This window comes from Lepisma saccharinum, chromosome 5 (genome assembly GCF_977018435.1).
Source record: "Lepisma saccharinum chromosome 5, izLepSacc3.1, whole genome shotgun sequence".
NCBI classification, from domain to species: Eukaryota; Metazoa; Arthropoda; class Insecta; order Zygentoma; family Lepismatidae; genus Lepisma; species Lepisma saccharinum.
The window spans coordinates 36,341,990-36,414,078 of NC_139233.1; the positions used below are offsets into that span (position 1 = coordinate 36,341,990).

The following is a 72,089-nucleotide window of genomic DNA, read 5'->3' on the forward strand; positions in this document are numbered from 1 at the left end:
CTTTCGTCTTTACCTTGTACCTCCGATTGTAATCTGTTAACAAGAAAGTGCACACATTTCCTCCCCAACTCTAGAGAATAATTGGTAATACGAGGATCAATGCGAATTTGAATTAGAAAAAGAAATCGCCAATACGATAGGATAAAGTCAAAATTACGATAGTGCAGCTCGGATGTCGGGGATGTAATAATGGAGTTAAATCGAGAATTCCGGAAAGCAGAAAACCGCGAAGTACGTTCACTGTACAATCCACAATTTAAATCTAGTTTTGAATTATGCTGCATGTGAAATCACTGAAGTGAGACAATTTAACGAAACCGTAGAAAAACTACATCAGTTTTTAGTCAAAGTGTAAAACTATGTAAACTTTTGGTTTCAGGTGCAAAGATACTTTGTCCAACCCGGTGGTGTGCGAGATTTAAATTAGTCAGATCATTACGATATGCTTATGTCAATGTTATGAAGGCACTCTCAAAAATAATATTAGAATAAAAACACCGAAGCTCTATCGTTAAAAGAGACTAGAAATGTTTGAATTTATTATTCAGACAGTGCTTAAAAAATAAAAAAATAAATAATAATAAAAAAACAGCTGAAACAGTACATTTGGTATCTCAAGTTGCGTAATCAGAAAATGTAGACTAGGGAAAAGCTTCGGCCCTCCTTAAAAGTGCTTCAATTTCGTTATGCTAATACAGACAGACATTTGCGACGATTTGGGAGAGCATGGGATCAGTTGCTTTCCACTTTTCGCCACTTTTGCCCCCGCACTCTACCAAGGGAAAGTAATCTTTCCTTGTCCCCGCCCCCCTTCACAGTTCTGGCACATTGTCCCTTCCCGTTTTGGAACCCAATTGCCACCACTGCAGACAGAATTTTCAGAAAACACTGTTGTTGACTAAATCGCTAAAAACATGGGGTCGAGACAAGGACGTATTTAAGGGGGGTTCAGGGGGTCCGGACCGCCCCGAAAGACTTACTAATTACAAACATTAAATAATGAAATAATAAAATAACTAAAATTAAATAATGAAAATGAATTTCTTCTTTAATCGAAGGTTATTTATTTCCGCCAAACTTATTGGAAGGCAAAGATTATATTGCAATCATTCTACTTTGGATGACAGTGGTAAAGTAGATTTATGCAAAATTTATTGCTACTTACAACGCAACATTCTTAAAATATCACCAGTAAGTAACTTTACTTTTCGTCAACTGGATCTAGCAACTTTTTTTATATTTAATAAACATTCAGTTCTTTATCTATTTGACATTAATATCCTTGCCCTGTCAGTTTTTTTTTGTACAAATTTTCACGACCTTAACTACACGTAAGCTAGATAATGATTACGTGCTGTTTTATCACTATTCTTATACCGCCCTTTTACCAATTAATGTTTATAATCAATGGGTCCCGGGTTCGATACCCGGTGGAGGCACATAGTGGTTCGGATCCCACTGTAGGTCCAGTCCCGATTAGCCTTACTGTGCATAAAGTGGACTTAAAACACCAACTCAGAACTCAACTCAGAACCAATTAATGTAATAAAAATAGTATATAAATTAATTTGAATATTTTAATTAATTTAATATAATAACTATTTTTGTTTAAACATCATCATCATCATCATTATTATTATTATTATTATTATTATTATTATTTTGCGACACTTGGTTCGGACCACCCCCGAAACATATTTCTAGAAACGTGCCTGGACCGAGACTTATTTTAGAACAGCAGTATTTAATGCTTGTTTAGACAAGGGGCGCCGATACCGGGGGGAGCGGAGGGGTCCGGGCCCCTCCAGTTTTCGTTTGGGCCTCCCCTATAAAGGGCCCGATGCATAACTTTCAACATCATTTTAATAAATATAGTTAAAATGCAGTAGACAGTGGATAATGCCAAATCAATACTGCATGCTAATAATAGACTTTATATAACTTTTAAATTATAATTATTAAGCTTTATAATTTCTTGTGGATCAATATTCAAGATTTGATATTTCACTACCTCTTGAAAGACAATCAGCATTTCTGTAAAGTAATTTGCCCACTGTTTCACATGCAATGTCTAACAATTGAAATATTAGCAAGTAACATAAGATGTTTTACCCTAAATCAGGATAATATCTCTACATCATATAGCTATATAAATTTCATTCATATTGGTTTGAATATCTTATTTCGCTTTGCAATTTAGTCTTCTTTTTACTGTAGCTTCCAAAAAAATAAGACTATTTTATAATAAAATACTCCCCACCTAGTCTTATGGATTCCGCTATCCCAGCTATATCCATAGTCATTTTGAAACTTATTGTTAGCTTCCTATTAGTTTTACATTGTTTGCATTATAATTGTTCTTAGAGAAGAAAGCTGTTTAGGGAAGTAGAGACACTAGCGCGCTTGTTTTTGACATGCCTGCTTCTTCTTGCGAGGCTGAACGTAGCTTCAGTGCATTTGCTTTGCATCTCCTAAGAACTATTTTCGAAGTACAATGACCTGCAGTGGCGGCGATTAAGTTCAAAAACCAGGGGGCAAGGTACCAAACTGGGGGGGAGCAAAGGCAGTATATTTCCCTTTGTTTTGTAGATAAGGTTTAGCATAGTGCGGGGGGAAAATGGCGAGAAGTGGGGGCAATTGCCCCCTCTCTAATCGTTGCCACTGTCCAAAAGTGTCTTAACTCTCTGTCACTGCGTATTGCGTAACGTACACAAGGAAAAACTGGATAATATCAACAGTAAAGATATGAAGTATTTCATCGAACGCTGCAATAGATGAACCATCGCCTTTGGAAAGGTCGACTAATATATATATATATATATATATATATATATATATATATATATATATATATATATATATATATATATATATATATATATATTATTTTGAAATATGTCATTGTTTTATTTAATCGGGATTAGTACTTTTTTATTTACACCTGTAAACACGCATTACTTACTCAATTATACATTGCTGTCGTCTGAAAGTTGCAGTATTACATATTTACTGTATACCACGCGTAACTAACGTTTAAAAAATAAGCGCCCGCATGTGTGTATGTTTGAGTTTTGAATTGAGTTTGAGTTTTTGTTTAAGCCCATTTTATGCACAGATATGCTAATCGGGACTGGACCTACAGTGTGATTCGAACCTCTGTGTGCCTCCACCGGGCATCGAACCCGGGGCCGTGTGTATGTGTATGAGCATGAAGTACAGTCATGGGCATCCGGAAGGGGGGCCGTGGCCCCCCTGGAAAATGAAAGTCAACCAAAAAATATGTATTTCACACATATAATTTCATTTTAGCCACAATAATCTGTGTTAATTATTGCATAAACACCATAAATTCAAATTAAAGCAATGTTTTTTATGGCACAACACTATTTTGGTGAAAATTTGCCTTCGTTTGCCCCCCCTGGAAAAAATACCTTCCTTGCCCCTCCCTGGAAAAATTCCTGCGAACGTCCATAGTACTGTGGTAGGAACACGTATTATAAAGAGAATGTGAAAATTTACAATCAAAAGTTACACATAAAGTATCATGTTGTTTAATTATGTAATCTAAGTATAATGAATATTTTGTCTAGATATGAAATGTTGATGGTTTTTATTCTCAGAGCTAGTTAATTATAATTACAATTTTGCAAAGCTTACTCAAGTGTGTGTATTCATTCCTAGGTCCTTAATATTGTAAAAAACCCACCTCCCCCCACCGCGCAAACGAATCTCGTCCTGAGCATGGATGTTCTTTGTGAGTCTAACTTCATCAATTTCATATCATCACTCATCCGCGTCGTCGCGATTAGCCACAAGTGGCAGATAAAGCGACACTAAATAACAGAAATCAACATTTAAAATACATGAATCTACGTCATATAGCATGTAGCACTATAACTTCTAAATATAATAATAACAATTATTTTATGATTCTTTTGTTTAATTAATTACTTCCTACTATCTTAATAAAAGGCCGTGAAAAACAAGCGATATTTTTATTGAAGTTTCTTAGGAATAGCTTCGCGCACTGCGCTTAGCATTTGTTTGCAGACGACGGTTTTTGGGTATTCTTCAACCTACATTCTCCGCTAGAGATCCTCAGGTACTGAGTGATTGCTGGTTTTGTTACAGTCGTACAAGTAGAGTTAAAAGTTGCGTTGGTTACTGGTAATTTCCCTGTTTGAAGAGAACGTGCTTTTTTCGAGTATTATATGCAAGAGGTCTATTTATCAAGTATAAAGGAACCGAGAAGCGACCACTGCGTATGCTGCATGGTATTTCGCGTATAACTGTTTCTTCTGAAGGTAGGTTAATGTACGCCATCTTTACTCCTCGGCTGAATTTTGTGTTTAAATCCATTTTCATCCGCGTATATCCGTAATGTTATTCGCCCATGATGAACATTTGGACATTTCTTTCAAGCTTCTGCTCACGTTTTGGCTTTTCAAATATAGTTTATTTGAAAAGGAATTGCGTTTTCTTAATATGTGACGTATGAGTTCCACTTTGACTACGAAGACTGAAATGTATAAAGTGAGCAAATAGTCGCAGCGGTATTGCGAACATAATGCAATTTTCAGAAAAAGTACGTCCAGAGTTTTTAAAATTCACCCTGATTCGATTTTAGACTAAGAATAGAGCAGTAATAACGCTGACTGAAGTGAATTGTTGCAGTTCAAATACTTTCTTTACTGTAGTTTTGGCTTTGCATAGAAGTTAACTGTAGATCATTGTGCTAAATATGACCATGACAAGGTCGAGTATGTTAAAATACTAGATAAGAGTGGTGTAGGTAACTTGTTTTATTGTCGTACAGTGGTATTTTTCGGGATAACTGGTGGTATTAATTTGAATTTAAAATAAATTCACCAGATCAGCGACAGGTTATTGCGTGACAAATATTTTTTCGCACGAGTTAACAAGTTGCATTTTTTGTGTGTTTTGATAGAATTTCCAACAATTATGTTTGATATTAAAGTAAAAATCACAATGTTTCGTCCTCACTTTCGGATAAAGATCGAAATTTCCCTTCTCAGACCATGTAAGTTTCTCAAGAATATTTGTGACAGTTTGGCAGTTTTCTCTTTGCCTGTGTCCCTTTGGAGTTATGTAGTTATTACTTTCAAATCAAGGTCTAAATTCCTGGTGAAGGGTCTAATGAACATGCTCTAAATTTAATCAAAACTGCACCCTTTTGAATAATAGGCTCCAGTACAGTTTGTCTTTGTTCTGTATGCTGAAGTGGTAATTAACTAGTCTTGCCGTAGGAGTGTGTTAATGCTTTCACCTGATAACGAATGTTACGTACTTACACGGGTGACCGAAGTAATTTTTTGGCAAATTGTTCATGAACTATTTTTGCAACCCACTGTACCAGCATGTTTAATTTATTAAATTTCTATACTTAGGATACAGGTACCAAAATTACAAAACCTATGTGCCGAACATGTCTCACTCGTTCATTTAGTCACTTTTTACATTGGTAGTTACCTATTGTGCATTGGGGAACATTGTTTTAGGTGTTACTTTGCTTTTTTCACGAAAATAACTTTCAATTTCTGACATTAACAGTTAATATTCTGTTTTTTCACTTCCGTAACACCATATGGTCTCGCACTTGGCTGCGCACCTTGACTTGCGTAGTGGATATGCAGAGTTTCCAACCTTACTAACCAAAAAATACCCCACGCACCATTCACGTGTAGCCCCAACAACCATTCACGGTAAGGTTAGGTTAGGCAAGCATAGTTAAAATTTGGGGTTATAACCGGAAAATACCTCATACACCAATCATGAATAGCCCCAAACATCATTCCTGCATACCCCCCCCCCCCAACCATTCATGGTAAGGTTAGTTAGGTTTGGTTGTTCGGCATAAATAGTTAAAAGGGACGTCATTTTCTTGAAACAACGGCATCTTGGGAAGCAGTGACAAGAGACTGTTATGAATCGTGTGCAACATCCGGTTCATTTAGAGAAAGCAAATGGAAGCAGTGGTAATTGGGCGTCAGTGATATTTCTCTCCAAAAATACATGAATTCCCGGTCAAACAGATTCAATGATGAAAGAAAACACCTCTACGAATCTTCAAAATGCTACAGAAACTCATTTCGATAAGTTGTTTTGGAGCGATTTTCCAATACCGGGAATTTTTCAATTTTGTTTGAAATTTCGCATACTCACTTATTTTGGCCCCCTAATCACAAATCTGCAGTTAAAATTTGGCGCTCACACGTGGAAATAGCAAAATAATCTAAATTAAGTTCTTATTTCTACACCCTCTATTTCCAAATTTCCAGAGATTCCGGGCTCCGCCCCTAGGGTAATTGACCTACTGCAGCCCCGCCTACACTCCAGCTCCCCGGCTTTCTCTATAGAGTCCTTGTTAAAGGCATGTTAGAAATTAGCCGGATTCACCTGCCCCCAAATAAGTGCCAAATTTTAAGTGCAGATTCGTGATTACAAGGCCCAAATTTCAAACAAATTTGATAAATTCCCTGTATTGTTTAATTGTACCGTAGTTTTTTCTGTAAAAATGAAGAAATCCGTTCGGCCTATAGGATACTGTTACCGTAATTTTTCTATATATCTAGCAAACATTGTTTGAACACTGGAGACATGTAACGTAGGCCTTTCCATGCGCTGTAAAATGTTGCAAGAGAATTTCATGTACGATGATGAGTTCAGTTATCTATTAGTGTAACTTCAAATTTGTGAAAGCTCTGATACACAGGTTTCAAGAATGAACTAATATTTGTCTTCTGCTATTTGAGCATGTGTGCAGTTTTCTTCCATAAATACTTTGAGAGATCAGCTTTCCGTTGTTTTACTTGTGCAAACTGTCTGACAACCATCATCTTTTTATAATCATGGATTTTTTTTATCTATTTTCTTTTCATACAAGTGGTCCATGAATATTATTAGCAATGTTGTTCCATTGGTGGTTGTTCCACTGTTACTAGTCTTATTTTCTTTGTACTGAGTTACACAGGTGATCTACAAAAGTTACATATGAATGACAAGTTGTTGCCATGTAATTTGCTGCTTTTCTATCTGTATTGTTGTGTAGGATGAAGATAAGTTCTGCATGATTTACCTTGATATGGTCTGAAGCATGCTTAATTTTACTTCAAAGGTGAAATGGAAATTAATTCAGCTGCTTTAATTGTATTTAGCACTAGGATGCGTTTAGCTGTATTAGACTTTCATTAATTCTCTCCTGAAATTTTTGAGACCAGTTGTCAATGTCAAAAGCTAAATTTTGGATGTAAAATACAAATTACTATGAGCCTGGCAAAGTATACTGTAATGGAAGTTAGTGGGTTGTGATTCTGGTAAGATTGCATATTAATGATCTTTGACTGAAATCAAGGTTGAAGTTGCAGTTTCATGAGAATTTGTCAACTTGCTATATTGGTCACTTCTGCATCTGACATTTTGAATATAGGTAGTTTTTAAGTTCCTCCTAGTCAAAGAGCCTGTGTATGAAAGAAAAGTTCAAATGTGAAAGTTGGGATGACCACATACCTTGGATTGATAGCCCACAAGCCTGTGGCATGTTGCAGGTTAGTGTGTGTCCATCACATTGTATGGAAGAGCACCACAGTGCATGCATTCAAGAGATTATATGTAGAAATGTTGAAGACTTTTTTTCTGTTAGGCCATGTTCTCTAAGAGGTTAAGGATGTCTAATAATTTTCAAATGTAATGCAGCTAGAATGTACAGACTGATGAATGAAGGGTTAAAATTTGGTTTTATTCCTGCAATTCACAAGGTGGAAAATGGTAGTAAAGTGTCTACATTTTGCCTTTTTATTGAATTTTGAGAGATACTGGATAACTTTTTTTTTTTTGTTCAGTGGTGGTTGATTCATGACAAATTGGTTGGACTTTTTTAAAACTTTTAGGGGATGGAGCCTTGCATGCATTTATACCCTCTGTGACTGGGAAGCTGGCGCTTTTCAAACTTGTCACGAGGAAAAATAAAAGCTCTGGAACTAATTGTCGTAGTGATGAAATCTGTTTTAAAGATGACTTTTAGAGAAGGTGAAATTATATATTGTACCTCCAAGTATAATGGGAAAATGAATGGCACACCTTCATGGCATGGTGCTATATGCGCAGGGAACCTTACCTTACCTGTGCCCACCACACAATAGACAAAAGTGAATGAAAATAATATATGTAGCAGTGGTATATTTCTACAACCATGCAAAGCTTTGTTGAAAATTGCCTGATACTTCGTGGGTAGAAAAAAATAACAATGTATAAGTGGCAGTGAGCTTACGGAAACAATTTCCAAAATTATCTGCTAGCATCATGATAGTAGATTGATCAAATTTGGAGGGAAGCAGGACATAAGACCATTCTGTGAAGAAGTTAGTCTATCTGCAATTTTGGGGTAAAAAAATGGAAATTACACAATTTTGAAGTCATAATTTCAGAATTTTAAAAATTGCTTAATTCCCCACTGGACTCCCAAGTCACACATTTAGTCTTTTGTTCTCATTACATGTAAGAGTGAAATATATCAGGAAAAAGCAGTGGTTGAGGAGTTGTAGCTGATTTATAAGATCTATCCCATAATACTCTCAGGGAACAAAGGATGGTTTCAAACTGCTTGTTAATAATACTGTGTTGCTATTCAGATGGAATTGTTGGGAACTTTTGCAGATCACCTTTTAATTTACATGCATTTTGGAGTCTGTAAAAGAGAGCCTCAAAATTGAACAAAAAAAACAACTCATATGTATAGTTTTCAAGAAATTGAGTTGAGTTGGTGTTTTAAGTCCACTTTATGCACAGTAAGGCTAATCGGGACTGGACCTACAGTTTAAAGTGGGATCCGAACCACTTGTGCCTCCACCGGGTATCGAACCCGGGACCCCTTGATTACAAGGCGACGACGCTACCACTGCGCCATCGGGGAGGCCAGTTTTCAAGAAATGTCACTTTAATTGGCAACATGTGTTGCTGGGAAAACATTTTTCCCAACGTACCACTTAGGGCTAATTACTGTACTAGGTTTCTTATACAGGGTGTCCCAAAAGGTACTTTACAACTTCAATGTCATATAACGAGACTTGTAATTCACTTAGAGAAACAAAGTTAAGTTTTATGTGATGCACCAACTCAAAAAGTTTTGTTCTGTTAGGTAATGAATAACTTCTTTGTCTTTCCAGTGGCTGGAGCAACAATGTGAAAAATGGGAGTCAGCATTGGAAAAGATGCAGTGTGAGGCTTGGTTTATTGAAACAAAGTCAGACACGGAAGTACAGAGAAATTTCAGAATGTGATACGGGAAGCCACCACCCTCTCGGCCATCCATAAGAAAATGGTACAGCAACTTCATGCACAATAGACGTTTGCGGTGAACTCGGGAAAGCCTGTTGAATTCTTTCCGTATCTTCTTAACTTGTTCTTGGCCTGCCTACATGGTGCTTCAAATCCACACTGCCTGTCTGCATTAAGTTGCTGTACCATTTTCTTATGGATGCCTGAGAAGATGGTGGTTTCCTGTATCACGTTCTGAAATTTCTCTGGACTTTGGTGTCTGACTTCGTTTCAATAAACCAAGCCACGCACTGCGCCTTTTCCTGTGCAGATCAATTTCTCACATTGTTGCTCCAGCCACCTGGAAAGACAAGGAACTTATTCATTACCGAACAGAACAAAACGTTTTGAGTTGGTGCATCACATAAAACTTACTTTGTTTCTCTAAGTGAATTAAAAGTCTCGTTATGACATTGAAGTTATGAAGTACCTTTTGGGACACCCTGTATATGCACACACACTAATGCATAGAGATCTGTTCAGTGTAGTGGTCATGTTGGAAGTATATGCTCTGAGTAAATGTCAGATTTATATGCACTAGAAAATTTTGTGGTACCCTGATAATTTTGCTTTATGATCCCACCAATCCAACAGGGCACTCCACTTTGAAAGAATTTTCATCTATGGGCCCATATTTCTTGCATGAAAAAAGGTTATGAAACCTGTGAAGGACAGGTTACTGCCAACTTTAACCTCACGTGTGCCTTTCTTTTGAAAAACTCCGGAGCATGGGCTTTTTAAACTTGCTGCAAAGTACAAAAAAGTGCTAACTTGAACTAATAACTTGTTAATAATAGTAACAATGGGTGTATTGTTTTGTAATTCAAGTATATAATACCTTTAGGCAAAACTAATTAACAAAAAAGACAACTGAAATATAGTGTATAGTTTTCAAGAAATGGCATGTTAATTGATGCCATATGCTGCATTTTGACAGTCTGGCAGCCAAAGTTTAATAGTCTGGAAATGGGGGAGGCAGGGTGGAAGTGGCAGTACTGGTTTACATATTCGCCTTTCCTGTTCAATTATCACAGCGAGAGATTAAGTTCATACCAGCCAAACAAAATGTCAAGATTTCCACCTTGACTAATTTTACTAATGTGTGAGCATGTTGAATTGTCATTGCACAGTGATTCTGGTCATAATGGAAGAGCCTTACCATACAGAACAATATTTACATAATGTCCGTACATAGAGTTGGAAGTAGTTGAACAAAATGCTTTTTTGGTTGTGCTTTTTACCCCAAAGTGCTTGAAATCAATGAAAATACAAGTTTGCAGTATTTTTCTTGTTCAACTTCCTATTGCAGTGGTTCTCAACCTTCATGAGACCATAGCCAGGTGAATTCATTTTTTAAAAAGTCTATGCCCTGATCCCACAATTATTTCCAGTATTCTAAAGCACACCCTGAAACTTTCAAAATATCATTATTCAGAAGAGTTACCGCAAATTTTGTTACCCCTCAAGCTGAAAGTTTTGCTCAGGTTTACCAGAAAAAATCTGAGATTACCCAGGTAGAAATATATAAGGACATGAATCTTGTGATCAAGGGGATGCATGGTCTTGTACACTGCCCAGTTTGCTTTCCTTGGAAGTGTAATTAGCCAGTATTTGTAAATTATGCATATTTGGCAGTTCTTCATGCCTCTATACAGGCCATTTTAGTGCTGCTTAGCACCAGTGTGAGAGTATCCAATGTTAATTGTAGTTTAGACTGCAGTACTTGAAGTTTGAGAAGTTAGGTCTTAGCCAAAATTGACATTCAGATTAGTTTTTGCAACAATCACTAGATCATAGATATAAATGTAAAGTTTCAGCACAGTACATGGAACAAGTTTCCAGTGTTTCACTAACTTGTAATTTGAGTCAGATCTTATATACACTTCTCACAAAAAGTTTGGAATATTGTTATATTAGACAATAGGCAAGGTGGCATATTTCAGCGAAACTACGAACACCAACAGCAACACTGCATCCTTACTCATTCAAAGCACTTTAATAGTTTCCAAAAACTATGCAAGGACTTCAATCAAGAACTATCAAACACAAGACAGTTACTAGCCTTATTTTTTGTCGAAGGTCACATAGTTCTTTTGCTGTAGTTTAACCTGAGAATTGTTCACCTCTAAGGGAAAACTTATGAATTTATGCAAGAATTTTTTTATTTTGTTAATGTATCCTCTTTAATTTATTTCATTGCATCTTATTCTAATCTTTTCATTGCTATACAATCATCAGTAATATGATCTTACAATTATTTGAAGGAACCTGTCATAAAAGTGATACAAAGATGAGATTGAATGTCATGTATTAGCTTCAAACTTGATAACAGGGCAACACTGAAAGGTTGAAAGCAGCAAATAATGTGTGTTCTGCTGGAGCTTTTGCAAGAGTGCAACTCCACATGTCCCTTTTTGGATGCAATCTTCATGAGTATGTCTACATTCTTTCCCCTCTGGGTGCCTAACGGCTGCACGCTTAGCGGCTGCCCGGATGCCAAATCCCGTCAAATCGAGTGTGATATCTCAGCTATGGAAACCGCCAGCTTCGAAATGACATAAAGTTCGCAGAATTACAGTTACAAATACAATCAAAATAAGCATCCTAATTGTCATGAGGGATGTTGGAAATGTTGTCCTTGTGCATCCACTAGTTTTTGGCATGGTTTTAGGAAATTTGTAGGCTGATCCCAGAGATTTGTTTGAAATTTTATGCAATAATAGGCTAACGATTTGCCATAAAATGCCTTTTCTTGTTCCTTGGCAAGATAATGTAGGCGTTTGTTTAAAAAGTCTCGTGACATATTTCAGTGGAATTCATTGATTGAGTTGGTGTTTTAAGTTTAATAAAGGAATAGTTTATGCACAGTAAGGCTAATCGGGACTGAACCTACAATTAAAAGTGGGATCCGAACCACTATGTGCCTGAGTGGTAGGTATTAGTTTCACAGATATAGTGTTCTTTTGTGATTGTTTTAGTCGCAAGTGCTTCTTTCAAAGATAACAGCTTTTTCAGTGCCTAATCTATGAAAATGATGAAAAATGTTCAGCACGTTTAGTTTGATTTGATTTCATTTATTTTACTTTGCTTTTTGTGCCACTTTTGGTTAATTTGCGAAGATGGATGTGAGTGATATGAAATTGCTGAATGAACATGCACAAACATCTATGCCCAGGTCAACCTGGAACCCCTGGCATCGTAGCAGGGTGTGCAGGACAAGTAGTGCCTATTTTGTATTTTCTTCTTATTTTCCTACTTATTTTGTGAGTTGTAGTGCCTATCAGTCCTCATCCTGTTTATAAGCCCTTATTTAACCTCCCTTATATTTCTAATAATGATGGTGCAAATAATATAGGACACTGAAAAGTATCATAAAAATTATGTAACATATTGAAAACTGTTAGCAATTAAACTTGCGAGAATTATTTGTCTATAATGATGAAAACTTTTCTTACTCTCAAGAGACTTTATTGTGTGTGTTTGAACCCCACAGGCTCATTTAAGTTTCGCCACTGGCACTGTCCCCTATTTTTGTTTCACTAAACTACAATAGTTTCTTTGTGCTGAGTATACTTCTGGCTTCATGGCAATACTGGCATCGAAAGCATAGGGACGGGAAGGCACTGCCCTTAATAAATGAGAAATTATATTGAAAGGTGGCAGATGGGACTCAGAGATGCCAATTTTTACTATAATGACCTACCATGTTATGAAAATTATTGCAAATTCATTCCTGTAACAAATTCAGTTACAATCGTTAGTGTCAGTTACAATCAAAATAAGCACGTACCTTGTCACAAGATATGCTGAAAATTGTCCTGCATCCACACATTTTTGCCATCTTTTCAGGAACTTTTCATTTCCACGCAACAGTTGAGCTTCTGAAATTGCTTCACTTTCTCTCCTGATATTCTCCTTCGGTTCTTCTAATGGTGGGGTGCGGGGTTGTTGCATAGACTTTATTTTTCAATCTCTCCCATAGATAAAAATCTCATACTGTGAGATCAGGGGGCACAATTTTTTGCTAATAACCTGGTCTTCAAAAATTTCCTGAATTAAATCCAACGACTCTTCAGAGCTGTGTGTGAGGTGGCAGTGTCTTGTTGAAAAAACACCTGCCTGGCATTAAATATCAGTTCGAAGAATGATGAGTATGTCGTCACTGTATCTCTGTGCATGTATGGTATTTTCATAAAATATGAGCTCTATACCTCTGCATTTACTGCACACACAGATTTTCTGGTCATGCAAAGGAGTTCGTGTATAAAATCAGGTATATCTTAGCTCCAATACCTGTTATTCTGATGCAACATGGCCCCTTAAATGGAACCATGCTTTGTCAGAAGAATATTAAACATGGATCAATTACCCTATCGTCAACATTCCCAAAATTCCAGTTACAGAAATGCGTGGTAGCAGTTCCTGGAAAACTGTGACCTTGTAGTTTCAGTTTTAAAAATTTGATAGCTCGCCATGCTATCACCTGGGAATTCTATTGGAAATCGTCTATGAACGTCCCTGCAAGAATTTGTAATCACATACGAATCGTACATAAAAACTTTGTAATCTGTACGTATGTGCAATTATTTTGGATTAGATTGATTTGGTGTTTTAAGTCCTCTTTATGCACAGTAAGGCTAATCTGGACTGGACACTATGTGCCTTCACCAGGAATCGAATCTGGGACCCCTTGATTACAATGCTCCACTGCACCATTGGGGAGGCTGTATGTGCAATTATTAAAACTATAGCAAAACTGAAATAATACTTAACACTTTACATAGAAAATCACAAGAACACTTGTAATGCATAACCACTTTAAAAATACGACTGAACTGAAATCTCGAAGTTACTGAAATGGAATGGGATTAAGAAATTCACAAGTTATGCGCAAAGCAGTGTGTTTCAATTGCCACTCTTGCACTGCAAGCTGTTAGGAAATTTCCTTTTAATATGTCTTGTTACCAAAGCTCTGCAAAATTTCCTGAAAAATATGCCAGAAAGGTGTGGATACACGAGGACAACATTTCCAACATCCCCAGTGACAATTAACATGCTTATTTTGAATGTAATTGTAAGTATAATTCTGAGAACTTGGAAGTCATTTCGAAGCTAGTGGTTTCCATAGTGGAGATATTGCACGCAATTTGACGGGAGTTGGCATCAGGGTAGCCACCATGCATGCTGCTGTCGGGCACCCAGAGGGAAAGAAGGACCTTGTATTTTATCATGGTCGACTGGAACTTCCGCTTGCTGCTTTCACTGTTACAGGAGTTGTCCTGTGGTGGTTCATCTGTGAAACTGCACAAGAGTAGCAGACTCAACGTGTTTCTCATTCTCGGCAAGAGAATACATTATGTCCACAAATACAGTACTTAACCATATTTAGCAAAATATTGCAAAAAGTTACATGGATTTTAGATCATTCCTGAGATGAATGCCAAACATTACTGGGGGTTCACTGCTCTTGAGCTATGGGACCAAAGTTTAATATTTATGAACACATCAGGGAAGTAATCATGAAATGTATTTAAGATGCAGTGGGCCATATTTGTCAATTTGCTCAGCTCTATGAACTGAATTTTTGAGATTTGTTGCTCAGATGAAGATATTTAGAGATATCAACGGTGTTGCAAGTTGAATTTCACTACTCGGCAGTTTTATTTATATTCAAGCAGCAGACATTGCAAAAGTGTGAAAACTATACAGTGTTTCTTCTTATTTAGGAATGCAGTTAGTAAGAAATTATTTTCATTATACCACAAAGGGGTTTACACTATTTGAATGTTAATAACAGAGAAAGTATTACAGATAACCTGATGGAACTTTTTGTATCTGGATCTGTCATGATTAGTGCTTGTTGCCATTCATTTATTTTTCTTTAATTTCAGTTCAGTTGCCAGTAGTGACAAGTAATTGACAAGATGGCTGGGAACCTTTCCGTTGAGCAACGGAAGTGGATTTTAAGTGTTTTTGGAAATGTGAGAACATGAAAGAAGTGCAGAGATGATGGCAGGCAGAATTTGATACTGTGCCACCGTCACGTGTAACAATTACGAAATTACGCGACAGTTTGAGAGGGAAGGAACTGTGTGTGATCTGGGACGGTGTGGCAGGAAGAAATCCGTATCGGACGAAAGAGGGATGGAAGTAGTGGTACAAACTTGGACAAGATCCCCCTCGAAGTCCATACGTCAAATTCTGCCTGCCATCGTCTCTGCACTTTTCATGTTCTCACATTTCCAAAAAAAAACACTAAAATCCACTTCCATTGCTCAACGGAAAGGTTCCCAGCCATCTTGTCACTACTGGCAACTGAACTAAAATTAAAGAAAAACAAATGAATGGCAACAAGCACTAATCATGACGGATCCAGATACAAAGAGTTCCATCAGGTTATCTGTAATACTTTATTAACATTCAAAAAGTGTAAACCCCTTTATGGGGAAACACTGTATATGGATTTATGTTGCCTTATCCTAGATAATTTGTCCATTTACATGGTATGTGAGTGTCTGAAAAGTCACACATACATTCAGTCTTGGTTGCAACTTTGTACAAAAAAACAAGTAGTGTACCTTGTACTGGGTATTAACTTTGTTGATATTTTTAAACACTGAAATGATCCTTTGAATGAGTATTCAGTATGGGGAGAAGATACTAAAGTGTAAAAGTTTTTGTACCATATAAAATAAATATGAATAAACGACAGCTATGGAGCCACTTGCAATAATTTTTCAATGTGTAACAAAGTATAAAAAGAACTATAAATATTTACGCATTTTAATGGATTCCACATGTTTTATGAAGTTAATTTTGGCATATTAATAAAAAAAACAATGTTATTTGCAGTGCGGCAACAGACCTGGAAAACCTGAAAATGTGAGAGGTCAAAAAAGTAATTTTGTCTTGATCGACTTTTATTTTGTTCTTTTGTGTGTGTGTGTGTGTGTGTGTGTGTGATGGAATAAATGTGCCAGGCATTTGCTTTGAAAGATGTAGTTATGATGCGGGATGGGAACAGGAAATCTTGTTGCTAAGTCTGTCAACTTTTAGGCTCCTTTTATGTGCAACACAACCAGGGTGCCAGAAATCAGTGATGGGAGAAGGGGGGGGGGAGAGAAATTTATAAGCCTCTAAATATTACGTGGAAAATGCATTGAATAATATTTTTTCTTGTCTGTATGGGAGTACTAAGGGAACAGATGGCTCACTACACCATGCAACAACAATCCACTCCAGTGGAATTACTTTTTGTTGTATGTCTTCAGACTGCAACATGCCAAAAATCTCATACACAAGCTACATTTTTGCAAATCAGGCAAATTAGAAGGCTGTTGAGTAAAAATATGAGTCACTTTATCATATGTAATATTAATTTATTGTTTTTAATGTTGTTTTCTGTTGGCACGTTCCAGTGTAACATGGTTAATGCTGTATTTGGAATCTTCTGTTAAATAAATAAATAAATTTGTCATCTGCGACATCACACAAAAATTGCATACATTGTGCTCTTATTAATTTGATGTTTCTGGGATGTCCCAGTATTTTTTTTTTTTTAAGTTTGTTGGATGCAACATCCAACCACCTTATATTGCTGCACCACTGCAAAAATGCCACTAGAATTTTATTACTCTTCTCAGTCACTTAACCTTATTTAATGTAGCAAAGTGTACGAAGATTTTCTTTCATCCCCCAGGGGTAATACTGGTTTTGCACAGGTTAACATACGTTTACAATAGCATTAAACTGTTACTTGGTCCAAGAAATCTGTGTGTGTGTGTGTGTGTGTGTGTGTGTGTGTGTGTGTGTGTATATATATATATATATATATTGAATAATATCACTACAGTCAAATAGATATTTGTAAATGTTATAAAAAATTGACTAGTCCATGCTCCCAACCTGAGTTTTCTGCTACTCTCATTTTAATTACCCCCCCTTTGTCCTGAAACTCATGAGATGATTGTTAATGTCACTGAGTGAAGTTAATGTCCAATGTTGTGAAATAATAATACGTAAATTTTGTAATACAGTAATTAGTTGAATCATTCAATCACTGTCTTCAGTAACAGACGTTTCTCTGCCAGCCCTGCTAAATTTTCACTTTTCTTCTACTGATTTATAGGAAGGTAAGTTCATATTAGTAGCGACCTTGGTTTTTCGCAAACTCTGGAACACTGACAAATGTTAATTAATGCAAACTAGTGTTTATGACTGTGCAGTAATATCCGGACAATTTTCATCTATCCGAAATAGAGAAAAATAATGTGAATTGTTGAATTTTTCACGATTTTTTTCATAATGTTCTTGAACAACTAAATATACTGTGAAATCTAACAACAAGATTTGGAAAAAAAAATCGAAAAATGAAGGTCCTGCCTATTAGCCATATATAAAACTAGAACATCAGTAGTAATTGACATTTATTGTATTAGTTACAGTGACTCCTAACTTAATTTTTGACACATTCATCACCATTATTCTCGCACTTGTCATAGCATGACACCAAATTTTGTATGCCTATGGCATGTGTGTCTTCCACCAAGGCTATCCATCTGTACACAGTGCAACTATCAAAATGTTGTCCTCCAGGAACCTCTTCAGTTGAATGAAAAAGATGAGTCTACTTGCAAGATTGGAAGTGGTCCAATATATCTCACTTGAAGTAATGCAAGAGAGCTCTCATGCACTCAGCTGTATGGAGTCGTGGCCATGAATTGTCGGCACAATCGTATGACCATACATGACATCTGGTCTGTACTCCTCACATTATTGCTGGTTGCTCTATTATGATGTCCGCTTCTGAGCATGCAAAAATGTGATTATTGTACATACCTTGCAGTCTGCGGGAGAGTTTATGGGAGCTGACATCTTTATCAGAGCACTAACCTAAAGCTACTGGGCTGCGACTGGACCAGATTACAGCCACATGCCACTTCTTCCTGCCTGCATGTGCATGTTGTGCTTTGACCACTAGTGTCGCGAACATACATCATTGGAGCTTGGTTTCTGACCCTCCTTGTATATAAACTTTCAGAAGCTATCATCAACAGCATGTTCTAGTTTTAATATTTGATTAGCTAAATCAGACACCTGTACAATGCAGTAGATTCCCATCTATAAATTTATTGCCTTAAATTTTGAGGATGTATGTACACTTTTTGCCAGCAATAATCTTATTACTGGGTGTTGTCATTAGACTTGGATATACTGTAAATGTTTGTACTGAAGGAGAAGTTCCATTGATAAGTAAGGAAATATGACTGTTTTGTACAATTCCATTGTATTACTTTCAAAATATTCATTCCCAAGAATCAGGTTTAAGGGATTTTAGAGGTTTTGCTTTTGGTGCCAAGCAGACACTGTGTTGCCATATGTGCATCGAATAAGCGGCAAATTTGCAGTCTAAATCTCTCTGTGCAAGGGTTAAGTTATTTGCTTAGCAGAGAAAAGAAAGACATCAAAAAATGAGTCTGCACTCGTGGTTCTTGCAAGCAGAGAGTTCCAAACCTCAGTGGAAATATCAACACATAATAATGAAAAGGCTAAGTAGATTGATAAATTATATTTTTTTTCATCAATTGTGCTTCACTTGAATCTCATTTTGTTGCAACTTTAAAAATAATTTAATATTTTATTGGAAACTGGCTGCATACATATGGAAAAATCCCTATAGTAACCCCTCCCTAGCTTGTGAATTATAATTATTTTTCTAAATTTATTTTTTGCAGTTTGAATTCAAATCCTATAGAAATTAAGCGAATTTATCTGAAGATAATATTGGTACTTAACGCAATCCATACCTGGATCTGTCCATTTGCAAAAACATGGATTTAGTTTATAATTGTCAGGGAAAAATATAAAATTTGTCCTGGAAAACCTGAAAAACTCAGGAATCTCATTTCTGCTTGTCTCATACTGGTAATGTGCGGATTACTCACAATTAAATATAAACTTTAGGTTAAAAGATTAAAAATCGGCAACTTACGTGTGTGAGTATGAGATTTTTCGTACTACGTTTCGGAGGTTACACTACCTCCTTCTTCAGGTTGAAACGATGTTATTCAGACACCTGACATGGTGCCTCGTCGTGAAAGTGAAGGTTAAGGATTTAGGTTAAAAAGTTGCTTGAAGGACACTTTCTAAAAAAGAATATAAATTACACATCTAAAACCGCGCAATACTATAAAAACAAAAGAACATCCAAGGCTGAAGTCGGCGTACTGCCGACCAATGCTCAGGGTAGGCGAATGCACGGTGTCAGCCCGTACCTGGGGAAAGAGAACTTCCCCTCCTCAATCCTTCCAAACTGGGGCTCGGGAGTCACCAATCCAAGGAGAAGTCGACCTCTACCTCGGCGGCTTTCCTAACCTCAGGAGTAACATGGAAGCCCATCTCGTCCCTAAACACTGCGGCTTTATCCCATTTTTTAAAGAAATTAACCCAGCCGTCTTCTAAATTCCCATCGTCCCTATTAAGTTTATTCCAATTTTTCGCGCATATATAGGCAGCTTCATATACGTTTCTGTCCAATTTATTGTTGACCTCCCTAATAACTTCCCTTTTAGCAATCTTATGTCGGTTAACCAATATATGTTCAGATAATCCAGTTTTGGGTATGCCCTCCTTTACGTCCTTATCATGCTCTCCCCACCTAACTTGCATACTTCTCCCGGTTTGTCCCACATATTCCTTTCCGCATTCACACACTATCCTGTACACTCCCTTCCGCTCTTCAGGGTTGTTGCGCCTATCCCCCCTCCCTTTCTTATAGGATGTAAAGTGCTTTTCAATACTCCGGGGCGCTCTTACCCCACATTTTATTCCGTAACCCCTCACGGACCTTTCAATTTTCTCTGAGACCCCCTTAAAATACGGGATCCCGACAAAATATGTGTTTTTTTCACCGTTTCCTATCTCAGTTTTTTTATCCTCTTTGTCATTTTGCGATGTTTCTTGCCTAACAATCCTTTTGGCTTTCCTAGCTACTTTTTCCAGGTCGCGGATAGTGTACCCATTCTTTACCCCCACCCTCCTTATCCATTCCCCTTCTTTCCCTTTCTCTTTCTCGTCATTGCACAGTCTTTCGGCGCGAATGAAAAAGTTAAGAAAAACATTTAATTTAGTCCTATTCGAATGTTGGGATCTCTTATGGAGGTACAGCTCTCCAGCTAACGGTTTATGGAAGACCCCGGTAACGATCCGTTGTCCGGTTTTAGTAAGGCACAAGTCGAGAAAGTGGATCTTTCCGTTGGCCATATCTTCCCTAGTAAACCCAATCCTGGGGTCCTGCTTCCCCAATTGGTCGAAAATGCTGTCAAGTTTGATTTCATCCCCAATGATGAGGATGTCATCTACATATCTCCCGTAATATTTTACCTCCCCCCTCCCCCCTGCATGCTCCATAGTGCCTTTTTCGACGTAGTGCATGAAGATGTTGGCCACAAGACCAGAGATGGGATTGCCCATGGCCAACCCTTCTTTTTGTCGGAAGATTTTATCGTTAACGTAGAAGTAATTGTACCCCGTAATGAGAAAAAACCACCGGACGTACTCCCAGGCGACCAAGATTTCAACGTTTTGGTCAATCAACCATCTATACAAACAATCCCCAGCTTTGTCCCGGGGGACACTGGGGTACAGATTAATAACGTCGAAACTACAGATTACGTCCCGTTCTCCTATGGTGAGTTTCTCAATTGTTTCTTTGACCATAAGAGAGTTTTTGACGCTATACGGAGTGTCCATATTCATTTTTCCCATCCTCTTAAAAATCTCATACTCACACACGTAAGTTGCCGATTTTTAATCTTTTAACCTAAAGTTTATATTCTGCTTGTCTGTAGCCACGCTGTATTTGATATTACAAGGAGTACTGGCAGCATTGGTAGTGTCAGAAGGCAGTAGTACCAGGTGCACCAGACATCTGGCTGTTATTCTATCATTGCCAAGATGAAATGAAAGATTAGAAATTTTTTGTACAGAAACCTAACCTACCTATCTTCATGTAAATGATGTACACTTCCTATGCTTCATGGTATAAGCCAATGTCCTGGTGATAACCTTACAATTGTAATGTAAATGTTTGCATTGTGTATAATTACGAAACCAATTTTATTTTTTCCTCCCTTTCAGAAGAAGCTGTTTGCTGAATGTGTAATGCTTTGAACCCAGTGATTACAACATTGTTTCAACTAAAACAAAAGGAACAAAGACAGAGAATTCTTGCACAAAAGTGTAGGCCATTTTGGCCATCAGACCACTCATTCAAAATGATGTCGACGGAGAACCGTATAAACACAAACCACACGTCAGTAATGGCAGGATTGAATAGCTTGAACAATCAGAACAAAGCGTAAGTTTTCTTTTTTATACCAGTTTGTTGTATTTGTTATCAACTGTATGTATTGATGCCATTATGAACTTCTCCATTGAAGATGAGGAACTGTGTAATTACTTAAATTTGTACATATTGGTAGGAAAATAAAAAGCATTGCTATTTAGGTGCTTCTGTTTAAGTTGACACTTATGCATTACTAAAGCATGAAAATAAGACTTCATATTTTTCCTAAATTTAAAATTTCCAATGTGGTTACTGTTGTCACTTTTCTAGAGTGGGTCATTTGATTCACAAAGAAATAATTGGATGCAACTGGGTCATTCCATGCCAAATCAACTAAGTTGACAACCCGACAATCTCAGAATTTTCTGAAACTCCACTATTTGGTAGTCTTCATGAAGATATGAAATCCTGAGAAATTGTAGTTTCCTGTGGCATAGTTATGGAGTTTTGGGGGCTCGAAAATACAAAAAATTGTCTATTTTTAGTCTGCGCTAGAGACTAATGGATAATTGCTCTTACCCTAATTCACGTAGAGAGCTGGTTGTAGTCTCCTTTGAAAGGACATGAAATAAGCTTTCCAACATCACTATATTTAGAATAAAATATTTTGAAGGTCATCCACTTTGACCTTTGTACCTTGAACTTTGAAGATGCGTATGTGCGATTTCCTTGGAACTGAAATATATTGTTAACACAAGGTTACACTATAACATAACCAAATTTGAAGTTTGTATGATTATGGGATAATTAAGAAAAACAATTTAGTGTTTTTTCAGCTGGTCATTTCTAGTGGGAGTTTGCAACACTGTTGTTATTTACTTTTAAGAAGAATATGATTATCTACAGTAGTGAAAAATGGACAAGAATTTTTGTTTCCTGAGAAATAACTTACATGCACCATAGTTCACAGGTTGTTCTTCAGTATTCAATCATTCATTCAGTCTTTGCATGGCAAGCTGGCTTTCGTCTGTTGTTAAAGTGTACATTCTTCTTGTAGCAGTGGAAGGATCCACTATTGCACGTTGGGACCCAACAAATGTCCATTTGAACCAAATGGGGACAAAAATGATCCTGATGGTCCGTGAGGTTGAAGAAAGTTAATTCGTAAATCACTGGTGTCTTCAGACACTTTATATAAACACACACTAGCCACCAGTTATTATATACACAAGTAAAATATACAGTAATATCTGTAAATTCTAAGGCATTTTAACATATTATGGAACGATGATCTATAAATTCATCACATGCAGAATAACATTTCATATGTATGACATCTTTTGTAAAAGGAAGTACTACTGATTCCTGGAATGGAATTAACTTTAGCAAAGCGGTCACACAACATAGAAAAATCATCCTCATGGTAGGCAACACTGATGAAGTTTTTGCGATTTTTGTAGTGTGCTGCTGCTCCATCAGAAAAGTAAAATATCTTGACCAAGTTGTCAGAACCAAATTTATCCTTCAAAAATGTAATAAGTGCTTTCTGGAGTAAGTGAACTAATGCTTTGTCATACTATCTGATATGACAACCAAATATTCAGTTATGATTCGTCTGCTTAATCCCGTAATCCTCTCCAGTTCCGTAAACGTCACATGCCTGTTCTCCAGTATGACATTTTCCACACGTGCGATGTTTGCGTCTGTTTTCACACTCTCATGTCGCCCTGGACTCTTTCCCTTCTCAGTCGACATTTGACCGTTTATCCAGCCAGTTACCCAATTATACACAGTTTTCAGTGACACTGCATACTCGCCACACACAGCCACTAACAGTCTATGGATACGTGCCGTTGTTTCCTCTTCCACAAAAACCAACTCGTTCATCTTGTTCCATGTTGTCCGCAACAGCACTCATGACGTGCTTCGACGGCTGCACAGGCCACAGACTACGCACTGTCACACGGTGCTGCCACCTGGCAGTAGACAAGGTACCTATGTGCCCATCCTGCGCAGTGCGTGGAATTACGCCATTTCATTTTGCATTAAAACAATAAAGTGTAATTCTTTATGATACGCCCCTCGTAAAACTGTTTAATGTTCAGATTCTCAAGTGCACTAGAGTGAAATTACATGGTTATTGATATCTCTTCCAGAGATATGGAGAAGTTAGAAGACCATGGTTGGAAGGCAAACTTGAAGATTCCACCAAAGGACAAAAGGATAAAGACTAGTGTATGTACTTATTACTTTCTATCATTAAGTAAAGTAGTGGATGGAGTTAAGTAGGTTTTATTGATATGTAATTAACACATTGAATCCCATGCTCGTGCTATCTTTAGAGACCCCCCAAGAAAACTCCTATGGGTGCCCCATGCACTTGACCAATGTGTTTACTTGAAATATCGAAAGAAATGAAACACTTATTTATTTACTTGTGATGAGTTATTTACTTGCACACAGCCTGTGTTTCATACTAAGGGTTAGGGGGTGAGGGGGGCAGCCCCCAACTTTTTCCCACTTTGTCCCCGTTCTATGCTATACCTTGTGTAAGAAAAGTAAATTGCTCTTGCTCCCCCTAGTTTTGGAACCCAATAGTTGCCACTGTTTAGTATTAGAAGTACGGACTTTTTCATTATATGAAAAACAAGGACTATGTTGAACATCTCTAGCACATGCAAGAATACACAGATTCTAATTGTTTCTTTTTTATCGTGTAGGCAAAGAAATTGCCTTTATTTTGATTTATGACACATGTATAGTAAGACCAAAAAATAAATTTTCACATTGTTGAAAATCACATAAAATGCCCAGGTTTCTGTGTTATTGCCAATTGAAATACCCTGGGATTCAATGTGTTAACTTTAATTACAAATGCTATGTGCACAAGCAAGAGCTCATGACCACATAACTAATTTTCAAACCTCAAGACTTGTCACATATATGGGATGCATTTCCCCCCTGCAATATTTTGGGGAAAATGGTATTGTTACCTTTATACACCTTATTCATCATGACTACCCAATAACAGGTAATGACATGTCTGATTCATGACTTCATCATTTCAGACAATTGTGTTATAGGCCATGTGTATTTATTATTTTATGCTGGTTCTTATTGCCCCAGAATGAAATTAAACATAGAAAGGTAACATTAACTGACTAAAATTTAAATAAAAAAATGGCTGGTAACTTATGCTTTAAGTGGTTACTTAGGTCATTACTATCCCAAAATGAAATTGACATGGAAAAGAGGTGGCATAACAATGCACAATATATAAAATTAAAATTCCAAGGACTAACACATTGCATGGCCTTGTAGTTAAAATGTTGGTACGTTGACATGTATTATTTTATGAGAAGTGTTTTTTTAGCTACAATATGAGTGTAACAATATAATTATGCCACTGACTGAACAAAAGTTATGATTATTTTTTGTTCTGCTTGCATGTTGAAATGTGCCATTTTTCCAAAATTGGCCAGCCTGTTGCTCAGAGGTCTGGAAATTTTCACATATGCCAAGTTGTCAAACTTAATAAACTTTGTGGGTCACATGGGATACATTCGATTTGAGAGGAAGAGGAAAAGTTTCTGTGAAAGCATGTGCCCGTGGCTCTTACTGAGAGAGCTGGTGCTCCTTGTGTGAGGTTTAGTTATGTTCTGTGCACACTAAATTATTCCCAATTGTTTAAATTCTTTAGTGTAGTTCTGGGCTTGAATTCTCTGTGCATAATTTCTTGGCCTTTTGTATCTTTTAAATCACATGTGTATTGGTGAGTTGCAGATGGGATTTTTAATCGAAAATGCCCTGCTGTTGAAAACATCTTGAAATTTTTCAGTCCGTACATAAACTCATTGTAAGTTATTCTTCTTTAGGACGTAACGGACACAAAAGGAAATGAATTTGAAGAGTTCTGTTTGAAACGTGAGCTTCTCATGGGAATATTTGAGAAAGGATGGGAGAAGCCTTCGCCAATTCAAGAAGCAAGTATTCCGGTAGCCTTGTCAGGGAAGGACATTTTGGCTCGTGCAAAGAATGGTACAGGAAAAACTGGTGCCTATTCCATACCTGTGTTGGAACAAATAGATCCCAACAAGGACTACATTCAAGGTAATTGTGCTTCTCTAATTTGAAATATATAATTCATTTGGGTTTATTTGAATGCAGTTTGTTGGAGGGAGATCTTATATCATATGAGTAGCTTCTGATGTATTGTTTTCATTGAAATTTGGTGTTATGTAAGAGTTCCTCATAGAGATTTTTTTTTCATATACAGGGTGGTGCAAAATTCAGTTTACAATGCGGAGGATGTGAATCGCCAAGTACATGCAATTTTGTCGAATGACGCACCTTGTCAGAGCTAGAGGATGCAGAAATCGTGTGAAAATGGACTTCACACCTCCATATGCCAACAAATAGTACTCATAAAGAAGATGCGGCACGATATCCCCAAAGAAAACACACCCGGGCTAGCGAATGATGCACAAATCGCATGTCGAAAATGAATGCGGCAGGGATTCCTCACAAGAAGTGAGGGATTCCTGGGAATACGTATGTCCGACATGGAACGCAGGTATCGAATGGGAGTACAAAGGGAAATGACGGAGGTCACAGCACATGAAGAACATTTTGCCAGGAAGTGTCCGAAAAGCACGTTGCAGAAGGGAATTCCCCAGAGAAGAGGGGACACAAACAACATGTGCAAGAGGTGTACTATGATGACACATATGTACACAAGTAGTATCCAAGGCTGTACGTAGAAATGAAATACGTACGAACACGTGAGAGAACGACCTGCACGTTCTGATATCGGCTCCAAATACTACGACTGAAGACGTAGTAGTACATAAAGCTCTGCTAGAGGCGCTCAGCGGGATGCTACCTGTCTCGGCCCGCTATCACTGGTATATGTACGTACAAGCAACGTGTCAGTGTAGGAGACTACCGATCTACCTGTCAGTTACGCGTGTTGTCACAAGGTGTTCATCCTGAGGCGTGTGGTGAAATTGAGCACTTTGCTAAAATGACCGTTACGAAGTACGTAGTGCATACCATCTGTGTTGTCTGTATGGGGTGGACACCTGTGTGGAGTGTTTGCTGTAGTCGTGAACGGTACATCACAAGTTAGTTTCGTACGTATTCGTGTGCTCCTTTGTGAGCCTGACAATGGCGACATACACCACCAATGAGCTTGCCGATATGAATATTGTTTACGGTGAGACGCACCAAAACAGCCGTGAGGCAAGGCGTGCGTATCGCGAACGATTTCCAAATCTGTGCCTACCATCACATGTCCTGTTTCAACAGGTGGATGCTCGTTTACGTGAAACTGGATCTGTACGACCTAGGGTGTGGGATCGTGGCAGACCACGCAGTGTGCGCAGTGTCCAATTTGAGGAGGAAGTGTTGGGACAGGATACAGGAGATGCCAGGCACCAGCCCCCGTGCCATTTCCCATGTGCGACACACGCACCATGCCAATGTGTTACGCATGCTGCACGATGAGGGTATGCACCCATACAAAGTGCAGAGGGTGCAACACCTGCAGCCAACGGACTTTCCCGTACGCCATAATTCTTGTCAGTGGTATTTGCAACAAACCCTTGCAAATCCCAATTTTCCAAATGCAGTGTTGTGGACCGAGGAGGCACTATTCACCAGAGAAGGCATCTTCAATACCCATAAGTCACGTGTGGGATGTGCAAAACCTGCATGCATTGAGCGTCATTTTCAGCGACTGTTCGCAGTGAATGTGTGGTGTGGTATTATCGGGAACAACCTGATAGGTCCGTACGTGTTGCCCAATACTTTGTCCGGTGGGAACTGTTGTTTGTTCCTACAGGAAGTTCTACCTGAACTGTTGGAAAATGTACCCCTTGCAATTAGGCAAGATGTATGGTATCAACATGACAGTGCCCCTGCACATTTTGACCACCGTGCCAAAGCTGTATTCAACAATACATACGGTGATAGATGGATTGGTAGTCATGGACCTGTTCTGTAGCCACCTCGGTCACCCGACCTGACAATGCTAGATTTCTTCTTGTGGGGCGAAATGAAGAGGCTGGTCTACGAAACCCCGGTGGAAAGTGTGGAGGACCTCGTTGCTAGAGTTAGTCGCTGCTGGAATGATCACTGACATTCCCAACGTATTTGAGCATACAAGAGCGTCCCTGCTATGCCGATGCAGTCTGTGTGTAGATGTGGCTGGTGGAAATTTTCAACTCATATGTATTGTATGTCATTTCCACAGCCAATAAAGAATACTACGTGTGTACGTGTGTGTCATCATACACCTGTTGCACATGTTGTCTGTGTCCCCTCTTCTCTGGGGAATCCCCTTCTGCAGGCTGCTTTTCGGACACTTCCTGGTGAAATGTTCATGTGCTATGACCTCTCATTTCCCTTTGTACTCCCATTTGATACCTGCATTCAATGTCGGACATACGTATTCCCGGGAATCCCTCACTTCTTGTGGGGAATCCCTGCCGCATTCATTTTCGACGCGTGATTGTACATCATTTGCTAGCCCGGGTGTGTTTTCTTTGGGGATATCGTGCGGCATCTTCTTTATGAGTACTATTTGTCGGCATATGGAGGTGTGAAGTCCATTTTCACACGATTTCTGCATCCTCTAGCTCTGACACGGTGCGTCATTCAACAAAATTCCATTTACATTTTCGTCTTCATTTCACTTGGCGATTCACCTCCTCCGTGTTGTAAACGGAATTTTGTACCACCCTGTTTATAGTCTTGAATGTAATGGAATTTTTAGAACGTTGAAACATGTATGTATGGGTTGTTTGAATTTATTCACAAACTTTCACACAGTGAAATTAATCCTTTTCACTTGTCCTGTGACAAGTCTCTCTCTGCTGAATAAATTTTGCAATTTTTTTTTTATGATTCTTACGTTAGATGATGTGTGACAATCAAGCAATATCCAGATGTCTTGAAAATCACTTTTTTTTCACAAAATTGAAGCTATTCACTGCACGATGTTTGTACAAACATCATAAAAGTAACGCTGTTGACCATTTTTCAGACACACATCAGGAATTCATTGCAAGTATTGCTAAATGAAGCTAATACACTACAGTTCAGAAATAACCCTTCTCTTCTAGAAATGTAACATTGAACAATACTTCTCAAAACCAGGGTTCCGCAAGGTGAAAACCTGGAAATCTCTGGGAAGAAGCCATTGTAAAATAAATTTAACGTAACAATGTACTGTGCGGTGAGTGCTGTCGGAAAAAATTGAGAATTGTGGAAAACAGTTGGTGTGGGAACCCTGTTAAACAGGGTTGTACAAAAGTCTGAATGCCACATTTTGCACACAGGTAGCAGTTATTTCAACTTCTCTTGCTCAGCACATGACGATGAGACATGCTTTTTCCTATTCTAATATTGTTGATAAGAAGAAATTCATGATGCACTGCAGAATCCTTAAGTCTACAGGTTCAGCATGGCTGACATGCATTTCAGCAGTGAAAGGAAAGGTTGTACAATATTTTATTTAGCTTATTTCTGATTTTATGGATGGAGCAAATTATAATCAGAACTGGTTGTATCAACCGATAATAGGTTAATTGGTGAAATGCCTGATAATTTTACTTAGCCAACATATCCACAAATTGCCTGTAACGTGGGTTAGAATTCTGCAATGTTGATATGAATTTCAAGGTATAACTGATTTACCCTGGTGTCTTAAAGTTAATCTAAATGCAATTTATTCAAAGCAAAACCGTTACAATCACCTGGTATCCTATTCAGAATTTTTATTTTGCACCATTGCGAAAAATTGATTTTGTGATTTAAGTGGCATCTATTTTAATTGCATATAATTGCAGTGGATTATTTGCATATTAATAATAATCAATATTTTGAACAACATTTCTTAATTTTTGAGCATTGATATGTCTTTGGAAAGGGCATTTGTCAGCTCAGACCCAGTTCTGTTTGAACCTAGGTTTGAATCCTAGCTTGGGGATGGGTGTTGATCTCCCTTCATCCATTTCATCACATTACCATTTATCCTCATTACAATTTGCCAAAAGTGGAAGAAAATTGACACTAAATAACAAATATCGAATAAATTAATTGTATTTCAAGACTTGAGTTGATATAAATGTGATAAATGTGTACTTCATTGAGAAATGTACTAATGTTTTATCTCTTTATTTCTTTCAGCACTTGTTATTGTGCCAACTAGAGAGTTGGCTCTTCAGACTAGTCAAATTTGCATAGAACTTGCAAAACACTTGAATATTAAAGTTATGGTTACTACAGGAGGTACAAATTTGAGGGATGATATAATGAGGATATACGAGAAAGGTAATGAAAATTCATCTTTGTGTGACCACGGTTCTATGATGTACTCTAGTAATGTATTTGTTGATGTGGGAAGTGGTGTCAAGATATTGAGTAGCACAAGACACTGGCATATTCTGAAAATTTAATCTGGTTTACCGCAACAATTCTTATTTATTGTAAGCCTCCCTGATGGCACAGTGGTAGTGTCCTTGTCTTGTAATAAAGAGGTCCCAGGTTCGATACCCGGTGGGAGTTGTACGGATCCCACTTAAACTGTAGGTCCAGTCCCGATTAGCCTTTCTATGCATAAAGTGGACTTAAAACTTCAAATCAATCTTATTTATTATACAAGGTGCCATTTTAATGGTGCCCACGGCCCACAGAAACATATAGAGGACATCAAAACGCTTTTCTCAGTAACATTTTTATTGTTGGTGCATCGTTTCAGCCCTACTGTCGGGAATGAAGCGGTCCGTGCCAGGGTTGGCAGGATGTTGAGTTTAGTCTATCCACTTCATAGTTCTCATACTGGTTGTCTGTGACACGCTGAACAGTTGACAAAAAAAAAATGAAAATTCAAAATTCCAAAGGTAACATGTAATGTATATTCAGGGCATTATATGGTAATGGACAAAAATGGTTGAAAATACATGGATATAAGTAGTAGCAAAAAGAGCTGTCAAGACAACAGTTTTATCTATGCACGGATACACACAATAGTTTACAACTGTGAACATGGCAGTGTATATTCACTGATGATTCATCATTAGATTTTTACTGTGGTTGTATGTGTTTTAGCCATAATGTAACAACGTGAACCTGGAACCACAATACCACAACATATGTATCAGGACAAATGAATATACAAACCTGTAGATATCAACCTTGCAACTAGATTGCAAATATGTGATTCTGGTAATTCAAGCGGTGATGGCCATCACATTATTTTGGAATGTCCCAATTCATTCCATCCACAGAAAAAGAACATTTTATGCTACACATTATCAAAAATTAATGTACCTTTTTCCATACATTTGGCTTCATTGTTGTACACACCTGATGGTGAATACATGTTTTCTTGAGACAAACTAATATAAAATTGTAAGTTTTAGGCTTTATTTTTATTTTATTTTGAAAACTTGGAACAATTTATTACTTGGCTTAAATGGTAGAATATTCAAACACAACCAGTTTTGATCTAAGACAGTTCTTACTTTGGTTATTCTGGTCGAACTTTATTTCTGATATTGACCAAAGAAAAATTAAAATTAACTGCCATTCTGCTTTCTTATAATTGAAATGAACAATGCAAATTTACAGAGTAGGTAAAAAAAGGTAAAGTGTTCCCCTGTGCTTAGCACCAGGCCATGAAGGCGTATAGGGGGTGTGGGGGTAACGCCCCACACTTTCTTGATCCGGTCGTGAGTGGGGGTGATGTGATCAGCACCATGCCCCTGCCTGCCTTTACTCGATGACTTTATTCGATGCTGGGTGGGCGCCCGGGGCCGCTTCCAACGTTAGAAAAGTTCCCGGATTTGAACCGGCCGGGGATCGAACCCAGGAGTAGGACCGGTTGGAACTCCCCTGCCATGGTTTACACTATAAAATGTATTACATATATCAGAATAAAAGTGAAATTTGAAATTCCAAATAAATTACAAAATCCAATATAACCACTTCATTTTCAGTAAGTTGTTTTCCCTCTGTTTCTTGTATCGCTGGTTTACTTCCAGTTGAATTACTGAAAGTATTCCATCGCTTTGCTTTACGGTACATAATGTGGCTGGTTGTAGCTGTCTTTCACAATGTGTGTTCGTAGTAATTCTGGACTGCACAGCTTCACAAGAAATGACTCCACTGAAGCAATTAAATGGGTTCGGTTGCTAGCATTGAGGTGGCAAAATGGGCTTTTTTTAACAACTGTAGGGCCGAAAGGACACACCAATAAAAATGTTACTGAGAAAAGTTTTCTTTCATGTCCTCTACAGGTTTGTGTGGTCCATGGGCACCATTAGAATGGCACCCTGCATATTAATTAGATATAATAGAAACAAAAAAAACAATGTTTTGAGTTAGATAGTATTTTCTCTTAGCGTGCAATCTGAATTTAGCATTATCCACTTTTACACTATTTTCAGTTTCTTCTGAACAGTATACATTGTTAATTTTTTGTTCTGAATATTATCCCTTTTCCCCCCCATTTTGATACTGATACTCTTTCTTGATATGAACTACAGTTCCGATTGCTTTATATGTAACTCAGTTCTGTGTAATTCTGTTTTATACGTAAATTACTGTAGTACTGGCAAAATATAATTTAAAAACTTGTTAAACAACATTTGTACGTAAGCAAACTACAAGAATGTCACAGAAGTACACATTTCTTGTCATTACAAAAACTCAAAGGAAAGTTACAAATACGAAACAGTATATGCAAGCATGGTGGTGGATGATCTAGAGTTGTGGCAGTGTCAAAGACAAATAGAGGCTGTGCGTGGCATGAAATCGGAGGAGAAAGATTTGCCGCAGTTGTTCAGAACATGACTCATTTTCTTATTCTACGTAATCACGGTATAAAAGTATCCACATTAGAAAGATGCTGATGTTTGCTGGGTTTCATAATAAAAAAAGAACAGCTGTTCCTTCAGTGAAAGTTTTCAGTTGCTATTGGCCAGCCATGGAGAACAGAAAGAGGAAGTTACATGCTTGACCAGAAAGTAAAATTTATTCTGGAAGTGGATGCTAATCCACATAAAACTGAAATAGCTGCCGATTTAGGCATAGCTTATTCCATACTTTGCACTCATTAGTAAAAGAAATGCTATTTTAGTAATTGGTTAGTAAATTAACAAAATGTAGTATTTCAATAAAGTGGCAAATGTGATGTATAGAGGCACATATTTTTGGTAAATAAAAAAAGAATTACGGTACAAAAAGTCAATTTTGGGTTCAAAAGTGGTAAATGAAATAAAATTTTGGTGTTATAGCGGTGAAAAATTGCATCAAAATTGGTTTTAAAATTGTGAATATAATCCTAAATTTGATTGAAACACTGCACTTATTACACAAAATAAAACATATCCTTCTTAGCACATTTATGGAATTACCAGAGTATTAAGTTTATTTCTGTATAAAGGAGTCAAATTTCGCTTCCCAAATATTTACATCAGAATCAATTTTCTATGAATAGCATAACTCAGGATAATTCAAACTTCAGAAAGTGCTGTGTGGATAAATAAACTCTAAAGTTCGTCATGGTGGTTGCGGTAAACGCGGTTTAAAATTACTTACGTGAAATTTAGAAGATTTCGTACTTCCGCGTTGCACAATTTAATGGTTCAATCCTATTAATTTCGAAGATCCACTGTCTTCATTCACAAAAGGGTACGGCTTCAAACGCCGTACCCTTTTGTGAATGAAGACAGTGGATCTTCGAAATTAATAGGATTGAACCATTAAATTGTGCAACGCGGAAGTACGAAATCTTCTAAATTTCACGTAAGTAATCTAAAGTTCGTGTTTGTCTTATTTTGCATTTTGAATCATTTCGTGACAAATGAGGGTAGGAAAATGCACCTCACACCTTTTGGAAACATAAAAAATTAACATTACAATGTGTTGTTTCACATTTTGTGTTTTCGTGAAAAACTAAATATGCATACCTGTAGTAATGTATTTAAGAATCAAACTTTTAGATTCGTTAATGTACCACTTTGACAGAAGTAACGTGTATTATATCTTGCTCCTCAAAATACATAGATAAAATTGCAGTACAGTCAACTCTAGATTCAACGACCTTTCACAGTTCCCGGGAAAAGGGTCGTTATTGGAATTTGCACCAATTTTCAGCTTAAAGGGAGCTCAAACGGACACAAAGATGCCTAGGAGATGGTAACAACATTTATCCTGGTAGTTATACAACCTGTTATGCACAGGATGCGTGTTGTGAGAAGGAAAATAGAACATGAAAAAAGTTTTCACAAAAGAGAATTTAAAATAATGTTACTTTGTTTCAATTGTGCACAGTCGTTGAGTTTCCAGGAAATTCTTACAATTCTAGTTCATGAGAAACCCGTTTGCACTGAGACCAATGGAAAGGAAAATAATCTCTTATTGCAAGCGTAACTTGAAGAATCTTGACACCAGTCAGACTGGTGCCAGCAAAAGTCGGGAGATAATCGGGCAGAATGAATGTTGGATTTTACACGGGTTTACTGGAGCATTGTCTGTTACAAGATTAACTGGTAAGATTAGATCTCTCGGGAGAAACAACACAACCTCTCTAGGTACCAGACAAAAAAAATAAAAATACAGGGCTGTAATTTTCGTTCTGGTTCGGCTGTGTAAAATACATCGTAAAAAAAGTCACTTTTCTTTGCTTCAACAAACTTCATTCACCCTCCTTCCCCATTCAAGGGAGCAGTCCAAACTCCTTGCATTGTAATCCAACGTAAAAAAGGAAACGCGCAACTTGCGATCTGTTTTCACCCAACGCATGTTCTAGGACACGTCATTCAACAACAACAACAACAGCGTGGCAGTTGATAATCATTCGGGTTTGGAATTAAATTTCACTTTAAACTGTATATTTAGTCCTGATTAGCCCATCAGCATAAAATGAACTGAAAACAAGCTTTATGAAACTGCGCATTTTCACATATCAAAATGGTAGATCGTTATTTACTCTCAGGTTAATCGACGATTTATTGTTGGATGTAGGAGTATTCTCGATGTCACCCCTCCAAACATTTTCCCCTTGAATAATGTCTTTTTAATCAGTCTCAGCGACCATTCCTACATTGAACACTCTTTGTTTTTCCTCCACATGAATGGTTCTGAAGAAAAGCGGATGCAAATTAAATTTACAGATTTGCTTATCACAAGGTGCAGAACATGAAGTTATTTTAAATCTTGTTTTCCTTTCTGGAGATCCAATTTCGTTATGGTCAAATCAAAACAGCTTTGCGTTTGCGAGATTCAAAACAATTTCCTTCGTGCTGGATGAGTCATCACTGTTATCGGCAAGCAAGAGCTTTGCAGATGCTAGACAAAACACTGGCGCCAGGTAAAAACAAGGAGACCGGCTGGAAGTTCAAGCAACAGGTGGCGGAAGAGAAAAGTCCCAGCATTTTAAAGATAACGCAACTGTCGAAGACTGAACTTTTAACAGCAGTGTAAAGAAGAAAGAAATGACCCTTGCTTTACGTTTTACCATGCAACAGACAATAATACGGGCAATATTTCCTATGCAGACAACAGCATTAAATAATAATAATAAATAAAATAAAAACTGAAATCTGCAATTATCAACATTGCCGTGCACACTAGTGGCGGAGAATGAGCTGGGGAAAGGGTAGAGGGTCACTTTTTTTTTTACTTGTTCTATGTTTTTTTGTTAGTTTTCAATAATATATCCTGAACTGGTTGCCCCATTTTAGACGTCAAAGGAAAGGAAGAGGGTCACTTTTTTTTTTTTTACTTGTTCTATGTTTTTTTGTTAGTTTTCAATAATATATCCTGAACTGGTTGCCCCATTTTAGACGTCAAAGGAAAGGAAGAGGGGTGGTTCCCTTTCCACCCTTGCCTGTAATCAGCCCGCATCAGCAAGAATGGCTGAAACAATCTGCATCGCCCCCCCCCCCCCCCACGTTTGCTGACAGGAAAAGAGGGAGAAGTTAGTCAGCCAACGGAACACTTTTTGGCAGATATTACGACATCGACACAATTAGGAAAACGTATGAAGTGAGAAACGGGAGTTATGATGCACGTAAGCAGTAGCGTACGCAGGATTTCATCAAGGGGGGTGTTATTTCTAAAACTTTTTTCCAAATTCACATTACCATTGTTTTATTATACTTTAATTACATAATAATAATCACAATTAATTAATAATACTTATAATTAATTAGCTGAATTAATACTAATACCACTACTACTACTATTAAGTAGTATAGATCTACATAAATATAGTATTTATGAAAACATTAGAACGAAATTACTTTCTAGTCATTCGATTTTTATCAAATCCTGGTAGCATTTTTTGTTTCTTTGTTATGAAATAATTGTCTGGTCAACGAGGTGAGACATTTCAAGGGTGAAGAAGATCCATAAAAACAAAAATATATTAAAATAAATTGAAATAATCAAAGTATGGAACTCATCCAAGAAGCTGCGGTGATCTGGTCGGTAGAGCGTGTGACAAGTGACAATCACGCGGGAGATCCGGATTCGATTCTCGAAATTGGTTGGAATTTTTCCGGCTTCTTCCCCGCATAAATGTCCCCGATGATTCACATCTGGATTGTCTCCCTGTTCTTACCAACAAAACATTTTACAATAGTTAAGCTTATTGTCATTTGAATAATTGTCTAGTCAACAAGGTGACACATATTAAAGAGAGACATTCAAAAGTGCTGCGGTAAACAATACAATGGGAAGGCGAATTGGTGACTGTATTTTTGTCCGCCTAGCCTTTGTCTATATATTAGCCTCTTACAACGTACCAAGAACTTTATTTAGTTAATTCTCATTGTTCACACACAAAAAAATACATTTTCGTTGAACACTGGCGTACGTAGAGGGGCGGCCGATGGTGTTCCAGCCTCTACGGAAATTTTGAGAAAATCAGAATTTTCAAATAAAAATCCGTTAAGAACTTTAAAAAATCAAAATGTGTAAATGCGAAACCTCTTTTAAAGTGAATCCCGATTACCATTTTTGTCTTTGAATACAATTTTAATAGACTGAAAAGCTCCAAAAATACGAAATATTTTATTATGCATCCTGCCCTCCAAAACGACATCCTGCCCTCCATGTGCTATCCACATTTACTATTCCAGCCCCTCCCGAAAAAAAAAAAATTCTGCGTACGGCAGTGTATTGTAGGGTAACATTGTTGCAACTGAGATACAAAACAACTTTTTTTCTCTTTTAAATCATAGTTACCCTAACCTAACCTTATAAACTCGTGTTTATTTTCAAGGCATCACTCTGAAAGACGCGTGTGTTTGGAATGCTGTGCTTTTCTCCATGCTGCACGGAAATAATAATTCAAATTATTATAAGTAGTAGTAGTAGAAGTAGTAAAAGTAATATTATTGTCCCAGATCTTTGACTAAAAAAATTGGCCATTTAATTTTTTTTTCCACAGCATTTTTCATAATATTTCACTTGCGTACGCCACTGCACGTAAGATCGAAGTAAACTTTTGTTGAAACCTGGATGACAACGCATTAAGCGGGTTGACGATCTTTAGTTCCCCTTTGTGGTTTTGATTATCTCTAACAGTTTCGCTTTTTTATGAAGTGTTGCAGGGAACAAAGAACACGTTTTGAATAAAAGCGGTTACCGGAAGTTGTCGGCTACAAGGCTGAGAGTTGATCACTCATGGGAACCTGCTGAACTCTAGGTCAGAGCTGGACAGATGGGCCAGACTTCCAGGCACCACGTATCTGTATTTTCGAACATTCCTGCGATCTTCTCTCAAGGTGGTGTATTTATCGATGAAAGAGCTTGACCTGCCATACACATTGGCAAAGACTGCAAGTCCAGCAGTCATTTCGGGCTCCTCCCACCCTCCCCTGCGAGTTTTCAGCAGCTCTTAGGACAAGGAAACAAGTCAAGTCGATTTAAAATAACATCCAAGCACATTCGATCTTCTCTTCTCGCGTATCCAAGAGCAAGCGTGGCAAAACAAGCCTGGCGCGTTGGGTAGCGGCAGTCGAGTGCGGGGTAACATTGGTGCACTTGAGGGAGGGGAGGGCAGAGGGCAGAGGTCAAGTGCTATTGGATATCACTCAAGCATGGTGTGGTGGTGTCTATTTTTAGTTCAGACCTAAATGTGAGCGGTAGAGCGCTCGTAAAGGGAATGAGTGGAGGAAAAAACAACGCATTTTTCGGCCGATTTCCTTCAATTTTTCAACTTTTTTTTCCCCAAATTTTTTTAATTTTTTCTAAATTTTTCACGATTCCCAGGAAAAGGGTCGTTACTTCGAGAGGGTCGTTATACCGGGGTCGTAGAATCGAGAGTTGACTGTATTTTAATAATTATGACATGTTCATACTATGGGAATGAGAGAAGCGGTAATAAATAATTCAGTTACTCTTGTTTTCCGCGAAGCTGTAGCCAATGCCACCATCCTCGTTGGAATTTGTCATCGTTGCTTGGTGCATTTCTGCTGTTAGTGGTCAGGCACACCACGCTTGGCTTCCTTTACTGCAGCGATTAACATTAGTGAACAGCAGACATACAGGCGACAACAGCACACCTAGCAGCAATTTAGGAAGAAACAGCAGAAACATGCCAAGCAACGACAACGAATTCCAACTAGGATGGTGGCAGTGGCTACCGAAATTAATAGAAAATAACTTAACATGTGCATGGAAAACGTGAGTACCTGAATTATGACATGGTATCTACCTTGACATACATATAACTCAGGTTGAACTGTGCTATTTTAATGCTGGTGGTTGTAGTCGAACCTACTACAATGGACCTGTGAATTACTATATCACGTGGTAGAGTATTGGTTACTACAGTCATATTGCCATAGATTTTGATCCTCATCATTTGCAAGAACATAAAAGATAATATGTTCACCTGAAGATGAAACACTTGTACATCTGTGTTGCGACCACTGACCAGTGTGTGCCTGCACTGAAGACAGACTGAATGACAAAATGAGGATCAGAAAGGGAAACCGGTTCCGTGAAAATCACCTACTGCTGAACAGTTCCACACACCTTAATGTTACTGGGAAAATATGTTAGGAGATAAGAAAGTCTTTACAAACAAAACGGGGACCAATAATAAACAAAATACTGATCTGAAACCTAGCATTGTTCACTGCATGCTCTATTTCCCCCTATCTGGTAGATTTGTCCTCAAGATAATGTGCTTTCATGGTTGGACATTAGTAGATGACAAGGGCTAATCAGATTCTATGCTAATATAGAACATTTTGCAATTTAAAATTTAAGATACTTTGACACTCCAAAGATAATTTCACCCTAGTGCCTTTCGTGCTTTGTCTGTTACTAATCTGACAATGATTCTAAACCTTGGAGTTACATTTTATACTGGTTTCCAATCACATTTTAACATTTTTGATAGTCTTAATTGTAATTCATTTTGAGTCTTAAATGTAATACTTTAAACTATGCACAAACATAAGTTTGCATTCTTGCAAAGATAATTTCACTCATGTTGTCTTGGATTTTTATTTCCCAGCATAAAATCATAGTGAGACTGCAAATCTTGAATCTTGCAAATTCACAAGCCTTTGAAAAGCTACTCTTAACTTTAGTTGTGACTGACAAGTTTTCTGCATTTGAATTATGTTCAAGGCTCAAAGTGTGTGCTTCTTTTCCAGTGCAAGTGATCATCGCCACGCCAGGTAGAATTTTGGACTTGATAGACAAGAAGGTAGCAAACGTTGACCAGTGCAAGATTTTAGTCTTGGATGAGGTAAATATTAGCAGTTGGTGGTTGGAATAAAGGAATCGGGCTGATCCAAAGGTGTTCTGGAGTTTGTTAGAAGTGCTGTGTGTTTCAATGCTAACTTTGATTACCTATAACTTGAAAACTGTAAGGAATATTCTCATCAGGTTTTCTGTTAGGAGGCCTCGGATATTTTAAAATACTTTTGATGACCACTTCACTCCATATAGGAAATTCCAGAAATTAATGGCTGGAGTCTGAATTTTAAGGCAAAAGTATGATTTGTTAATATGGTTGCATAGTCTGTACTGGCTACAAGTTGCCTATGTTTGCTGACAAAATTCTGGACTGCTGGTGTTGCCAACCAAGATCATATACCACTAAAAGTTCACAGTACCGTACCACTTGCCCCATAAAATCACTTACTTTGAAACCCATCAAGTGCTCAATTAATGTTGAGGGGAATAAACAATGCAGTTGATAAGCGAGTCACTATAAAGATACATCCGCAAAACTTACTTCCAAATGTTCTATTAATTTTGGTGGCCTCTACCACCATCCACTTGGGAACTCGATGCTTCACTGTTAGGTTGACATCCGGTTCCTGTTGTTTCCTCAACTACCACTAGGGGTGCTGGTGTAGCCATTTTCTCTGCTGCGTGCGATTGGTTTGAGCTGTTGTAATAACGGGAGCCAAACATGATGAGCCCGACCGCTGTCAATATTCAGCTCGTGTGGAAAGTTCATAATGGCATGAGTCTCTTTGATTTTGGTGTCTATTAGGGTGTGTGATGTATGCCTAACTGAAACTTTTTGGATCCTGTGTTTGTTGAACTTGACGTGCTTTGCTAGTCCGGTAATGGGTTGGAATTTTTTTGCGTCCACTAAGTGCTGTTGTATACGCTCGTTGACAGATCTGATGGATCTGCCAATGTAGTGTGAGTGCAACTCACACTGGGCATCATATACACCTTCTTCAAGTGAAGAAGATTTGAAGGAAGAAGTTACCATAGTGAAGAACATAGGTAGAGGCACAAATTTTTGGTAAATAAAAGACCAAAATTTCTGTACAAAAACACTCTATTTCGGGTTCAAAAGCGGTAAATAAAATAAAATTTTGGTGTTATAGCGGTGAATAATCATCAAAAGTGCTATATAAAATGACATTTTGGTTTTAAAATTGTGAATATAATCCTAGATTTGATTTAAAACTGCATTTATTACACAAAATAAACTTATCCCTTCTAATAGCACTTTAATGTAGTTACCCGAGTATTAAGTTTTTTTCCTGTGTAAAGGGGTCCATTTTTGCTTCTCAGATATTTACAGCAGAATTAATCAATTTTCCGTGAATTGCATAACACAGGATACTTCAGAAAGTGTCGCGTCTGTATATAAACTGTAAATTTCGTGTTTAAGAGTATATTTCACATTTTGCAGTTCATTTTGCATTATTTCATGACAAAACTGGGTAGAAAAATGCCTCACACCTTTCAGAAACATGAAGAATGAACATTACAGCATGTTATTTCATATTTCGTGTTTTCGTCAAAGTAAATTGTCATGCCTCTAGACATAGGACTTCAAAATGGATACACAGTACATCAACTCTCCACATGGTGCAGCAAAGCAGAAATGCAAGTACGACAACCTAACCTACTCCACCCAACCAGCAGTGATAAAGCTAAATGGATTGCCTTCCCTTACCACCAGACTACATCCAACTGCCTAATTAAGACCTTGAAACAAATGACATCAAACTCTTAAACCAATAAACAAAATAGCCAGTGCCCTAAGCAAAAAAAAAAGAGATCATTCCTTTCCCCACTAGACAACCCAGGTGTATATGATGCCCAGTTCCATCAGATCTGTCAAGGAGCATATACAACAGCACTTATTGGAGGCAAAAATTCCCAACCCACTACCGGACTAGCAAAGCACCTAAAGTTTCAGTTAGGCATAACAGTTGGGCTGAAAAGTTCATAGGCTAACATAGTAAAAAATATTTTTTTGACAAAATTCGATTTTATTATTCAATATAGTTGCCTTCGAGGGCGATACAACGATTATAGCGGTCATACAATTTTTCGATGCCATTTTTATAGTACGATTTCTCTTTAGCCTCAAAATAGGCCTCAGTTTCGGCGATTACCTCTTCATCAGTGCTAAATTTCTTTCCAGCGAGCATTCTTTTAAGGTCTGCAAACAGGAAAAAGTCACTGGGGGCCAGATCTGGAGAATATGGTGGATGGGGAAGCAATTCGTAGTGTAATTCATATAATTTTGCCATCGTTTTCATTGATTTGTGACATGGTGCATTGTCTTGATGAAACAGCACTTTTTCTTCTTCAAATGGGGCCGTTTTTTCGTGATTTCATCCTTTAAACGCTCCAACGCTATGTAATAATCGCTGTTGATGGTCTGGCCATTTTTGAGGTAATCGATGAATATTATACCATGCGCATCCCAGAATACTGATGCCATAACCTTGGCCAGCCGACTGTTGCGTCTTTCCATGCTTTGGATTCGGTTCATCATGTGCAGTCCACTCGGCTGACTGTCGATTGGACTCTGGAGTGTAGTTATGGAGCCATGTTTCATCCATTGTAATATATCGATGGAAAAATTCGTGTTTATTACGGTTGAATATCGCTAAACATTGCTCCAAATCATCAAAACGTTGTTGCTTTTGATCGATTGCGAGCACGCGCGGCACCCATTTAGCACACAGCTTTCGCATGTTCAAATATTCATGCACAATATGTCCAACACGTTCCTTTCATATTTTCAGTCTCAGCTATCTCGATCAACTTCACTTTACGATCATTTAAAATTATTTTGTGGACTTTTTTGGTGTTTTCGTCGGTAACAGCCTCTTTGGGGCGTTCACTGCGTGCATCGTCTTCGATGCTCATTTCGCCTCGTTTAAATTTAGCAAACCACTTCTCAACGGTTGATTTTCCTGGTGCAGAGTCCGAATAATGTTTATCAAGCCAAGCCTTGGCTTCAACAGTATTTTTTTCGCCCAAAAGCAATGCTTTATTAACACACGAAATTCTTTTTTATCCATTTTTTCACAATAACAAAAGCTGCTTCACTCACAATGCTATATCTCACGAACTAATTATCCGGCAGCTGTGAAATTTATACACGTATCTTTTGAAGGTTAGTACTAAGTAAAAATCACATGGATTTAATTCTAGTAACACCATCTATGAGTCAGCCTATGAACTTTTCAGCCCAACTGTTACATCACACACCCTAATCGACACCAAAATCAGAGACTCATGCCATTATGCACTTTCTGCACGAGCTGAGTGTTGACAGCGGTCAGGCTCATCATGTTTGGCTCCCGTTAATACAATAGTTCAAACCCATCGCTCGCAGACGAAATGGCTACACCAGCACCCCTAGCGGTAGTAGAGGACACAACAACAGGAACCGAAAGTCAACCTAACAGTGAAGCATAGAGTTCCCAAGTGGATGGTGGCAGAGGCCACCGAAATTAATAAAACATTTGCAAGTAAGTTTCGGGGATATATCTTTAGTATCTCGCTTACGTCTTATATAAGTGCTCAATGATCAAGAAATTTTATTTTATGATAATACAGTAGATTCCCAATATTGGTACAGCATTTTATATTTTCCTGCATAATTCATTCGATCTACATAGTTAAAAAAGATAAAAAGAAAAAAATGTTGGTGGTAAAATTTAATAACCTTAAAATTTCATGTTTTCAATGAGGGTTCCATGAGAAAAAAGTAAAAAAAAAAGGATTCACTCTACATATAGCCAGAGCCAGATCACAAAGTGTAACTATAAAGCAACATTAAATGTAATGTTCCCAATGCTAGACATTTCATAAATATGCTAAATACTAAAGGCAGATTCCTTTCACATATTTAATTATAATCATTTGGGATAGTTATAAACACAACAGTGCAAAGACTGGTATAACAGTGTACTCTTGTTTACAATATTTTTCAAAATCATGTTCCTTTGTAAGAAGTTTTTTTTTACTCACTAAATGTCTTTCCTTCTCTTCTAGGCTGACAAATTGTTGTCGCAAGATTTCAAAGGAATGTTGGATCATGTGATTTCACGATTACCAGAGGAGAGACAGATATTGCTATACTCGGCAACATTTCCTCTTACAGTGAAGCAGTTCATGGTGAGTAGCATCAGTGGATTCCAGTTTTTCTGATATTTGGGTCTGTTTTTTATCTTGGTGCTAATTGAGATCGAATGGTTGTGTGAAGTACACTAATAAGCAACACCAGGTCTCATGCAGCATGTTTGTTTCAGTAATGGACTAGTGTTGCCATCTTCAAAGTATTTAGCACTTACTTTCATTTGTATTTAGTACTGTTTAAATTTTATTTTATATACTAATGCTTTCCAAAATTAGGTTACTTTTATTAAAGTTAGAACAATTCCAGAAAAATGTCAACCTTGGGCAAAATTATATATCTGTGAAGAGCAGTAGTGTGCTGTATTGTTTCAAACGAGAACATTAGATTGTGAATATCCAATATATGTGTTTCTAAACTCTAAAGTTTACCTCTAGTACTATTCCACTAATTTTGATTCAGAAAATCCAGATTCACATTTTGCCAATTGTCAGACTGTTACCTTCAAATATATATTTATATAGTGTTGGCAGAATACATATGAAGAAATTTTGTTATTCAAAACCACTACTTGCAAATTTCCTGGGTTTTATATTTTTCATTCATGAATCATATACAAGAAAATAAAAACTGCTTCTAAAGTGTGTTACACCTGGAATTGCTAATTTAAAAAAAAAAAAAAAAAAAATTCTTTACCTCAACCAACTTCATATTCTCCCCTCTACCCCTTTCCACTGAGCAGTCAAATGTTACTCTTCATGGATAATGCTGAAGATGGCAAACCATTTCTACATGTGATTATGTATAACAAGAACACATTACAACAATGTGGCACTCTGTAATCACTCAATCACGGTCTTCTACTTGGTACAAGTTGCATATTGGAAACGCTCCACTCTTTCCACTCACCTAACTCTGAGGCAGTTGACAGAGGGCCAGCAAAGATAATTAGGATATTTTGTTTCGGCAAGCCGTGACACCCAACAAACATAAGGGAGAAAAAAATAACATGTCATAATTAGCCAAAGTGGCTAAAGTATTTGAAATTGGTTCAGAAACAATTTTTGTTCATGTTGACAGATTTGTGGTTTTATTTTTGCTAAAGCAAATTTTTGCTCTACAGGAGAAGCATTTAAATGATCCATATGAAATCAACCTCATGGAGGAGCTGACTTTGAAGGGAGTGACCCAGTACTATGCTTTTGTACAAGAAAGACAAAAGGTGCATTGCCTGAATACCCTGTTTTCTAAGGTAAGTTGTTTACTATATCCCACACTGCTAGTATTGAAAATAATACTATGGTACAGTGGAAACAAGTTTTACATTCTCAGTTTTTAAATTTAATTTCTCACCTTCATCTACTGAAAAAGATTGCATTGCACTCTTTTGGTATTTACGCCTAATTTTACCAACCTGTTTTATGCACAATTTTTAAATTGAGTAGGCAGTCATATTGGCGTACAATCATCTGGTACATATTGTCATTCATGTACCAGATACATTTTCCAAGACTACTAGCAGACCTTGCACACATGGTAAGTTTGTATAACCACTGTTGGATATCACAATACCATGTAAGGGTGTGGATGTGTATGTTGTTGGTGTAAGCAGCCTGAATTTTAAAATATCCAGGCTGTTTGACCCCCATCAACCCATTCTGGTGCATGCTACTGATGGCTGTTTTTCTTCAGAACCATTGACATGCTAAAAATAAAGAGACAGTGTTCAATAATTAAGTTCAGTTTGCATAAAAGAGAAAAAGTACTGCAACATCTGTCTTCAAACACTGCATTTTCTTTAAATATCATGGCAATAAGACAACGGAACTTCTCCCTAGCTGCTGTTGATCCCCCTCCCTTTTATTCAGCTTGTTTGTATTGTCTATGACAGGCTGGAAATTGTGATGCCAGTGACTTGTCTGACAGCTTGAAAGATCAGATCTTCAGGCAGATGAGACTGGCTGAATGCAATGCAAAACAAGAACAGAATTATTTAGCAAGGGGCCAATCTGGTTCAAGGGTACATTGACCCTTCCTTACTCTCCAATGCAAGCAACAAAAATGGAATTCCAAGTGGAGAGTCTAGTCGCATGGTTATAGCTGATAAAACCTGCATGGGAATGGGTGGTGCATGATATCTTCACGAAAATCTTGAACTTGTAACTGCGATTTTACTCCACCTGTATTGCTAAGAATGTTTTATTTGATAAGAAAATGGAGTTAAGTCAGTCAGATAGCAAAAGGCAATATTTGGAAATTAAAAACAATTTTTAGTAGTTCAGAATATTTAATATTTAAAAATGTTTTTAATGTAGTGAATTTTTTGGACCATAAGGTGAACTTTTTTTTTAAACAAAAATTTAAATGTTTTATCATCTGAAGGTCCACCAATGCATGCTGAAGTGAAGCTAGTGAAATCAAGTTTCCAGCCCATTGTGAGACTACAGGGGTAAATGCCCTTTTAAGGAATGTTAAACAATGCTGCTTCTCGCACACTTGCTTAACTTGTTCTGTAGTAAACAGTTTCAAGTGACGTGCAGCGATCAAGCTTTTAGTGTTGTCCTAAATTTCTGTAAATTGTTTTATTTGTATTACTCTATTTATATCAAGTGAAAATGAAGTTGTTTGTACCGTTAGTTCAGAATAGTGATATATTTTTATATTTTCATATCTGGATTATGGCCCAAAAATGCTTTAACAATACCATATTTGTCAACCAATTTTGCTTTAATTTTTCTTAATATAACATCAGCTAATGAGTCAGAATAACCATTTCTCCTCTCAATACTGTTGCCAAAATAATGAAGAAAATGCATGTAGCTAATGTTTAGAATATCATGACTGCCAGAAAAGCATTGGCAAGGATTGGCTACGGCTCGGTAATAAAAAATATTTTATGACAACTGGAGTGTCATGATCATTTCAACTTTATATCACTAGGTATTTCTATAATAGTGCATCTTTTTAGTGCTAATCAATATTGAAAGCTGTTTGTGGTGTTTGAACTGGTTTGGAAGTGTAAGATAAATTCTGTAGACATTCTAATTTTAAGATATATTTTAGAGATGGGACGATATGAAATTTTGGCCGATACCGATATCAAATTTACCGATACCGATAACCGATATTCTACCGATCCGATATAAAATTAGAAATGGTCCTGGAAGAACCTGAAAGGTTCATTGACCTCCTTAAAAATGTGTGTTTCAAAGTGACTGCAGTGCAAGAGAAATTGCATATTTAGACATTTACTTTTTAAAAAAGTAGGGCATGGAGATTATCCATAAAAATTACAACAAAAATGGCAAAATTTTGCACTAAACTATCAGATATTTATCGATATATCGGATCGGTAAAATAATCTGTAATTTTACCGATAAACCGATACACCGATATGCCTATATCGGCCGATACCAATAGAGTACTGATTAATCGGTCCCATCCCTAATATATTTACATAGCTTTGAACTGTAATACTCCTTTGTGTTATGAAATGGTTCATATTATTTATTTGGGAATTTTAACTAAGAAGTTTGTTTTATGAATTTCAGTTACAAATAAATCAAAGCATTATATTCTGCAATTCCACCCAGCGAGTGGAACTGTTAGCCAAGAAGATCACAGAGCTTGGCTACTGTTGTTACTATATCCATGCCAAAATGGCCCAGGCTCACCGTAATAGGGTCTTTCATGATTTTAGAGCTGGTTTATGTAGGAACTTGGTTTGTTCAGGTGAGTATTTTTGGACTTCCGTAATTTAACAGTATATCTTAGCTTCCTGGAAATAGATATTAATACCAACAGGTTTGGGATGTACCAGAGTTTGTTTTGGTACAAGTATTGACTGCATTCTGGTTCAAAAACAGTATATAAAATGACTGTTTTACAATAGTGAATAAACCATGAAATTTTTATTTTAAAATAACTTAATAAACAAAAATTAATATTTCCATTGTAATATGTAACAATAACCTGAAGATTCCCAATCTGTGTCAATGTGCAGATGATGTATGCTTAAAATTAATTTCTACATAGCTCTCAGGAGTATTTATATTCTGAAAGTGTTCAGTGAATAAACTAAGTTGCATGTTTGTAAGGGTTGGTTTTGCATTATTTTAATGACAAAGATCTTATTTTGTAATTGGTGATTTAGTGTTGCTTTTTTTATAAGTGTTTTATAATTAAAAGTAGTCTAGAAACATGCCATCTGGAAGCTGGAAGACCAGTCAAATCGCACATTCATTTTGAGAATGCAAAGAACATTATGGTCATGTTGCCTGACTCAGATTACAGATAAAGGATATGGTTCTACCTGCCTGCGTCCAATCTTTCAAGTATTTTTAAAATTCTCAATGAAAAAATTATTTTTATTTTAAAAGAAAATTCATGTATAATTGCAGGTTCCCAGTTTGAGTAGCCACCCTTCAGGTAACTTTTGCTGTTTTTAATACCACACAATGTTACATGTTAAAACACAAGTGTGATGTTTGAAAATACAGCACAAAATACTAAAAGAATGATGATGGCAACAGGGAAGCAGTTATTGAAGGTGGTGTTATGGCTGTTGGTGTGGATGGCAACTGTGAAATCTGAGTTTTGGGTGGAGGAACTGTGATTATTGATCCTTAGATTCAAGGGGGTGGAGGTTTCGCCCAAGTAGAAGTTGCCGCAGATTTGGCAGATGAGGGTGTAAATTAGGTTGGATGAGTGGCAGGTGCCCTTAGGGTGAAGGGTGAACTCACCTGCCGTATAGTGAATTTACTTTGTTGTATAGCTGTACTGGGATTTGATAAAATGGGATATTTGGAAATCTAAAATTTTATTGAGTTTTGGTTAAGATTTGTTCACTTTAAGATTTGCATTCTTGTATGCATAAAGTTTTGTAAAAATATTAAGTAATGTGGCCATTCCCCATTCAGGATGAAGTCTGAAGCATTATTACATGCATTAATAATTAAAGCAAATCTAAATCTCTTCTTAACCAGCCTTGTGGCAGGGTTTGTCATTGAATAAAAATATATATTTTCTTAATTTCCAAAAAGGGGGAGTCAATTTTGGTAGAGACCCTGTGAAGGCTTTTTTTGAGGATGAATGTATAGACTTCAGTACTGTACTATTGGGCTGTTAGTGCCCTTAATGAAAGCCCCAGCCGAGGAACTTTCAACGTATGTGACAATGAACTGAGTGGAAGGTCATGTACTGCAACTGAGATCATGAGAATCATGTCGATGAACTCGTGAGTTTAATCTGTTTCCATAGCTTAATGAACAGTTGAGAGGTGTTCACTTTGATTCTGATGATGCATTGCAAACAGAAGTGATGCTGTGGTTTCTTCGTTAAGACCAACAATTCTACCATGATGGTGTTAAGAAACTGGTCTCTCGTTGCCAGACGTGTGTTCATCACCAGGGCAATTGTGTAGATATGGATAATAAAGTCTTGGAAAGTTTGTTACGTTCCCGGCTAGGAGTATGAAAACTCTACACCCAGGGCTTGCTGGGTTTAATTAAGTCTCAGTTACTACATTTTACACTTTATTAACTAATGGACTTAACTAGAAACTAATTAGCACTCGTTGCTCAACACGTTTAAAAGACACTTTTACTAACAATCTTACAATGCTAATGCCTTGCGAATCCGAATCCTTCATTTACATTCCAGTTGCTATTTTAGAAAACCGTAAATAATCCTAAGATTACTCACCAATAAGTCTTGGAAAAACAAAACTTTAAGACTTAATTTCTAATTTCCTCTTTCTTTCCTGTTACTGTAATATCCTATATTTCCCATTGTTACCAACTCACTTATTTTAGTGGAGTTGCCAACCTCGCACAGAAAATTATCATACCTAAATGTGTGATAACACTAGAAATCATCTTTGACCATACAGGCCTGCCTGTGTTATACAATGAACGAATAAATAACATTGGGTTAAACGAATATGTACATAAATTAAACAAAGAAGGAAATTAATATTTTGCTACAACATAATTTGGGGTCATTGCAAGTTACCTGCGTTTCTTTTATTCAAATAAATTGAACAGTTTTCAAATAGAAAAAGAAGACTGCATTACTTTACATTCAGCATGCCCTCATAGTTTAACACTGACCTGGTATGACTGCATGCATAAAATAATATACCAATTATCTAGGATTGTACATAATGTAATGGCTGTGGTTTTATTTTTTCAGATTTGTTCACTCGAGGCATCGACGTCCAGGCAGTGAATGTTGTGATCAACTTTGATTTTCCTAGAATGGCTGAAACCTATTTACATAGAATTGGCAGATCTGGAAGATTTGGCCACCTGGGAATAGCCATAAACCTCATAACATATGAAGACAGATTTGCCTTGCATCGCATAGAACAGGAGCTTGGAACTGAGATCAAGCCTATTCCAAAGGTAAGCTTTTTCCCCATGTTTCATACTGTTAAAAACTTCAAGGCATTATTTCATTGGTGTTAAAGAAGTTAAATCTTCATCTTTTTGCTCATTTTAAATTTTCCCCCATGTAAGTTTTCTCACCTTGACATCCTAAAACTGAGAGAGTTTCCAAAGGGTGATTTGCCAAATTTTTTTGTTGTGCACACTTCAACTCCAGTCTCATAGCACCGAACCTGTTATGACTCCAGTCTCATAGCAGCATGAACCTGTTATGACAATTCACCAAAGTTTCACCCCTAACCCTTCAATAGTAAGATGCCAGCAGTGAAAATAGAAAATCATTGCAATTGGAATATTTTTTTTAAAAAAAATTAATTTGTTTTCCAAAATAATGCTTTTATACACCTTTTCCAAAATGTGAGGATCAAAGTGATGCCAAAGAGGTGTCTTTAATGGTGATTACTTGCCCATTTCAAGCAATTAGCACTCACAGGGCCAAAGCTACAACCGAATGTCCCCACAAAGATTGATTCACTATTGGTTCTTAGGAGCATTACACATTTTTCCCCAAGAAGTATTTAACTACAGTGGAACAGCAATTTTATGTTCCCGGATTTTGTTTTCCTGCATTATACATTCAATCTTCATGGTCCCAACATAGCAAAATGTTATAAAATTTTCCTCGACTGTATGATTGATCGCTTTTTGTTGGCTGTAGTGACCTGCAAAATAAGACTTTTTGTAAAATTTCAAATCTCTCATTAATGTGAGGGAATATGGATAAATCCCATTTCCATTGAGGACTGTGTGCACACAGATAAGAACATCTTCAGCTGTCTAGAACAATTCCCCTGCTACATTATTTCTTTGTGTAATTAGATTTGTTGATGACAAGTAAAGCTGTTTAAAACTCTTGTACAAACTGAAGACTAGCATTGTAGAATGGGATATTTTCATAATACAGTAGAAGTTAATTCTAACACGTGTTTCATGTGCTCTCCAATATATGTGAATTCAATTTGCAAGTGCATGTGTAGTGAAAGTTTATCAAAAGCCTTAAATTGTCTTATTTGGCTTTCTTGGAGTAAATAAGAGTTCATTTCCATAGCAGAGGCATGAGCATACATAATTCACCTAAGAGTACACTAATGTACACAAGAATGGGCTTTTCAGGGATCCATACCAACTCAAGATATATCCTTGTTTTGTATCCAGAGAGATTGTAAAATGGGAAAATGGAATGTAGGTTTTTTTTCTAACTGAAATTTCATCAAGGCTGTGGCATCCCTTAATCAGATCTCTGCACACCCATCCAAAAGATTCTTCCTCAAATTTTAGATAACCATGTTATGCTTTAATTCGCTTCTGCAGAGAGTAACCTGCCTTGGCTAGATCTGTTACAGGTTTGCCTTACTTCCCCAAGCAAATTATCTGCATTACAAAATGAAAAACTAACTAAACTGTTCAATCAAATTAAAATACATTGAATAACTACCACACAAACCATGGATGTAGGGAAAACTTTGTTCTTACTATTTGGAATGATACCCAGACGTTCAGTATAAGAATATATAAAAAAAACTATTTCATGGATTAAATATATACAGTGAATTACAAATGCAATAACCCCACAATAAAAATGACATGATCCAATTAATGAAATACTATTTTTGAAATATTTATAAAAGTGGTTCGTATGCTGGACCAGCAGTACTAGTTCAAAATGTATATGAGCTTGACACTTGCATACATGACGTTTCTCTAATTCCCTCCTTTTTTTTTTTTGTTCTATAAATTGCCACTCAAAAAGAGACTAAAGTTGTATGAAATTGCAACTAATTATGCTCTATTCTTGAAATTCTGAAGAAAAACTGTGTTGATTCTTTTACCACCCTGTCACTGTCCCTTTAATCCCAGATTAAATAAAAACTGGACACCTTGACAAGTGTAGACTCGACAATTTTAAACTAATAATTTTGCGCAAGAAAGTACCTGGCTTTTTGCCTTTTTGTAGAGATATACTTGTCCCTTAATCCACTCGGATACGATTATGAAAAAATGATAACAATGTCCACCGAAAAGTAAGCGTTGGCTTGTCAACAAACTAATCATAAATTGTGTGGACTTACCTATGCATTTCAATGAAATGGTTGAACTGTGTCCACTAGCCACAGCCACTCTGCCGGCACCAAGAACACCTTCAAAGGTCTCCCCTCTTGCCCAAAAAAAAACATTGTTTCCTCATATAGGCAATTTGAAAAAGCCAGTAACCTGGAATTTTACACCCTCTTCAGGTTTGAAAGGACAAGATTTTGAAACTAAAAAAATAAGAATCATAAGTGATTCTATCAGTACATTATTCCCCTACAAGTAAAAAAGGCAATATAAAAAATGTCAATAAATCAATACATAAATATCTGTATGAACCTGAAAAAAGGAAATAATTATATACACAAAAAATCTAATTTGTCACTGTTCGCTAATGTTTTAATCACAAAGTTCACAAAGAAAAGAAAGTCTTACTATTGTTTGCAATGGTTCACTAATTCCGGTGTCCCGCTTGCTGGATTGCCTCCTCTGTGGCCCTCTTTTGGAATGGTCCTTGGGGTTTCTCCTGCTGTGCCCACACTGCACTGCTCAGTCCTAGTCTTCCCAAGCCAGCAACGCCGCTCAGCTTCCTTCGTTGGTGGTAATGGCCCTGGGTTCGAGTCCTGACAATTCTTGTTCCTGTTGGTCCTCTTTCTAGAAACACCACCACTGACACCTCTCGAACTTGGTCCTCCAGGTTCTCTACTACCTGCTGTGCTTACTTTGCCTCTACGTCGCTGAAAATTTGCTATTTCAGCTTTTCTGAAAGCTTTTTTCACGTCAATTCTTTCCTTTTACGAAAAGATATTTCTGCATAACTATTTTGTCAACTGGATGATAATCATCAAACTCTATGAAATCGAATCCCAGTTCCTTTTCAGAAACCTTGTCTAAGACTATTTTAATGACTACAAGGTTGCCAAATTTCTGAAGAGTCTCTAAGTTCATTTTCTTCAAAGTCATTTTTCAAGCCACCTAATAATAATTTCCTAACTGTTACACCTATATCTTGCCATGGAACTGCTCTCTTTGGTTAGACTTTTCTGCCGTCCCCACTTGTGCATTGTCGACAGTGTATGCACCTGAATATGTTATGAAGCCGAATCCTCTAGACTTTTTAATTTTAGCATTCTTCATGACTAGCATTCTCTTTTGCCCCATTGTTCAAAATGTTCCATTAGAGAATCTTCGGTTGTTCTGTAATTGTCCCCAATAAAGTTTCCTAAACTGCTCGGGTTCTCTTTGTACAGTAAAAGTACCTTCCTCATTTAGTGCTGTAAGAAATTCTTTCCCTTGCTTTTTTCAAACTAATATATCACATCTGAATCTATGAAGCTCCAGCTCCCTGTTTGCAAATTGATGATAATACCTGACTGTATGAAGTTATGACCCACAATGAACTGCAAGCTGGCTTTGTCATGTAGGCCAGTCCTACAGCAGGTTACATTGGGAACTGCATAAAAAGTATAACTGTCACTAAACAAAAAATAATATTGAACATACACAAAAACATAATTACAAAAAAAAAAGGATCATGTAGTGATTCTATCATCACAACCACTATGTATCTTTCTCGGAAGGTGGAAAGAAGCTAAAACCAATGTAAAACCATTTTTACTGAACTTTTAATAAGTAAAATGACATGAATTTGTAAAAAAGCAGGTGGTATTACACAATTTATCGAGATTGTTTTCAGTTATGCTTCTTTTTGCTTTGCTCTTCCCCTTTCTTTTCTATCAGTTTTTTATAATCTCAATTTTCTGCAAAACTACTGTTAAGTGTCCTAACTCTGTATAGTCTTCTTTGTTCCCACATTATATTGTTTTTAATTAAAGTCTTTGTATTAACTCTATTAATTTTCTATACCCTCAATTTGAAACGTTCATTTTTGTTATTTTTGTTTAGAGCTGAGCCGATACCGATGCACGAGTGCTATATGTATCGGTTAAAATTATCTACCGATACTTTCTAACACATTGGTCTTTTAAGGAGTCATGAAAAATGCCACGCAACACTTTCAGTGTGTGGAAATTAAGCAAACTTTATTTTTATTTTGCATGAAAAACTGTCTTTTGTGAATACATAACATTTTAATATTCTGATTTAATTCTTGAATATTCTCGAGCAATTTTTTTGGTAAATTTATGCACATAATTGGAGAAGAATAGTTACACACCAACATTGGTCAATATTTTTACCAAATTTTAATTATTGCAATTTTCAAGTATCTGTATCTCTGAGAATCTGTAAGACTGCATTGGTATCGGTTCAGTGATATTGACTCAGCCCAAATTTTTATTCCTTCCTATTTGCACGAGTTTCTTTTTCTGATCCAATGATTTTGCCTTTTGTTGTATAAACTGTTTGTGTGTGCACCTGATATGGTTTGCATTGAAATAAAAATGTGATATTTGTTGAATCTCCTTTGGAAGTTGAGTAGGTTATTTTGAATACTTGAGGAACAAACTTTTTTTTTTTAATTTTAAAATGTTATTTTGGATGACATGAAGCATGAAATAGTGGTGGGACTTTGTTGCTACAGGTAGTTCTGCGGAAACCCCTTGATAATAAATTATTTTCTTTCCAGACAATTGATCCATCACTGTATGTGGCAAAATACGAAGACTCAATTCTTGAAGAAACTGCATTGAACAAATAACTCCTCTCCTGTACATACATGTCATGGAAGAAGACTATCCCAGTTTATTTATAGAAGATATTAAGTTATCTCCTCCCCCCTTTTCTTCCCCCAAGTTTAAGTGCGTTGTAAATACAAAGGAACGTTTATAATTCTCACTCAAGCCATGGATGTACCAGTGAACAAACATTGTGGAAGACAATTGTTTTCTTTTGTTAAGATATTCCATTTTTGAGGAAGATCAGGACTAGAATACTTTTGTTGTATGTAGATTTTTATACAATTTATAGTTCATGTTTTGCCATACACTGTGGCTTGAAGTGGTGAGATTTGTGGACTATACATCACACAGCTCTATTGATGGACCATTTTTCATTGAAACTATGCATTTTTTGCCATGCATCGGTCTTGGTGATCGTGGACTGCCATCTCCGTGAACTATGATCCCTCGTTACAGCTGTGAAGAGTACTGTAGTTTTGTAAATTTATTTTTATATAAGATGGGTTTCGCAATTGTCTTGCCGAAACCATTTTCTTCCCAAAAAATAATCGCTTTCTCAAAACACTAATGTTGATACTTGGTTCAACTGAAAAACGAAAAAAAAATATCAAAAAAATGTTTGGATCTCCGCAAGTATCAACATTTTGTGTTTTGATTTAATCCAGTTTTGTGTACTGGATGTACAAGTTTTTTTGTTTCCAAGGAAACAAAGGGAGACTGATTTCAACAGATCTGTGTGCCTGTGTTGTGTGTATTTACCGAGGATTTTTTTTTGGTATGCTTTTTTTTTCTGTTCTGATTTTTTGAGTGCCGGAGCAATATGCGTGGAAGTGTGAAGAGACAAAACGAGGTCAGAACAATTCGACTGTTGTACTTCAGCTTTACATTATGATGATTGCATATTGCATTTTCAGTGCACGTGAAGGAGTTGGTACTTGTGCATAACTTAAACGAAAACAAAGAAGTGAAATGTGACATAAGCAATGGAAATTGTAGCAACGATGTAAGAGCATTTTTTCTTTGATGGAGAAGAGACTCCATAATTCAGCGTGTGTTCAGAGTGAAGGTTGGATGTACAAGTGCATGTGCAAAGACAGTAAAAAAACAAAGGAAATGTTTAAATATTTTGCACAAAGTACAGGGTGAATAACAAGAATGGATTGAGTTTCGGTCATTGAAGACAATAAGGCAGTTTCTTATGAAAATTGAAAAGATCGAGGTGCTTATCGAAAGATATGAGTGGGGAATAAAGTACCTGTGGCTTGGAGATCCAAAAAAAAAAAAAAATGAAAATGCAGCAACTTTGAACCACAAAGGCCTTTCGCAGTTCAACAACCAAAAACAAAAGCTGCATCTTCGCGAACTTGGCACTTGTCAAGTTGATGAATTATGCTTGAAGTGCATACACAAGTGTCCACCCTCCATTTGGTTTCAAACAAAAAAGAAAAAAAAAGAAAGTACTTCTATAATTTCTTCTACATTCCTTTAAATTTAAAAAAATGCACTTCAAAGCATAATTCATTCATACCTTTTGTATTTTCAACATTTACAGAAGTCTCAATTGGCAGAAGAGAAATAACAAGCCTAAGGGGTGGACTTTAATTTTTTTTTTTAATATTAGTTCTGGCTGTTGTGGCCCTCCAGCGCTAATTTATAATATCTTTTAAGTATTTTTACTATCTTGTTTTTTCATCTAACTCAGGGCTACTGGGAGGGGGAATATTGGTAAAAGAGAAAGAAACTATGTAAAATTGGCTCACAATATTTTGGTCTGCAGTTTGAAAAATTCTAAATTCTAATGTGAAGAGCAAAAAGAGAATTGGCTTTAATTTTGTTTTCTATTTCAGGGAAGACTAAGAGAGTATAAGGGACAGTATATTTTGACATGTTTTAGAAATTGCTAATGAGGGAAAAATCACTTTTTGTTAAATCTTGATCCAGTGTTTCTAAAACTAACTTTAAAAAACAATGAGCTTTAATTTGTAATTTTTGTAATTTATGGCTGCAAATTGCAGGATGATTGTCAAATTGGCAGAAAGAAAAAATACAAGCTCTTCACAAATACTGTTTCCTTATTTCAGTTTTATCTGTGATTTTATACCCTGGTGAAAGTTTGGCATCTCCAATTTATAAAAGATACAACATAGTAAGTTTTGAACCTACAGTTGAAGTATGTAATTAAACCTATGACTGGTTCATCGTGCTGACTGTAACTGGTTGGGTGATCTCCCAGCTTGGCGAGTGTAGAATCAGGTGGGAGTAAGGCTGGCAGTCTGTTAAATACACTGTTGATCATGTGACTAAAACCAGTTGTATGCAGGTCGAAAGCAGACTTGGCACTGTAGGGTTGCCTAGAAACATCCTTTCTCACTGCTGCTGTAAAATTTGCAAATCTTTTGTCAGCTAGTTCTAGAGGTAATTGTGACCAAAGCTGCCTTGTAAGCTTACACAGGCTTGACATTAAAAATGTTCACTTTCACCAAGGTATCAGATCCCCATAACAGGTTCTGCAGTACAGGGTGTACAGAAAAGAACTGTACTTGGTGAGTAGTAGCTTTAAGTTTGTGTAGTAGGTCCATGAAAATGGTATGAACATTCAGTAGAAGAATAACGGGTGAGCATATGCAGTGGTCTCTTCTAGGTTCCTGTAAACTTGGAAAATAGACCTTTTGCATATATGCAATATTATAATTGCCAATATTTGGTATTCCTAAATATTTTGAACATGTAATATTGCAGGGACTGCAGTTCAAAAAGTTTGCAGTAAGCATAGGTGTACAGTAGGATGCTTAAATACCGTATTTCATCTCATAAATAATCCTATGATTTTTTTTAAAATTTTTACAAAAAAAAGTGGGCTGCAACAATTATGTGAAGCTTTTTCTTTTGAAAAAAGATTATGCTTGTATTACCGGGACTTAAAAATAATTACTGCGTAAACTGTCTTTGGTGCAAGATAAGGATGCATGGAATCTCATGAACGTGTGTTAAAACTGAATAGAAATCCACGCACATCATTTCTTGATAGTTTAGGGAAATTTTTTTCGGTCTGAAAGAAAAAGGTTGATATTATTGATTTGTACACTTCGCAACATCTTATTTGACCGCCCTGAAAAATTTCAAAGTCCGGAATTTGTAAATTTGGCAGCATAGCGCTTCAGAGCCAACTTTGCAACATTTCTTCTTCCTAAATGAAAACGCTCGTGATTTTTTTCATTCTTTCACATTCCATTAGGTAAAGATACCCTAAAGCAGTAATAAAATATATGAGTAGACCAAAAAATGTTAAGTAGAAATACATATGTTGAAAATATTTCAAGATTCTTCGTTCTGAATTTGAAAATAGGAAAATGTATGTGCATTGTGAAACACGGAACAGGTTCTAATCAACCTGGAAAGAATAGCGGTCACATTTGAATGCAAGAAGGCAAATTTATGATGATTTTATGCGAAATTTTTAGTAAAGATACCTTGCACAACACCAAACGATTCTCCAAAGTGTGTGTTTTCCTTGGTTCTTGGCGAAAAATGGTTCGAAACTCCGGCACAATGTTGCTTCAACTGAGATTAACGTGTTTTACTGAGCTTTCTGTCAGGAATCTCCTGGAGTAGTTGGTTAGATGACAGCACTTTCGTTTTTTACTGTTTTCGTCAAGATCGAAACATCGTAGGTTCAAATCCCACCCTATCCTTATTATTTTTTCCTTTTTATTTACCGAGTACGAAGTGTTCTAATAACGTAATATAATATTATATGATATTACTGTAAATATTTATGCGATGCATGCTCAGTGGCGGAGATTGGGTTTCAAAACTAATGGGGCAAGGTGGGAGGAGGGGGGAGGGCAAGAACAGTTTCTTACCCTTGGTAGATAATGTTTAGCATAGTGCTGGGTCATCTGCCCCTCCACACTCCATATTCATCGCCACTGTGCATGCCTCAAGTAATGCTTCTACTAATGTTTTTAATCTTTCAGTGATTGGCAGGATTTTAGGAAATACTTTTCCTTTCATTCAGCTGTTATAAGTTAACACATATTAAGAACTTACATGTCAACTTTCTGCATCCGGAAATGCTGGACATAAATCGCATAAATATCAACGGAAATATCCAAGAAACGTAGATAAGCATTCTCATCGAAAGCAGTTTACTTCCGAAAAAGATTTTGCAAAGAAGTAGGTTTGAACCCATGACCTTCCATTCCATAAGCAAACCACCCCCCTACACCACACGGTTTACGTTATTTTATGCACTCTGTTCGGATCCCACTTTAAACTGTAGGTCCAGTCCCGATTAGCCTTACTATGCATAAAGTTGACTTAAAATGCCAAATCAACCAATTCATCTCCTTTTAGAGTGGGCCTCTATGATACTGTAGTCGGCCAGCATCCGAAAATACAGTTCTGCTTCGCGTATACCAGAGTGTAATTGCATTTAATATTGTGACTAATTTTACTACATATTAAAGCGATAATAGTGTCCAGAAAAAGAACCTCAAAGTAGATATTCACACGGAGTATTTTAATCCATTGCCAAACATTTCAGTTAAGAATAATATGCTTTTCCATTGACCGTATTTTCGATTCATGGTGAATTTGCTAAAAGGACCATGTCAAGAAATCTAAATATGTAAGTTTTACTAGTAAATGCATTTAAAATGCACGAAACAGGGGAGGAGAAAAATAAACCTCAAATATAAGTAAAAATGCAACAAAAACTGTTAAAAATACTGACAAATAAACTAAAAGCCGAAAAATGTAAAATGGAAAGTGTTTTCCGGCTCTAACTGAAGGGAAACGGACATATCAGGTTTAGCATTGCTTTTAAGGGTCAGAAAAAAGTTGATTTTTCATCAACTTCCGGACCCTAATTAGTAATTATGACCATTCAAAAAGTTGGAGGTAGCTTACTTAAAATTATCTTGCTGAGGGATCGTATCGTCCCATATCTCCACTTCATAATAAACAAAAACGTCAAGTTCATATTTCGAAAATGACTAAGTTTTCCACCACGAAAATGTTTTTCATAGTTTGAAGTTCGTTAGTATTATCTTTCAAGGTTTCAATTGTTTTAATTTCACACATATTTTATATTTCATACGTTCCTCTCTCTCTTCATACAGTCTTTGGAAAAGAGCTGAAGTTTCTTGTCAAACGGGGTCTGGTTCAAATGACTCCTTTTCGCTCTCTGTTCCTGCTTTAAACAAACAACAAAATACTTCGTAACTAAACGATTGCTTGTTCAAAACACGGAATTTTTACACAATTTACAAAATATGTCAAAACGCCAATAGACATGTTCATCATTTTTCCCTTTCAGCGTTTCTCGATTTTATCTGAATTAGTTTCCTCATGAAAATTGCCATGAGGAAATTATAGATATGACATTATGTGTGAATTGGTTTCTTCAAACTGGTAGCACATTTTAACATGAGCTACCTGGAGAAGAGGTAGCGTGCTTGATTCTTACGAGGGAGGTCGTAGGTTCGATTCTCCACCTCAGTAGGATTTTTTTCAGGAGTATATCGTTGGATGTAAAGTTATCCACCATGCTAAGAAGTTAACATTGGTCTCACTATTTCCTTTCCTCTAGTGAAATACAAAGAGAAAGTTATTTCGATGATAGGAGGAAGTCACATGCTACGTGGAATGCGCAGAATCAAGTTACATAGAGCTAAGTCTGTAATGGTGGTTATGAATATTGCAAAGTTAGTGCGGAAAGTTTGTTATATCTGATACTCGTACTTTCTGTTCAAAGAAGACAAACATTTTAGATACAAAGCAGTGAGGAATTAACGATCATTATGAAGTTTTGAATTTTTTGTTTGGCACTCACTATATAAATACTTATTAGTTTCTTATCGAATCGGCCTTCGTCGCAATAACAATTTATTTCTTAATTAGCGATTTACTATTAGTTTTAGATGCATGGCAAGATGGTGGTGAGGGGATTGACAACAGTCATTACGAAGGAACGACATAAAATTACCAATCTTAGCAATTCGAACTCATTAAACGCTCTCCTTCGTTACAGTACTGCACTAAATCACTACTTAAAATAACTGTATATCTTTTTTTAGTATATCGAAATCAAATAATCAATATTTTAGGTGTCACTGAAGAACAAACAATACATAATTTAAATAACATTACATTTTGCATCCTGAATACATATATGTGATTTGTGAATTAATCATGATGTGTGTGTTAACACAACATATGAACGATAACTAAAAAGAATAGTTTTAACTTTAAATCCTGGAAATCTCCAACTTCTAAGGGGAAATATGCGCAGAAGGGACGTCCCTCAAGTGTGCATCGGATTCATTTTATAAATATTCTAATATCAAGGGTATCTGTTAAGCAAACAAAAAAAAAAAGGGTGGATTTGAAACCGCGACATTTCACGCTTGATGAAAAATAAGGACAGCAGCGTCTAACCAACTGCTCTATGTTAACGTCATGACGTAATACCCTTAAAAATATGTTGATGTTTATGAAGACTCCCACCTTCCTGTGTTTAAAGCACATTTTCTCGACAAGTTGTGTAAAATGTATGTTTTTGAGAACTATTCGATATTATGCAAGGTATTGTAAATAAAATGTCGCATAAACTCCTCACAAATTTGCTTCTTTCTGCACAAGTGTGATGGCAATTTCCTCCAGGTGGAGAAAAACTCTATTCAGTGTTTCAAACCCCCCAAATTTCAAGTCGAGCAAGCAGAATCGTAAATATCCTTCAAGGTTCTTTTTCCAATTTATTATTTCTGTTTGATTGCGTATTATAATACCGGTTTATAGTTTCTAAGTTCATGGAAAGTGTTAAATTGAAAACCTATCACCGCAGCGTTTTTCGTCTAGTGGAAGGACCTACTCAAAGTTGGCTACTCTCAGCTGGAGCTGAAGTGCAATGTTGCTAAGTTTACGATTTCGGGACTTAGAATTCTTTCGGGGCGGTCAAATAAGATGTTGCGAAGTGTACATTGTAGTGAAAATACTACACTTGAGAGAATTTTCTACAATGTTGCAAATTAATTTTTTAAAATTTAATTTAATCTTTTGCAACAAAATATCCTTTGCTGCTGTCATTGGTTTCGTTATCTGGTGTGCCCAGGGGTAGGAAAAAAAACAGGTTGCCATGGTGCCAGAATTTTTTTAAATTTTGCTCAAAAAATAGTTTGTTTGCTTGTGGAAATTTGTTACATTTTTTAAAAAATAATTAGTACAATGTGTTTTTTAATGTTTGTGTTTTATGCATCACGTGTATTCACCAATATGATAGTCAGCAGTGTATTAGAATATGTTATCGGTAGAGCCTTCTTCAGGAAGGCCACTCTGACGCAAGAATTTATTTTAATCCAATCTTGAAGTAGTTAATATATTAAATGTTTTAAGATCATATTTAAAAATGTGTAGCTTTAACATTGTAGATGATACAAATCTAAGCAATTATAATAGAATAAAGCGAGAAGTTAACCGCATGTTTAGAAGTAAAAAAAAAAGATTACTTGAAAAGCAAATTAATGAAATTGAAACAAACAGCAAAAACAAAAAAATCAGATTTATATAAAGGTGTAAATGAATTTAGAAAGGGGTGGCAACCTAAAGTAAACTTGATAAAAGATAGACTGATTTTCTAGCTGACCCAAGCGATATTCTAAAGAGATGCAAGAACTACTTTAATGACCTTTTAAATGTTCATGTAGGAGATAAATCAGAAGTAAATGAAGTGCACACAGCAGAACCTTTAGTTCCAGAACCTAACTTGACTGAAGTTAAAGATGCTATTAAAAGGCTAAAGAATAACAAAGCACCTGGCAATGATTTAATACCAGCTGAGTTAATTAAATACGGTGGAAATTTGTTAATATGTCAAATTCGTTGATTAATTTGTTTAATATGAAATAGAGAAGAAATACCTCAAACAGTGGAAAGAATCCATAATTGTTCCTGTGTTTAAAAAAGGTGATAAAATGAACTGCAATAATTACCGTGGAATTTCTCTACTCTCAACAACATATAAAATATTATCTAACATTATTTTAACAAGACTAACCCCATATGCTAATGAAATTATAGGTGATTATCAATGTGGATTTAACCTTTTGAGTCCCAAGGGCATTTTCACATGTAAGCCCCTCTGTCCCGAGCCGATTTTGAGCAAAATGCAGAGTTTCAATTAAATGAGAGTAGATCGGAGACTAATTGCCCTAGAGAGATGAGTGATATACCGTTGTACACAGAATGAATCACAGATTCAGAAGATATATAATTTATGCACATTCGGCGTATATATGGAGGGGAAAGGGGGGAAATCCCCTGAAAATACTTTTTTTAAAAATGGGGTTTCTCCCCCCCCCCCCCCCCCCGAAAAAAGGATATGAAAAGTTCAAAATGCATGTGTTCCTGACATGTAAGGAACAAAAATATTTGCATTATTATCATACGACCAATGTAACTTGAGTTGTACCCCCAAAAGGAATGGTCAGCACGCCACTGATTCAAGCTTCAAAATGCAGAGTTACATTGAAATGACTATAGCTCAGAAACGAAGTGCCCTAGAGATATGAAAGATATACCGTTGTACGCAGAATGAATCACAGATTCAGACGATATATAATTTATGCACATTCGGCGTACATATGGAGGGGGAAGGGAGAAAACCCCCAAAAGTTATTTTAAAAAATTGTCACCACCCAAAAAATGTCCTCGCAGTTGGGCACAAAACGACACCTACACACAACATTCATGGACGAAAAGCTAGAACGTAGTGAAAAATGAGCGCCAATTCTTGCAGCTGCTTGAAATTCTATTTTTAGACAATACAGGGTAACCCCTGTTGCAACTTGTGGACGCTTGTGCTAAAAAAAAACAAAGGTTTCCTTCAGCGTGCTTCGAAATTCCATTCTCTCAATGCAGATTCAACAACCAGTCTTCCCCCTCCCCCCTGCTTGCGACCTCAGGGAAAACTTTCATTTTGACATCTGATACTGATAACTGCATTCGAAGGAAGATAGTTTAACAGGAGGGAGTGAAAAGCATTGCTTTAGAACAACAAAGCCGGTCTTCCTTAGTCGGCAAAAATTTGACCTTCAAAACAGACAAAAAAAAAAAAAAAAGTCCCTCTTCCTGCCTTTCCCCCTCCATTTTCATGAAGACAAAAAAATGCAAAAAAACATTTCTGTTAAATACATGTGTTAGGAAAAATATAAAAAAAATTGAAATTCTAGCCAAAAATAGAAAAGTTATAATGTAAAAACTACGATCTTGACACAGCGTCTCAATCAAGACGCTTTGGACAGTGAGGGTTACATTTGGGTATCTCGATTGAGACGCTTGGGACACAAAATGTTAAACGTAACAGATCAACTACAGATCAAATTTTTCACATCAGACAGACACTTGAAAAAAGTGTGAATATAATCAACGTCCATCAGCTATTCATTGATTTCAAAAAAGCATATGATTCGGTCAAGAGAGATAAATTATATAATATATTTACCTAAGAAGCTTGTTAGTATGATAAAAGTATGCACCAGTGAAACAAAGTAAAATTTGTGTGGGTATTAATGTGTCTGACAAATTTACAATTCATGATTGGTTAAAACAAGGAGATGCATTATCTCCATTGCTCTTTAATTTTGCCTTAGAATATGCTGTTAGGAAGGTAAAAGAAACTAACGAAGGACTAAAATTAAATGGTATGACTCAGTTAGCATATGCAGATGATGTAGACTTATTAGGGGATGATATAAATACAATTAAGAATAATGCTAAAATATTTTTCAAAACTGCTAAAGAGATAGGTTCGGAAGTTAACAAAGAGAAAACTAAATATATGCTTACAGGCCGAAACAAAGTGTTAGGTAATAATCAAAATCTAATTATTGATAACAACTCATTTGAACCTGTTTCCAAATTCAAATACTTAGGAGTAATATTAACAAATGAAAATTATATTAAAGAGGAAATAAAAAGTAGGCTTAATTCAGGAAATGCATGTTACTTCTCTCTTCATAAACTTTTGTCTTCTCGTTTAATATCTAAGAAACTAAAAGTTAAAATATACAAAACAGTAATATTGCCTGTAGTATTATTATATGGGTGTGAAACTTGGTCCCTTACATTGAAAGAGGAACACAAATTGAGAGTATTTGAAAATAAGATCCTTAGGAAAATATTTGGACCTAAAAGGGATGACGAGATGGGTGAGTGGAGAAGGTTACATAATTTAGAACTACATAATTTGTATTCATGTCCAGATATTATTAGAATAATTAAATCAAGGAGACTTAGGTGGGCACGCCATGTGGCACGAATGCGAGAGGAAAGAGGAGTCCACAGGATTCTTGTTGGGAAACCTGATGGTAAGAGACCTATAGGAAGGCCAAGACGAAGATAGAGGGGCAACGTTGAAATGGACCTAAAGGAAATTGGTTGAGATGGAAAAGAGTATATAGATCTTACTCAAGATAGGGACAGATGGAAGGCCTGTGTTGCTGCAGCCATGAACCTTCGGGTTTAAGAAGGCTAGAGAGTTAGTTAGTAGCTTTAACTTTGATTTATGGCTTTCTTGGACCATATTTGCCAAAAAGAAGACCCAGGGGGAAAAACGATGAATGTCTATTTTTTGCCCATTTTGAGATCGCAGCGTCATCTGATAGCTCAGAAACTGTACTATAAGAATGTGAATGGCCTTGGTTTGGAAAACGAAAGTCCGAGCATCTGGGGAAGAACCATGAAAGTTAGAGCATCGGGGGAAGAATGATGAGTGTTTTCTGTTAAATAATGTGTGCATCACTTAAACGGGTTAGCCCTACGGGAAGGTTATTCTAGTCGCTCGTTGTGCGTGTGTTGAATAGTTTGCTTAATATTAGTTGAGAGATTAAGATTTTTAAATGTTGTTATTTCAAATTATGTGCAAGATGTCGCAGACAACTTTAATTAGATTGGTACAGTTGTGGTTGGAACTTGTATATATGTTTAGAAATACATCATAATCTGTTCGCATTGACATCATGTTCCCATCTCAACAGAGGAAGTGACTCTTACAAGTCACAAAAAGCTGTGGTTGAAGCTGGGCATCAATGACTCTGAAAAATCAAAAAGAGAAACAGAACTCTCAAGACTGGAAACGGAACACACAGTTCATTTACTGAAAGCTCAGTTTTATTCCCTCAAGAAGTTACAGAAAGAAGAGTAGAAAGGATGACACCATAGCTGCAGTTACCATGGATTTTGAGAAAAATTTAGACCCCCAACATTAGCACCAATGATGTGTATTATAAACGTCAGTTGAGCTTCTACAGCTTCAATATTCACATACTTTCCTCTGATGATTCAGTTTTCTTCACGTACGACGAGACCGTTGCTCATAAAGGGTCAGATGATGTGTGCTCTATGATCGACAGTTTTGTGCACAACTTTTTGCCGGAAAATGTTGGTCATCTTTTGTGATTCTTGTGCCAGCCAGAACAAGAACTATACTGTCATTCGATACCTCCACCGTCTCGTGACAGAAAAATGTTGTTTCGATGCAATCAACATGTTTTTGTTTTTTTCCAATCAGGGGCCACTCCTACTTAGAGTGCGATAAAAACATGAGCTACATAAATCAACAGTCCTATGTTGAGTTGCGGCACACATGATGAGATGTAATAGGGAGCAGCAGACAAACCAACGCCATTTGCTGTGTTAAACTGCACGAAGGAGCACTTCAAGATGTGGACTGAGTTCTTGAAGTCAGTTTACCTGCCAAATGTCAATTTCCTACCAGGCCAGTGCGTTGTTTGGAGATACGAGCTGAAAACACTACCAAAATTTTCTACCGCAGTACCTATCTTGGCAATTACTTGCTTGCTGATGCCATGTGGCGACCACCGAAGCGAGGAAAGAACAAAGGAACCTCTACTTCACCTAGAACCATTTTGAGAAACCTGTACGATGGACTGCTGCCCATTCCTTTGCCCAAGTACAAGGATCTCCAGGATTTGAAGTGATTTTTTACCAACCCAGAGGCTCAACAGTTTTACGAGACCATGCTAACCACCAACGCTATGGTAGAAAATGATGAGGAACTCTACGTGGACTGCTTAGTTGATGATCAGGAATAGTTTGCGAGTTACCCCCAAGACTGATCCAACTTTTTTTCATTTTGATGATAGTTTGATAAATAACAAACATCACTCTTTTTAATGTTGTAGTGTTACTCTCATTGTCTTTGTTCATTAGTGCGCATCTGCAATGTAGAATTAAAAGCAAATTTTTTGCTCTTCTCGGGTTTCGAGCATTGTTTCTCAGGAATTGAATTACACTGATACTGCTGCAGATGTTAACAGCTGTTTCATTGCTTGGTAATATTTATGCATCCTTTTGGACCATTTTTTCAGGTAAGTGTAGAATGACTTGTTTGAAACCCTACTCTGAAATCAGCATGTTGCAGTCTGGACATTACACTCCTGAATGCAGTGTGTAACAGGGATATGTGAAGAATTTGATCTATGTGAAAAACTGATAAGCCCTGTGCATGCTTGGTAAACACAGTTCACAAGAACTGAATAGCCATGCAAGGTAAAGTTCACTACTATCAATCAGTCTTCAATGAACCATATCAATGTGGGAGTACACATCTAGCATTCATACATTCACAACTTTGTCCACTACATTGCCAAAGTCTGAACCTTCATCTTGAATGTCATTCTGTGCTAATCTTGGCAATTTCTTCTGGGTCCGTAGGTTCGAAATATGAACTAATGGATATTTCTACAATTACAATCTGCTACTACAAGTAGGGTAAAGTTTTAGGTGCAGGGAAACTGGAAAATTTCAATTGGATGTAAATGTATGAAAAAACATAGGGGAAAAAATACATATGCATTAACTGTAGCATTTCATGTTACTTTATTTGAAGATGGTGTGTTCCATCTATGCGTTCACATACACAGAGAATGCCAGAGTTTCCACAGCAGACTATCATGTCTCTAGGAATGCCAGTGATGTCTTCAATCTTCTGTTTCAGTTCAGCGATGATTGCAGGACATGTACTGTACACTTTGCTTTTGAGATGTCCTCACAAAAAGAAATCTCAAACACAGAGATCAGGGGTCTCGGGTGGCCATGGAATATCACTTATATAAAATGACCAGTCTTGCAAACAATTTGTGAATGGCTTCCATCGACTGTAGAGCAGTATGTGACGTGGTATCCTGAAACCACAAGTTTTCGATGTCAAGATGTGAATCGTGCAACTTCAGTGCAAAGAAAGTTTCAAGCATAGCAACATACAAAGCCAATGTCATGGTTGTTGCAATGCCCTCCTCACTTTTAAAAAAATAAGGGCCAATAACACTGCATACCCTGGTGCTATGCAATGGAAGCTTGTGAAGCTGTCAAGGATTTTCCTTTGCCCAGTAACTGAAATTCTGCTTGTTGACGTAGCTGCTAAGCTGGAAATGTGCTTAGTCTGACATTTACAAATTAAGGAAATTTGCATCCTCCTTAAGCTTAGCCAACCAGTTCGCAAAAACCCTTACACAACATGGTCGTGAGGATGTAATTGCTGCACAATCTGTAACTTATAAGGGTGGAACTGTAAATCATGCATTATTCTTTATACGCTTCTTCGACTCAACTGTAGTACTGATGCATGTTGTTGAACGGAGCAGTGAGGGCTCCTCTGAATGGCAATTTGAAATGATTCCATAGTCTCTGGGGGACGTACTGTTTGAATGCCACCTGGGGGGCAACTTCAAGGCTGAACCAGTTTCTTCGAAATTATACACCACCATGATGACCTAGCTGGTAATGCTGCCGAAATACCTTTGCACTAGCACCATTGTTACTAAATTCTTTCACTGTGAACGCACGTTCACCACCACACTAATGCACCATCATTAATAAATGCAAAGCCTTCTCAATGATGTTGCATTGGTCCCAAACAAATGCTGCGCTAGTGTTGCTAATCCTACATTGAAAATTTCCAGTTTCCGTGCTATTATACTATTTGTAGTATGTGTAGTAAAGGTGGTGTTCATAGAATAGGGTCTGTTCAATATTAGTTTTCAAATGGCCACAATTACATTTCTAGTGGACTTGACCAAAAATTGTTCTAGGCAAGTTTTTTTTGCATTCCAAACTACTTCCCTAAAGGAAGGGACAATACAAAGGTTCAGTAATTGTTGTTTATATTGGATAATGTTGATACTCCTGCTTTTTCCAAGTTTGTTCATTCTATTTTTGGTATCTGAACATGGTCAGAATACACTTGCACTCTATGTTGGCAATCTGGTGTTAAAGAGCATATCAGCTGTGTGTTCTAATAAAAAATTCCAAAATTATCATGGAAAATAAAGACAACTTCCATAGAACATAGCTCGCTTTGTTGACACCAGATGGCACTAGTTGACTATATCTGCCACCTGGTGGCCAAAGAGCAAACTAGGCTGAATGAATACTCCTATGCCCTTGTTTTCTCCTGACACAAAAATTACGAAATTATGGTGGAAAATTGCACAAACTTGCAACTTCGACAGAACATAGTTCACTTTGTAGACTCCACATGGCACTAGTTGACAGGGACGTCTCCCACCTGGTAGCCAAAGAGCAAACTAAGCTGAATGAATATGCCCTTATGTTCTCCTGATACAAAAATTCCGAAATTATCCTGGAAAATATGCACAACTTCCTCAGAACATAGTTTACTTTGTAAAAATTATCCAGTAGACCTACGAGGGTCACTATTTATATTTTGAGCCTAACAATGAAAAAACAGGAATTTGGCATTGAAAACTGCTTAATTGTTTTTTGAAGTATTCTCCTTTATGGTCAATACACTTTTGCATCCGTTCGAACCATTTGTCAAAGCAGTTTTTCCAATCTTCTTGAGACACCTCCATAATATGGTTTTTGAACGCATCAACGGCATCTTCCACCGACGAAAATCGTTGACCACGCAATTTATTCTTGACATTCGGGAACAAGAAGAAGTCATTGGGTGCCAAATCAGGACTGTACGGTGGATGACCCATCAATTCGATTTTTTGACTGTTCATAAAGTCGGTTGTTAGACGAGATGTGCGACAGCTGGCATTGTCTTGATGAAGAATGATCCGATGGAGTTTGTTTGTTTTCCGTATTTGACCGAAGACCTCTGGCAAACAAATTGTTGTGTACCATTCAGAGTGACCGTTCTACGTTCCTCTAAAGGCACAGTTGCCACATGACCAGTTTTCCCGAAAAAATAGGTGACCATTTGTTTCGATGTGCTTCGAGCGCGAACAACTTTTGTTGGATTGGGTTCATCTTGAAACACCCATACAGTCGACTGCTGTTTACGTTCCGGCTCATATGCATATGATTCGTCACCTGTTAAAATCTTATATACGTCGTTTGAAGCACCACAATTGTATTTATTGAGCATTTGTTTGCACCAATTGACGCGAGCGTCTTTTTGAGTTTTTGTCAAATTGTGTGGGATCCAACGAGAACATACTTTTCTCACAGCTAAATGATCATGTAATATTTTATATATGCTGGTGGAACTAATGGCTATGGTTGCCTCAATCTCACAGTATGTCCCATGACGATCTTGCAGTATTAGGTTTTGCACAGCATCAATGTTTTCTTCAACAACAACTGATTTTGGACGACCTTCGCGAATCTCGTCGGTGAGCGAATGGCGGCCACGATTAAATTCGTTATACCAGCGTTTCACAGTGGCAAAGGATGGGGCTTCATCGCCAAATGTGGATGCACTCTTGTCTTGATAATCCACGTTGAAAATCGTAAAAAATCATCGCACGAAAATGTTCACGAGTTAATTCCATTTTATTGTTGTCGTGCAATCTCCAAGGCAACATAAACAACACAAATGAAGCTATTGACAAAACATTTGAAGTACGTTATGGTCAATAATGCCAGACGATTCCGTGCAAACGTCAAATCGCACCTAATTTCAATCAGTGTTGCCAAGGCTCAAAATATAAATAGTGACCCTCGTACATACAAATAAGTTACTTCAAAATTTACCTTATTCAATTCTGCATTAATGTATGCTAACCAGTTTTTTCGAGTATGCCTTCTACTTTTTTTCCCCATTGGAACAAAAACTATAATGTTTCCTAGTTTTGCAAAAAATATATATATATTTTTTTTTCTCATGATGAGAACTCGTTTTTATATAGGTCTACTGTTCATTTTGGAAGTCCAAATTCTAGTATCTATAGTTTTTAATCTGACTAAGCTGAATGAATATACTCTTAGGACCATATGTTCAGGTCTCCCTTATCGCACAGCACACTAGCAATCTGACCTCACTGCAGAATGCTTTCATTGTTAGGCTAAATGCCTAAGGCTTTACATTTAAGTTGCAGTATCTATGCTTAAAGAATCAAATGTCTCGATGTCAGAACACACAATTCGTAGTGGTCTCCTGATACAAAAATTATCATGAAAAATTAGACAAATGCATGAATTCATAGATTGCTCTGTAGACACCACATGACATTAGTTGAACAGGAATGTCTGCCATCTAGTGAGCAAAGAGTAAACTACATTGGAAGACTTCTGTAGCCAGACACTGAATTCTGATACAATATTGGCAAAGTGATGTTATTCCGAACATGTATAGTGCACTTGTGGTGCATTTTAACTAAGGATTCAAATACAAATCATTTTGCTATTTTTAAATTAACTGAACACTAAAAATTTACATTATGTTTATTGATATAAATAACATTTGTGCTTTACAAAGGAAATGTTCAAATGCATCAGCTATTTACAAACTAAACTATTTGATAAATATATTAAGCCAACAAGCATATATTTTAAACTTTTTATTTGTTTGCTTTACAAGTTTGAAAATATTTGTACACCTATTTTCTCTGCCTTTGTGGTGTAATTTACAACGCACACATTCACTCGTTTCTCAAGACACAGCTTTCTTCTTATTCCAATGCACTTCATTCATCTTCAATTCTCGCAAAATCTTTGTGGAAAAAAGTGGAATCTCACAATGCAATACTGAGGAGGATAAAGTAATCACTCCCTTTCTTAAAAACAATTGAAGTTCATATCCCCTTCTGTGTTCCCAGAGTACCACCAGTATTTACAAATGAGTAAGTAATAAACTGTTTGTTAGGAAATTTCTCCTGCTTCAATGCCATTCACACAGGTAACTATGCCAAGAATACAACAAAGAAGATGAAGAAAAATATTAACACTGCAAATATTTTAATCATTAGCCACCTATTTGAAGTTACTGATTGGAAATACTTCAATATTTCACCATGAGCAGCTTCAACGTTCAATTCCGTGTCCTGTACATTAGTGTCAATTCTGCAAAGGAAGAGAGAAACGTTTCAACAGATTGGACTCGATTAAAATAATTGGGAAAAAAATACTGGCAGACAAAAACTGCAAATTTGCATTGGAAAATCTAACTCCTAATAACAATAAAATTACCTGTCAAAATTGCA

General features: G+C 36.8%; 2 protein-coding genes across 4 annotated transcripts in view; one reads left to right on the forward strand and one right to left on the reverse strand.

The window, feature by feature from the left end:
• Positions 1-4,075: 4,075 nt before the first annotated feature.
• On the forward strand, positions 4,076-56,072 carry me31B (ATP-dependent RNA helicase me31b). 2 transcript variants are annotated; one of them, XM_083122426.1, is made up of 11 exons: positions 4,076-4,304; positions 21,472-21,691; positions 23,776-23,854; positions 25,495-25,729; positions 29,810-29,953; positions 39,304-39,398; positions 43,421-43,543; positions 44,626-44,754; positions 47,054-47,234; positions 49,695-49,906; positions 54,564-56,072. In XM_083122426.1, exons 2-11 carry the CDS (start codon positions 21,489-21,491, stop codon positions 54,633-54,635), a joined length of 1,473 nt encoding a protein of 490 aa, XP_082978552.1. In that variant the 5' UTR covers positions 4,076-4,304; positions 21,472-21,488; the 3' UTR covers positions 54,636-56,072. The 2 variants fall into 2 exon arrangements, with proteins under 2 accessions (XP_082978552.1, XP_082978553.1); XM_083122427.1 differs by having other exon boundaries at positions 21,475-21,691.
• A 15,362-nt stretch (positions 56,073-71,434) lies between these two features.
• Syx5 (syntaxin 5) overlaps positions 71,435-72,089 on the reverse strand; it is a 22,759-nt gene continuing 22,104 nt past the window's right edge. For both annotated transcript variants that reach the window (XM_083123186.1, XM_083123187.1), the window contains exon 7: positions 71,435-71,949. In XM_083123186.1, coding sequence (XP_082979312.1) covers positions 71,790-71,949 — 160 coding nt within the window. In that variant the 3' untranslated portion in view covers positions 71,435-71,789. The remainder of the gene's footprint in view (positions 71,950-72,089) is intronic.

Coding starts and splice junctions, on each gene's coding strand:
- me31B (XM_083122426.1), top strand. CDS start 21,489: ATGTGTAATGCTTTGAACCCAGTGATTACAACATTGTTTCAACTAAAA. Junction 25,730..29,809: donor CAACAAGGACTACATTCAAG/GTAATTGTGCTT, acceptor TATTTCTTTCAG/CACTTGTTATTGTGCCAACT. Junction 47,235..49,694: donor TAGGAACTTGGTTTGTTCAG/GTGAGTATTTTT, acceptor TTATTTTTTCAG/ATTTGTTCACTCGAGGCATC.